The 60,948-nt window shown below is 28.3% G+C and overlaps 1 protein-coding gene across 1 annotated transcript; it reads right to left on the bottom strand.

Annotated features, from left to right (window-relative positions):
- Window positions 1–28,850: 28,850 nt before the first annotated feature.
- LOC124816499 (uncharacterized) lies at window positions 28,851–58,578 on the bottom strand. Its single transcript, XM_065808074.1, has 3 exons — window positions 58,550–58,578; window positions 30,071–30,128; window positions 28,851–29,806 (listed from the first exon to the last, which is right to left on the bottom strand). The coding sequence occupies exons 2-3, from the start codon at window positions 30,120–30,122 to the stop codon at window positions 29,448–29,450; spliced, it is 411 nt and encodes a 136-aa protein (XP_065664146.1). The 5' UTR covers window positions 30,123–30,128; window positions 58,550–58,578; the 3' UTR covers window positions 28,851–29,447.
- Window positions 58,579–60,948: the final 2,370 nt, after the last annotated feature.

The raw sequence follows: 60,948 nt of genomic DNA on the forward strand, positions 1-60,948 counted from the left end.
ATAGAGTGAGTTATCATTTCGTAGTGTATACTTATTTTTTGTTTTTAAGGTAATAAAATCTTTAAAAATGTGTAATGACGGATTGATTTTACATTGAAACATAAAACATAGTATTTTATATACATTCACTTCATAAATATTAAGTACTTTTATATTTTTAAATAAAAACCTTGAATGCGTAAGTCGATTTTCAAAACAAACTAAGCATATTGCGTGTTTCTGACGATGATAAAGACACTGCTCTTTTATAGAGGTTTTAAGTTGAAGTTGTTTTTACTTCAGATTCTATTTAACCACTCTTTCGAGCAGGTTGACATGAAATAGAAACTGTTGGAAACGAATTAAAAACCGCATCTTTTTTCATTTTTTGACCATTTTTCTAAATATAAAAAACCTTCAAAAAATGAAGGGTCCTCAATTTTATATGGCTATATCTTTTGAGCGTCAAAATATATTTTGATAAAATTTGAAGCCTAATTACAATTTATGATGGGATTCAAGATAATATTTTGTTTCATTTAAAAAATAATTTCCCTCAACCAGGGGGATGCAGGGGGCGTTTTTCAACGGTATTTTTAGTCTTGTTTGCAAATCACGTGGTTTGCGCTTGAAATCGAAGTTATTTTTATTTAGAGACTAATTACAAATGATCTAATATCAAATTAATGGCATAAACACGATAATTTTAGACAAATTAGTCTCAATAAATTACGTCAATTGCCTGATAATTTGTTTAAATTAAACTATTTGTTAGAGTATTGATTTACAAAATTTAAAAAATCTGATACAGAAAATACTAAATAAAAACTTTTTTATACAAAATGAGTCTGCAAAAAGCAAGATCTCATTTAGAAAATAGGATATGGATATATTTTTAAAGTGTCTATCTTTGAAGAAGAATGATTCATTTATTCATCAAAGACTTGTGGACCCTGGATTCAGTCTGAGTCTAAGTTCTCATCCGTCTGGAATATGCGGGAGCTGCAAGACAAACTTATATTTAAAACAGAAAGGTAAAGCTGTGGAGACTTCCTGGATAAATTGTCGTGATCAAGATAAAAAGTTGGGAAGAATTAAACAAAAAGATGGCAACTACAATTGTGCTATTTGCTGCCTAGGACAATGTACTAAAAGTAGTGGTACACTTTATCTTTCTGAATTCACCTACGTAGAATCTGAAAAAATTACATTCGAAAAAAGAAATTCATTTTGCTCAGAACGCTGTCAAATTGTTGGTCCTTGTATTCGACATCCTTGCAGCAAAAAAAAAAAAAAAACTGCTCAAAATCTTCACGCCTTAATTACTTCAAAGAATCAAAATATCGCTGACAGAGTTGTTTTTTGTACGCTAAAAAATATTTGTTGTTGGTGGTAGTAAAAAAAACAAAACCTGCAACAAGAGGAAAAGCTCTTCCTGTTAAAGTATATAGAGACCGATCATCTATAAGGCATATAAGAAGTGAAACAATCATGATCTTCCAAATTGTGCAGTGTTAGGAATAATGAAAGAGATAAGAAAAGATGTTGGACAATCTGGAATACAGGAGAACACCTATGCTGAAGTTACGAACAGGTCACGCTACTTGAATAAATTTTACGACGTGATAAAATGTCAGCTCAAGATCGGTAAAAACTTTTTTGAAAAAGATATTGTTTATTGTACTGATCTATCTATGCTCGTGAGTGAAGTTTTCTCCTTCAGAAAAATTGATATTTTTTATTCTGTTGTATGTGTTGGTATTGATAGAGGGCAGGAATCTCTAAAGATTGTCATGGACGTGTTTGACCCATCAGTATTAGATTTTAAACCAAGAAACCAGAAGTACACCGGGGTCAACAAAGTTTGGCTTAGGCATAGTTCGAAACGTAAAATAGAACCATCACAATTTGAAAACACTTTTTCAACTCCTTCAACTCAATCAATTGAAGTTTACCTTGGTTTCTGACCTCAAATTGATCAACATCATCATTGGATTATCAGTAAGTTATTTTAAGTTAGTTATCAGTCTTATTTCATTTATATTTTATATTTTAAATAAGCGAAACCTATAAGTTATTTTCTATAATGAAGGGTCACGGTGGAAAATACTCGTGTTGCTATTGTGATGGGCCGATAGATGAAAAAGGAGTTTCGGATCACTAGCAGATGAATTCGAAAAATATCAATTTGATAACAAACCTCGTATACAGATGCAATATTATAAAAATGTCACTTATCCATATCTGCTGGATGAGAAATTGCCTGAAGAAATTACCAACATAGTTCCACCACCTGAATATCATATTTATGAACACCATGTTAGTAAAATTATTGATCTTCTCTTCACTGATAAAAATTTGATGGAGTTTCTTGAAAAGAAAACGGTTATCAGGCATGGCTATAATGGTCGTGGTTTTAATGGGCCTAACAGTGCCAAAGTTTTAAGATCATTGGACGAAATGAAACTTTATTCTCCAATTGAATATCTGGAATGTATTGAAACCCTGAAGAGGTTTAAAGAAGGAACTTCATTGCTTTTTTAATTTTTTTAACACTTCTTAGAACGTTTTTAATTCAATTAGTACAGATAGGGGACAATTGACCTACCAGTCTAAATAAAATTAGGAGACACAAATATGTTAATACTATTATTTTCAGCAAGTTAATTTTGGTTAAATTTTATTTGATTTAGTAGCTGAATGCTGTTTTGGGATGAAATTTGATATATCCTACAAAGAAAAAATAGACAAATTTGTCGAGTTCATGCTTCACTTAAAAGTATATGTCCATGATGTATTCGCAATGAAGATTTCACTTGGATGGAAGTTTAACATAATCAGGTTCTATCTCAAGGAGTATCTCGATAGGCAGAAAATCCCGCTCGGTATTTTATCAGAACAAACATCTGAAGCAGTGCATAAAAACTTAAACAAAACACTGAAAAGGTTCGTTGTGTCTAAGAAAAACGTCCATCACGGTGAAAATCTAAGAGCTATGGTTGTTGAATACAGTTCAACGAGATTGTAAGAAGATTTTTCAAGAATATATTTAGATTGAAAAAATACCTATTTTTTTTTCATTTTTGTAGCATATTATAATTTTTAAAATACTGTTTGTGGCATTTCATTTGTCTGATTTTGTTATCGGAGATTTATTCATGTTTTGTGTGTGTCAGTGGAGATGGAAAATTTGTTGCATTCCTAATAATAATTTTGACAGGATGATAATTGCAACTATTATTTTGCTAATATTCATTAAAATGAATATTTTTTTGCTAAAAATCACGGCAGTCAGATCACAAGGGCAGGAACATTCTTGAAAAATGACCCCTGCATCCCCCTGGTTGAGGGAAATTATTTTTTGAAAAACAAAAATTCTTTATCCTGAATTTAAACATAAATTGCAAATAGGTTTTAAATTTTATCAAATTATATTTAGACGCTCAAAAGATACAGCCACATAAAGTTTAGGACTCCCTCATTTTTTAAAGGTTTTAAATATTTAGAAAAATGGTCAAAAAATGAAAAAAGATACGGTTTTTAATCCGTTTCCAACGGTTTCTATTTCATGCCAACTTGTTCGAAAGAGTGGTTAAAAAAAAAGTAAAAGTAACTTCAACAAAAAACCTCTAAAAATGAGCAGTGAAGAGTACGCAACTTACTTTGCTTCCCAAGCAATATTTGCGTAGTTAATATAACTATGTATAAATGAGAAATAGAGTTGTATTTAAATGGTTTTGTTTAAATAATTTCTTGACTTATAGAGTACTCCTATATTTTTAGAAACTTTAGTGCAAATGTAGTCAAAATGCGGTTTCCATGTAACATTCTCATCAAGATAAATGCAAAAGAAAATTAGTAAAAGTTTCTTTTTTTATTTCAAGTTCATCAATAAGCATTTTCGGCATGGTTGTTGGTAAAAAACGCTTTTTTAGATATAGGGTGAAACAGAATGTATTTTTTTAATCAAGGTTTAAGGTTAGTTTGTTACATTTAAACCACTCAAATACGCATTTTAGTTCTTTATTCATATCAGAAAACAGCTCATTAATATTACTGTTTGATAAGAACAAATTCGTATTATCCGCAAACATAATACTCCGAAGATTAGCTGCTTCACTTAAATCATTAATATAAATTAAAAACATAAGGGGACCTAGAATAGAACAATGTGAAACACCACAGGTTATTTCAATATAGTCACTTTGAAGGCCATCATTAGAGGTAACAAATTGCTTTCCATTTGATAAGTAACTATGAAACCATTTTAGCATATTGTTATCAACTCCATAGTATTCGAGCTTTTTAAGCAATATTTTATGGTCAACGGTATTGAAAGCCTTCGAAACATTAATAAAGACTCCTAGGGTATATTGTTTTTTTTTCGAAAGATTCTGAGATTTCCCTAACAAATTGAATAATTGCGTGCTCAGTTGAAATTTTTTTTTTGAAGCCAAACTGTTTGGTATATAGTATATTATTTTGGTCAAAATATTTAAATATTCTATTATATATTATTCTTTTTAATAATTTTGAAAAAGTTGAAAGAACCGAAATTGGGCGATAGTTGTTAATATTTGTTTTATCGCCTTGTTCGTAATTTGGTATAGCTTTTGCAATTTTCAATTGATCCGGGAAAACTCCTTGTTTTATAGATGCATTAAATACTTTATAAAGAATATCTTTCAGACTTTCATAACAATCTACAACTATGTTACCTACTCTCAGTCATAGGAATTTTTTTAGAGAGATTGGTTCTAATTTCAGTAAAAAATTTGCTAAACATGTTTGCAATTATGCTCAGTTCACATATATTTACATCTTCAAATTTTATAGTTTGTGGAAAAGAACTCAAGTGATTTTTTGATTTTCCTGTTATTTCTTTTATTATTTGCCAGGTGCGCGTTGAGTTGTTTTTAAAAATATTGATCAGATTAGAATAATTTTTTTTTTAGATTTTTACGAATTTTTTCAAATAAATTTTTATATTTTTTATATATTTTTTCATTTACAGAAGATTTAGTCTTTAAATATTTTATATACAACTTTTGCTTTCTTTTTGAAGATTTTTTTAAGCCTTTTGTAACCCAAGGACTGTTAAAGGTTTTATGACTATTTAATTGTTCACATACTGGAAAGTTCGCGTCATATACTAAGTAGAATGTTTCGAAGAATTTATTATAAAAAGTACTTGCAACTTCATTAAAGATGATTTGCCCCCAATAAAATAACGATAGTTGATGTTTAAAATCACTTATTTTTTTGTCGTTTTTTTACAGTTCTAATTTGTTTAATTTTTTTAGATGTTGTGTTATGGGTTTGGAAAATAGGAAAGTGGTCCGATAAATCAGTTTTTATGATACCTTTTGGTATCATAAAAACTGATTTATGGATGGAGTTATTAAAGATGTCTGTGGTAAAAATATTGTCAATGAGGATAGCGGAATTCTTAGTTATTCTAGTAGGATGATTGATTAGGGTAACTGTACCTGCTAAAAAAATTTTATCATAGAAACTTCTCACTTTTTCGTCGTCGCTATAAATAAAACAGTCCATATTAAAATCCCCAATTATAAAGTTGTTACTAGCGTGAACTATATTATGTTTCAAATAAGAGCTAAAATTTTCGCACGCGCCGTCAAGTGGCCTATAGCAGCTGTTGTGGCCTATAGCAGCAGTATGTTTTTTCCTTTGTTAATAATTAATTCAATTGTTGCGATCTCTTTATCTTTGTCGGAACCGCTCAAATCGCTTCTAACATTATATGCAATGTTTTCTGTAACGTATATCAGAACTCCTCCACCGCGTTTATTTGTTTGTGATTCTAATGAGACTAATTCAAAAATCTTTAGATGAAAATTGGAATTATTTTCAAGTTCGAAAGTAGAGCACCAAGTTTCCATAGCACATATAATATTAAGAATGTTTTCAGTTTCTTCTAGAAAATGCCGAAAGTTTTCATTATTTTTGCATAAACTCCTTATATTAATGTGGAGGATTCTGATTCTTTCACTGTTTATATCATTTACATTTTTAAAAAGAAATTCTTTAATGGTGCTGGGATAATGATATAAACTGTCCGTGTTCATATCACTGAAAAAATTTACATCTGGGTCTGCGTTTTCATCTGATATAATGTATTTTTCGTAAAAATTATAGGTTAGCGATTGAAAGTCATTCATTTTTGTAATTATTTTTTCATGTGCACAGGTTAAAAGAATTTCTTTTTGTTATAGTAATTATTAATCGCGTGTTATCAGTTTGTTATAAATTACTTTGGCATAATAACAATAATTTATTAATAAAATTTCTTATTATTATCTATTATTGAAGTAACTATCTAAGTAAAAAAATAAAAAGATCTAAAATTTTTAAAAAATTTCAAAATGTGAGACTTTGAAGTTTATTTTTAGAAGAAGTTAGAAGTTTAATTTTTTAAATTTTATACAAATTTGATTTTTTTTAAACTTTCAGATTTTGAATTTTATTCAAAATCTGAAAGTTTGTCTCAAAATTAGATTTTGAATTTTATTCAAAATCTAATTTTGAGTTTTATTTTAAGATATTAGATTTATAAAATTCCAAACCTAATATTGAAAGATATAAAAATTAATATCAAAGAAAAATGTATCTTTAAAGGTATATATGCTGGGAAAAATTCTCTTCGAGTGTTCACAGGACGTGAAATTGATACCCAGCAAACATTGTATTGCGAAATTTTAGTGGACCTATATAGGCATTTTTGAGCGGTTTATTGCAGTTTTGCTATTTGATTACTTAGTGGACCATTAGTGGCAGCTATCAAAAATGGCTAGCCGCTGACTAGCCACTATTAACATGTAGGAAAGTTATTGACTGGCTATTTATAGCGGCAACTAATGGTTCACTCAGTAACCGAGGAGCAAAACTACAATGAACCGCTCAAAAATGCCCATATAGCCCCACTGCAAATCCACTAGAGCAATGTTTTCTGGGTAATCATATGAGAAAATCCAGTAAATTAAGAGGAAAAGCTTTTTTAAAAAAATATTTGTAAGAGGACCAAAATTTTGACAAGAACGCTACATTTTTACAGACAGTTTATTCATAGCACTTGAGTAATTCAATACAAAATTTATTTGTCGGATAAAGCATAAAAAAATTATTTGAAAAGTGTAAATTTACATTGATCGCAAAAGTAATTAACTGGTAAGATTTCTTACAGTTGTCCACCTGATTTAAATGACTATTGTAATCACATTATGACTTTTCTTTTGGAATAGGCAAACTATTCATTAAATTTTTTTTGAAGCAGTGTCTTCTGAAATTGCTTGCACAAGTGTTTTAAGAAAATGAGAACTGCCTGTTGAAAAAACAAGAAAAATTCATTCTGTATTGAAAAATGTGTTTCTTAAATAAGAGTAACCCAACAAAATATGAGACAAGGCATACTTTCAATTTATAGAAAGCTTAAACGAAATAAAGAAGCTACTAAATGGTTTTTAAAAAAAATAATCCAAGAATTGACTATGTACATATTGTTCTAAATAAAATTCGTAAAATAATATACAAAAGACATTATACGACACATGTGCAAAAGACAATAAAAAACCCAAACGAACCAAGGAAATGCTAACTCGCAAAAAATTTAATGAAGGCTTTGCAAAATAAATATCATTATTTAATGATATTTTAGAGTTATGCTCTGGATAATAATATGTCATGTTTTCCCAATCTTTTCCAGGGTTTAAACATTTAAATAAAATGTCAAGTTTTTCTTTTCTCATGTCAGTAAATAAATCCAGTAATATTTGTCATATTTTTCAAAATTTTCGCATTTAAAAAAATTTTAATTGGTAGTTTATAACTAAAAATTTTTTTTTTCTTCAAGCAAGCATCTTTCATGACTTGTAACGTTTTTTTTTTATAATTTTAACTTTTTGATTGTTTTTTTACAACAACAGCTTACAATTTTCACAATTTACGTTTTTCGTTGAATTAAAAACTATATGAAATAATTTATCAATATTAGTTGTAAAATCTGGGTATTTTAACCTTTAGCGAGGAAATTTTTCTTTAATTTCTTTTGCGGTGTTTTCGATGAAAATACGCTAGAAACTTAAATTCCTGTTTTTAAAGATTTTTTACCACACCCAGAACTAATTTTTTATACTTCAGAGCAAAGTGAAACTCACACACTTTAATATTATTTCAGCATCTCCTTTATTTAAATTCTCCTTTATTATTTTAAAGTTTTCAGCATCTCTTTTATGGCTATATTTTAGTATTTCGTTATGTTGAGAATATCGGATTTTTCTTGGTTGGGAAATAAAAATAGAGCAAAGTCTTTTATTTAAAACGAACTTCCTTAGTAATAGGGATTGCGATTTCCCGGACTTTTTCCATTCTCGGGATAGCGGGAATTATTTACATTGTTCCCGGGATCCCGGGAAATTCCCGGGAAAATCTTCATCAGAGAAAATATAAATAGCTAAATACACTTTTCTATTTTTCTATTTATTTTTTGTAACTGTTTACAACTTTAAAGTGACTTCTGAGAAAAACCAGTGCATCGAGATGAATGTCGATCAATCTAGTTCTATAGTTGGTAAAAAAAAATCCAGTTGAACTAAACACCCTTTCAGCCTCTACACTGGAAGGACGAATAGTTAAAAGCGCATTATAAAGCATATCTAAGTTATGCGATCTTTTATTAGTAGCTTCAAACAGATTGAATTCTTGACGCATAATTGATTTATTGCACTTGACTTCAAAAACATCTTTTTTTTTTTACAAATTTTTCTAATCTGGCAGCCATAGATTCAGATAACTGATTTATATCAATAATACTATTGTTAAGTTTTCTATCGCTATCTTTTTCTTTTGCTATATTTTCAATTATGGGAAAAAGTCGACCAGCTATTTCAATCGCTAAATTTATCATAACTGCTTTAGATGGCATGCTAAATAAGTCATCATCCATATCACTTTTTGAAGATTGTGGATTATCTAAAAATTTTAGTAAACCAATAAGGTCTTTTTTTCTTCTTTGACATATTCTTTCAATTAAAGCATTTTTAAGATCTTTAGGTAGAACTTGATGTTCAAGATTGCTAGGTAGCAATCTTGAACATCAAGTTCTTTAACCATAAATTTTAATGTGTCATCAGCTGTTAATAAAGTTGCTTCCCTTCTGCAAATCATTTCAGAACCTAAGACAATAAGTTCCAGACTTTTTGCTAAATTTTCAATTACTGTAAGTTCATCATCAGACAACATTAGGTTTTCTAAACATGGTCAACATTGAATTCCAACGAGTTTTTGAATCCAAAATTAGCACTAGCTCTTGTCCAAATTCATTTTTAGAATAACGCTTTAAAGAATCCATTTTTAAAGGAGACCTTTTAAAAGTTACAACTATTTTTCTAACTTTAACAAGAACTTTATGAAGCTCAGGAACAAGATCAGGAACTTGGTCACTAATTTCATTTTGCTGATCCTCCTCCTCATCATAATCATCGTCATCATCAAAGACATCATCTTCAATATCTTTTGTCATTAGTACTTTGATTATTATTTTTACCTTTTTTTTTATATATTACATCAACAACGGCTAAATGTATTGCGTGTGCAAAACAAAGTTAATATTCAGAAGGCGAAGTATATCCTAATTTTTCCATAACAGAAGCACCATCAGTTGTTATGCAAACTACATCATTTGTAAGACTTACATTAAACATGTTTAATTTTTTGATGAGTAGTTCTAGGCAATCATTTGAGTTGTGCGATCCTAACATTTGCTCTAATCCAAGATTAATAAAGCCTTCATTAAAGTGAAGATTTATATTCATAAATCTTCTGCCATGTTTTGAATATTCATCCAAATCTATACTAAACTTGCATTTTTTTTCTTTTATTTCGAGTATCTTTTTTTTTTTTCTTCGACTATTTCCAAATAATATATATATATATATAAGATTCATAACATCTGTTTTCGATTTAGGAAGAGTGAAGCCTTTATCACGAAGCAACTCACGAATTTGATCCGATTCAGTTATTGCATTAATAGAAAAACCATCAATCGCAGCAAAACGAGCCAATCGTTCTCCCAATGAAACTTTTTTTGTCATGGAATCAATTGTTAATTGAACACAACGTTTTTTAGTTGATGGTTCTTCTTCTTTATTTAAAATAATATTATGGATTTTTTCTAAATGCCTCTTCAATCCAACAGTGGAACCACCTTTGCATAGTAATATTTTTGGACAATGTTTGCATTGTGCCTCGTCTGCTTTTTTAAGATCAAAATAACTCCAAACCTTCGAAGTTTTAAGATTTAAGGACATTTTTTTAAAAATTCCCAATGCGCTGCGATAAATTTCAATATGTAAACAATATAAATTAGCAATATTTCTTATGGTCCGGAAAACAAAAAATTCTGACTTTGGCGGGAAAGTTAAAAAATGTGTGTACAAAAATCCCGGGATCTCGAAAAAAATTTCCCGGGATTCCGGGAAATTGGAATAAAATTTTTCCCGGGAATTTCCCGGGAACAAATTCCCGGGAAGAATCACTACTTAGTAATACATGGTAAGTGGATTTATACCACAATAATACAGCAGTTCATCCAGTGTTGCTGTATACTACTGTATACTGCCTTCCACTTATTTATCATAAATATGTCTTGTTCTAGCTCAAGCATTATTAGTCCTGTTTTGGTCTGATAATGCTCGAGTGAGAATAAGACATCTTTATAAACAAAATTTTCAATCTAATTTGCTTTTCAACTGTTTACTTATTTTTAGCTGAAAAATTAGTACTGCAATGGAATTAGAAAAATGCCTTTTCTTTAAAAAAATTTTAATCTTTTTTTTGTGTTCGTTTAACATAGGTTAAATACTATGTTTACCATGGTTACCATAGGTTAATAAATGTTTACCATGCACTTATAAAAGTATATATAGTTGCTTAAGTGCAAACATCATTACTGCAAATCTGGTTGCGAACTCTAAGTAGTGTAAAGTGGCAAAAATACGCTGAAAGAATTTTTAAAGCAGTTTAAAACTGAATTAATTAAATTTGGCGTTAGTGCAATCTGATATGAGTGCATCAACTTTTGTAATAATATTTTATCGCAGAACAATAAGTTACTCAATCAAATACCTTGATATTTTTCAAAAGGATCAACAAAGCTGCTTACCCATGACTGAGCGGTTTAGTAACAACATCTGATACCTCTATAAGAATTGACTGTGCAATCACAAAGAATTGTTCAGCCATCATATCGCGTACAATTTTCTTCTTTAATTGATCTACTACAGTGATTGTTCAACATTCTGTTTTTTTTTTTAAAGCTTTGTTATTAAAACATCTAAAGTTCTATATTCTATTGGTCGTAACCACCTATTTAGAAATATTCTATTGGTCCATCACCACATAATTAGAAATATTATTAGATTTTATTATATCGATATATTTATTAAAGCATAATATTATTTTAGAGTTACTGCTTTTCAAAGGCATGTACTAGTAGGGAAAAAGCGTGTACTCCCGGATGGCATGCAGCTATTATTAATATGAAGATAAAATTAAACAAGTTGTTTGATAAAAAAAACATTTTATATTAAATAAAATTACATCATATGGGGCTGTCCACAAACGACGTCATGCTTCTAGGGGAGGGAGGGGGTCTAGACTTTTGTGACAACCTGTGACAAGAGGGAAGGAGGGGAGGGGGTGTGGGTATAGAAATGTGACATCCCAAAAAAAAAATGTTGACATAAAGATAAAACTTTTTAAAAACGAATTTCTAAACAAATTCAATTTGAAATAATCCAGTAATAAAGAGTTCTTTTGTTAGACTTTCAATACATTTTATTCAACATAACAAATTTAAATTAAATAAATTAAATTCGATATTTTGTGGCATTTATATTTTAAGGGGGGTCTAACTTTTTCTGACGGGGGGAGGTAGGGGGCTGAAAATTGCAAAAAATTGTGTGACATATCTCATGGGCGGCCCCAAACCCGAGCTGCAAAGAATAAGATCGCCTTTTTCAAAATCAATTAATAATGGAAATGACCATAGTTCATCAGGTTCGTTATCATACTTAAGATGGCATGTGGTTTGCTTCCTATTTATTTGATCAACTCCTACCACTTGTGCACGCTCCCAAGATACTTCAAAAGAATCTTCTTTTCTAACACGATGTTGAATACAACTACCTACAAAATCGGATGGATGGTTAATAAATCTGGATAAGGAATGTTTTTTCTGTTGCTCTATTAATTTGTTTAAACTTGCATCCTGAATTTTTTCCATTAATTCTTTTTTTTTGCTTTCAACAGTTACATCACGTAAAATACGAGGCTTTAAATTATGACTCAAATTACATAAAGATTGTTTTTTTTTGTGTTAAATTAGCTTGAATAACAATAATAAAATTTTCATATAGTTGCTCCCAAGACGAGTTTCTTCTTTTGGTTCCTTCTAGCTTTGTTTTACAAAAAAGTTTTTTGTCACATTCCACACCTAAGATGACACGATAAAAGTTAAGTTGAGCAAGGAGTACTTTCAGTTTTAATAATTCTTACATATTATAAACTGATTCTTCTGCTTCTTGCAATGAAATCCATGCTTTTACATTTAAATATATTAAGCTATTACAAGCTGAATCTTTTTTTTTGGTGTAATTTAATTTCTTCTATATTTTTTTCTTCTTGCTTTGCTAGACGGCAGATAGCTTTATCTTTTTTAAGTGCTTCTTTTCTTTCATCATACTTGTATTTTATCATTGATACTTTGGTTTTTGAATAATCAAGTAATTCTTTTCTCTCTTCATCTGTTTTACTAGCATGAAAAATAACTTTAGGTGATTGCACAGTCAAAGAATCTTACTCAGTAAACCATATCTTGATGAAGAAGATTAGTATCCTCCAAAATTTTTCCATTTGCAAACAATAAAGAAGCATCCTTATTAAAAGTTGAAAATCTAATTTTCAAACAAAGTAGGTAGGGGTTCAATAGCAAAATACTATCAATTGATTCGATAATTCGCCACAAAGGACCTGTAAGTAGTTTATCAATGATTCCTAATGCACGAACTTCAACAATCAATACAAGATTTGTGATATCTTCCTTAATACCCTTTAATAAATTATTTGGATTAGGCCACGCATTAAGAAATTCAACTATAGCATCCTTGTGATAATATGCATTATAATACAAGCATTATAATACAAAATATTAAAACAATTTCCAATAAATGGATTAAATGGATTTCCAATAAATTTGATTTGATTTGAACAAAAAATAATTTTTCATTACGAGAGGAAAGAATTTATTTAAGATATGAGGAAACACCAGCTTCCTCACTGCCCCTTGAATGAAATGCCTTACATGCAGTACAAACTAACCTAGTAGAGCCACTTTCTTTAATAATAAAAGCAAAAACATTCTCATAACTATCTTCTAACAAAACATTTTCCAAGAAGAACATTTTAAGAAGTAAAATTAGCAAGCAAATAGAGTTTGCAGAAAAATTTACTTATATCCTTCATATTATCTTTGACATTTAATGAAAGTAAATCAAAATTATTGATTGCAATTTGCAAAAGTTTTTACCTTAATATTTTTAATTGCGAGTTAAATAGAGGATTAACTTTACGAGTTCAGACAATGTTGATATAACTGATGTTATTAATTTAGAAAAACTTCTTTTTCCATGGCAGAGTTGCTAACAACATCACAAATATCGTCTATTATGTTAGTAAAGCTCTGCAAAATAGTAGCTGCATCACTACCAACCACTTCAGACAAACCAAACGTTAATGTTTTCTCACTTTTTGTTGCTATTTGAAAATTTTGATAATGTTTATGGTATTTCTGTGTACCATCACCATGCAAACAATTACCAACATTAGAGTTTTTATTAGTCAAATTATTCTCAAGCATTGCTTCAACAACTTGAAATTGATCTAAAATTGCAGCTTCCTGAATTAACCTGCATTTAACAGCAGCTGATGGCAGTCTAGATACATTCTTTTTTGTTAGTTTGTTTAGTACTACTTTAATGACATCATTGACACTATTCATACTTACATTCATTGAAAGCAATTTCATAATGGCTTCTCTAATGTCACCACAATATCTACCATTTTCGAAAGTTATTATTTCCTCATCATCCAACAAAGAAACCAACTTATGAAGTTCTTGATTCTCTTCTTTTAAAACTTTTTTCTTACTGTATAATGTTGCAACTTCTTTTTCTAAACTTATAAGATTTTTCATATTGTTTTTATTAATATAAATGTTTTTATTTAGTAAAGCAATTTTTAAATTACTTTTTTTTGCAACTTCGGTTTTTCTCTTTTTAATTCTGAAATATTTATATCTGAGCTTTCTAGAATCGAACTAATAATTATTATTTCTATTTTTAACTGTGATATTTTACATTTTGTTTCTTTTTTTAAGGAATTGATTTTGTTCTTTTTTATTTCCAACTGAGCATCACGGTATTTAACTTTTTTATTTAAGTATCTAACACTAAATAATTTTTCGTGTGCCTTAACTAACTCTTATTTGTTTTCAATAATGTTAAGGTGTTCTTCCTTTTCACAATAAAACTTTTTAATATGGTTTAGTTCACTTTCCATTAATAAGTTTTTTGAAACAAGCATTTGTATATTATTAGACATATCTTCAAAATCTTTTAGATGTTTAAAATAATCATATTTTAGATCCATCATTGTTTCAATTTTTCTTTTTAAATTTTTCTTTTCTTTTTTGAGCATTTTGTTTTCGCTGATTAAAGTTATTTTTTCAGGAGTTTCAGGAACTATTTAATGCATTATTATTTGCCACATGTTTGCAAAGTTTCTTTAACTTTCTGATGTTATTAACTAATCTAGTTATCTTTATGGGTAATGATTTTTTGCAGCAGACCAGATTAATATTAAAATCTAAACAAAACTTATAATAAACACTATTGCAGGAGGTATCTTTTAACGCTAAATACCAATCATAAGTTTCTTTATTAAGCATTTTATCTTAAACAAATATATAATTTTTTAGAAATCAGATGTGAAAACTATACTGTATATATATAATGTATGTATATATATATATATATATATATATATATATATATATATATATATATATATATATATATATATATATATATATATATATATATATATATATATATATATATATATATATATATATATATATATATATATATATAATGTATGTATATATATATAGGGGAAAGGAGGGTAATTAGTACCGCTGTGCAATTCGTACCAGCGTCATTGTTCTTTATCTGATTCGTTGAAACTGGCGGAAACACGATAAAATCAAGCTAGCAGATGAAATATGTATACTGACCAAAAAATGACGGAACTGAACGTTAAAGAAAGGAAGTAAGTCTGTTTCCCTTTTTTTACACTGTTCGATGTAATAATTACACTGTCCTACTAGTCGTACCTTGCAGGCGTGGATATACGTAACTTATTTATATTTTTTTATGGTGTTAGCCCATCCATTCTTCTTCATTAATAAATACGTTTTTTTCTGATTCACTTTACTCATTAAAACACTGAAGTAGAAAACTATGTATAGTCATAGTCGGGTAAATCGTACCTGTTATGGTGGGGTAAATCGTACCTGTGGTACTAATTACCCCAACCCTTAAAGATAACAAAGGACATCGTTGGTACTGCTTCATGTGTGATGAGGACATTGAGGAGGATATGATCCAGTGATTAAATTGTGGAGCATGGGTACATGTTGCATGCTCATCATCTGAGTCTCAAAATGGGTCACATAATAGTTATATATTTGAATTATGTCAATAAATATATTTTACAAGTGTAGAATGAACCAGTTATTGTTTTATTTATTACTTATTATTAGTGCTGAGCTTTTTTTTTCTTCATACCCTTTGGTACTTATTAGCCTCACTAGCGGTACCATTTGAACCTTCTTGTGGGTAATTAGTACCACCTTGTTTATTTTTAGTTTTTATCAGTGTGCTCTATAATTTTAATATTTACATCTTGAAATCATGATTGTTTGTTTTAGTTTCATCAATGCTTGTTTCTATCTAAAAACAAACTTATATATATATATATACATATATATATATTATATATATATATATATATATATATATATATATATATATATATATATATATATATATATATATATATATATATATATATATATATATATACATATATATATATATATATATATATTTATATATATATATATATATATATATATATATATATATATATATATATATATATATATATATATATATATATATACATATATATATACATATATATACAGTGGTTTTCATAAATTTAGACGCGCTCATTTTTTTTTACATATATGTAAGAAAATACTTAAAATAAAAATAAAATAAAAGTGCCACCGCTATGTTTGATATATAATTTAATAGAGGAAGTGAAACTCTATTATAGAGTACTTTAATTTTTTTACGGGATGTTTATTACTCATTTTATACCAATTAACACAAAAAAGTTAATTGATAAACTTGATTTTATTTCATTCATAAATTTAGACGCACAATCAAAAAAGTCTTATATCTTGTTAATTAATAGTTAATTAGTAGTTTTTTCCCCATTTTTCTTATTAATAGGCCTAAATTAATTGGTTTTGTCAAAAAACCTTATATAAATATGACTTACCTGGAATTAGTTAATCATTATTTAATAAATAAACTAAGGTTAAGTTAGTTTTGCACTAAAAAGACGCGAAAAATGGGCAAAAAACGTATCACTCAAGGTGGAAGATGGCAAACTATTGCTCACATCAAAGAAGGAACCAAAAGTAATAGAGAAATTGCCAGGTTAATTGGAGTTTCTGAGAAATGTGTTCGGACAACGAAGCAAAACTTTCTTCACACTGGTGGTGCCAGCGAGAAAACGAGGCCAAGTAGACCCTTGTCAACCACCAGAAAGGACGATAGTGCCCTTTTTAGAGCTATCAGAGCTAATCCAAGAATTAGTTACAAAGAATTGACCACAGAACTCAATACAACGCGAAATGCATCTATTTCTCAAAGCACAGTCAGCCGAATACTTATCAAATACAAGATTGGAGTCTACTCTGCTTTGAAGAAACCGCACCTGCGTCCATATGATAAACAAAGGAGACTAAAATGGTGTCGTGAAAGAAGGTATTGGACAATAGAACAATGGAAAAACATTATGTAGAGTGATGGGAATAACTTTGAGCTTATCAATCGCAAATCTGACATAACAGTCAATAGAATGGCTCACGAAAAGTATTACGCCAGGTACATTAGATCAACTGTACGAAGTGGAGGAGGCTCAATAGGAATCTGTTCGTGCTTCAATTACAAAGGTGTTGGTATGTGCCAAACATACACCGGAAGATTCAACTCCAGAATATACGTAGAAGTACTGGAAAACAACCTAATTCCATCAATTGACCTGCTTATGCTCAATAATGGAAACTTTAACAAGATGGCGCTACTGCACATACTGCATACTATACAAAGGAGCGGTTCAACGATAATAAAATCAAGACAATACCGCGGCCTCCATACTCACCTGATCGAAATATTACGAAGAATAAATTTAGTTTGTACGCAGCTGTTATTTTATGCTTTATATTTAAAAATATATACATTTATATTTATATATATATATATATATATATATATATATATATATATCTATATATATATATATATATATATATATATATATATATATATATATATATATAAACAAACATTGATTATTTTCCATGTTGTTATACAAATACTTCATTAAATAATAGTTTTGGCGCAGGGCCGACGACACGGGTTTTGAAGTGGAGGGGCACAATAAGCAATTTTTAAAAAAAGTCGTTTATGTCTAGAATATTCTTAATAAAAAAAAAAGGTCCTTGATTAAAAAATAGGGGGAAATGTGTCCCCTCGGCTTTTCGGGTGTCGTTGGCTCTGTGACGAACTCATCAATGGTATTTCCGGATCTAAAACTGAAGTTATATTTGTCTGCGAAACTTGGTAGTCAGTAACGTTAATAACTAATACTCCGAGAATCTGCTTAGAAAAGGTTCTTAACTTAGAAAATATTCTCAATTTAGTCGAGGTGGTGTTGTATGTATTTATGCGTAAGAGAATATTAGATCTTATAAAATAAATTAAAATATCTAATAAATGAAATTATTGGGCAATCGAATTTGGAAAAAAACCGAATTTTATGCAGTTTTATGTACAGGTCAGGTCTTAGTAAGAATAAAAAATGTGTTGACATCATAAAATCATTAAAACAAGCGTATTTATTCAAACAAAGGTTGAAATGCTTTGGTCTTTTGATATGTGAAGATTTTAACTACGCAAACATTGAGTGTAACGATGAAAACTTCCAAATAAGAGTGACGCAATAACAAGTATAATTGTTTAATCTTTGCACGATTGTTATCTTCACCAAAACGTTATCAGTCCGAGTTTACAAATTAGGTTTGTTACAGATGAAAACGTTTTATACCTCATTTAAACTGGTAATAGTAACTCACGTTGAAATTTACGTAGAAATAAATTCACGTAGTCTCGTAGTCTCGTAGAAAGTATCGCAGAAGTCTATAATTAGAACGCTACATGTAAATTTTTAATGATGGTGATATTACAAAAACTAATTAAATAATTCAAGGTTGATGTCCTCAATGAAAAAAATCGTATAGGTCATTCTGAAAATGTTTAAGGTTTAATCTTGTGACATTAACAATATTTATTTTAAGTAAAAGAGGCCTGGCGTGAGTAAAACTGTCTTTAAAATTTATAAGACGTGCAATATGCTTCTGTTGATAATAAAGAAGTTCTAGTATACTTTTATTTACACCACCATAAATGAGTAATATAATTGAATTAAAGTATATTTATTTAAGTTCTTGATTTGTATAGCATTCCAACACTTCTAGAAACTTTATTGTTTAGATTGTTAACATGATTTTTCCACGTGAGGTTTTCATTAATGTAAACACCCAAGAAATTAGTAACTTTACCTCTCTTTATTTCAGAATTATCAATATACAAGGAAGTTATATTAAAAAGTAGATTTTTTTTTGAAGTAAAAGGTATAGGCCCCCATCCTTTCAAGGATGGGGGCCTATACCTTTTACTTCATCCCCATTTTTCAAGCTTTTTTTTTAAATAAACACATTTAGTTTCAAAAAATTTTGAACTTGCATCGGAATCATTCGAATTCTGATGCATTATTGTAAAATCATTTTTGTTTTCGATGAACAACCGCACAACTCCATACAACTCAATCCATGCAGTAGCCAAAGACAAATTTGAGTTTCGCATTTTGACTTTTTACCTACACAGAAAAATAACTACAATTGCTTTTACATACGAAACTTTCTTGAAGTGACAAAGAAGAGCATCCCAAGCAAGTTTTTTGGGGTTCCAAAACTAGCACTAGCGCCAGGTGATTTTCTATTGCTTTGAAAGATCTTTCCTATTTCTTGTAATTCTTTTATTTACACGGTTCTTGCGTACTTGGTTTTATAATTGAATCACCATTGGTGACGCGCATAGAGGTTCCGTTTAATGTTTCGGAATTTATGTTGGTGATGTACCAAACGCAAACCACGAATGGAGAAAAGAAGGAGAAAAACTTCTATATTTTGCATTTTGCATTTTGTGCCAGAGTTGTTAAATCGAGAGTTGTTAAAGAGTTGTCTCTAAATAGTTTACTTTAACCAATTCCATTGACCCAGTTTTTGGTATTTAATCCAAGTAACACCTGTTTAGAAAATCAATGGTGGCGGTTTTTTACGTTATAAATTACATTTTTACATAGAGAAGTTATTATGATAGTTCTCTGTTGTTAACTCTTGCACAAAAATAGAATAAAAAATAGACGCAGAAGATGCGGAATTTTAGACTATTATTTTTCAAAGTTCTAATTTCAGAACTTTATCCCTTACCAATTTGTCATAACTAGGAGGTCATTTAAAGTATGTTTTTTTTTATAGAGCCTCATTGCATTTTTTTCTATAAAACCTCATTGCAAATCTATTGAGTAACTAAATCAATAAGCTGTTTAATTGGTTTTGGAATAATCTTTTTTTCAAGGTATTCAATCTTCTTAAAAAAAACTTTAATGATCTTCCTCTTCTTAATAGTATAGTAATATAAAAAAGAATAATCATGTTTTGGTAACCACAGGTGAAAAGACCAACTAAATTCTGCAATGACAGTATCTTGCCAAGTCTTTCTATTTGGAATTTTACTTTGCCCGTGAATTTTTCTCTATAAAATTCAAAAAGTTCGCTTGTTTTTGTAATTTCTAAATTCTTTTAAAACGCACTCTCTCACGTTATTTTCTTTTTATAAAAAAAAAGATTATTTGGGGTATCCTGTAGTTAAAGTAACAAGATCGATGATACTGTTACTCTAAGGAGATTATACTTTGATATTCTGTGCCCCATATACTAGCTATGAGTTTTGGGATATCTGATTTACTTATAGCGTTATTATTATTCATTCCTACCTTTACTTGTCTTCTTGCAAAGGCAAATACAGCATTATTTATCCGCAATAATTTTTCCTAAAGCAAGGGAACTATTTTATATGAAAATAGAGTAATACGAACAACAACACAAACGGTTTGCTTTTTCAGATGATAACATTATAAATATTATACAGTTTTTATAAATTATAATTATACAATTGAAACTATTTTTTGATTTTAATACATTATTAAGAAAACATTATAAATGTTATACAATTTGTATAAATTATACAATTTTTTTAAAACAAGTTTTACAAAACTTTTATTCTCATGATTTAATAAAATATTTTTAAAAGATTTCATTTTGAAAATTATCACCTGCAATTAATTTATTAAAACTAAAATATATTTCAATATGACAAAATTTAAAGTTTTAATCTCTTCGTTTAGTTTTTACTATTCTTGTATTTTAATGATGTTACAAGCAGTTTCCATGATGTAATTATAAAAAGTTTAGCTTATAAAAATTTTTTAACATTAGGAGGTGTGTGTGGGGTGTGTGGAGGGGGGGGGGGAGGGGAGGGGATGGAGGATTCAATCAAAGCCATTAAGCTGCATAACATTCTTATAACTACTGATAGTTAAAAGAAAGCAAACACTCTTAATGAATTTTTTGCTTTGGTTTTTATGCAAAATGATTTATCAGAGATTTTTAAACAAGATGTTCTTCACAAAGTTTTGGTATTTCTAACATTCTTTTAACATTCGAGTTATTTAAACACACATAAATCAGTTGGTCATGATAATATTTCGCCGAATATTTTTAAAGAATATTCAGAATCTTTGTTAAGTCTTTTAGCATTATTATTTGTAAATCAATCATTACAGGCAATATTCCATTACTATGGTCCTGTGCAAATATTTCATCATTCAAGAAGGGCAATATGTTAGATCCAACTAATTATTGGTCAGTTTCATTAACACCAATTGCTAGTAAAATTACAGAGCGAATTACTAGAGATCACATGATGGTGTGTCTCATTAGAAACAACTTAACTTCTAAGAAGCAAGATGGTTTTGTTAATTATAAAATTTTTATAACAAACCTTTTGAAAACATTAGTTTTGATCACTAGGCGTATGGAAAGCATTTTTTGATTTACGTTTTATTCTTGGATTTTGCAAAAGCCTATGATTTAGTCTCTCAATTTAAAATTTTGTAAAAAATTTTTGGACTGGATTCGCGTCATTTTGGTTGAATTGGTGTAAAGTTTCTGTCAGAACTAATTCAGAGGGTTATGATAGGAGAATATATTTCATGCTGAAAGTTGGTTACTAGTAAAGTCCCACTAAGTTCAATACTTGAACCTCTTCTATTTGTAATCTTCATTAAAGAAATATACAGAAAGATAATTAACAAAATTAAATTATATGCAGGTGATGCCAAAAGTATTTCAATCAACCATTATCATGTTGATATTACATGAAACATAAACATGCTAATAAAATGATCTCTAATTCAGTTCAATGAACCATGTATATTGGCATAAAGAATCCAAGATATAAATGTAAATTAAACCAATTTTTTAACTGAAACAACAATAGAAAAAGTACTTGGTATTTTCGTTTCCAATAATCAAGAGTGGAGTTATTACATTAATTCAGCTTTTGGCTGAATAATATAAAGCATATAGAAAATTAGTCATGATAAAAAGTTCTTTTGAGAATTTGGATGAACTTTTTATTAAAATTGTTAGTACGTCCCCATTTGGAATATGAAGAAGCAATTTGGAGTCCATATTGGAAAAAGAACAATTTAAAAATCTTAAATTGGTGCATAGCAGGGCTACGATAAATCAATTTTTGAGGGTATAAGTTTAATGATGTTTGGCAGATTTAAAAGGTAAAAAGACTTCATTCCAAATATCCTAAAATATATTAGAAGATCTTAAATACTATTTATTATTTGTTTTGACCCTCATTCATTCTACGTTAGAACAAATGTAGCAAAAATATTTTTGGGTATAATTGATAAAGGCTTCCCAAAAGTTCACAAATTTTATAACTTTTTTAATCGGAACTACTTAAAGGTTAGTTATAACTGCCTTACAAAGATCAAAAATATCAATTCTATCATGGAATATTCTTGACCAAGCAGAACCATTTAAACAAAAAAAGCTATTACATCGCCGTTAAATTTGCTTTATAAACGAAACGAGTTTACTTCAAGTGAACAAAAAAATATGTACAAAAAATGCTATGAAGTGTTCGCTTTAATGACTCTAAAGTTTTTTATTGGAAATTTATTTTTATGGCTGTACTTTGAGTCAATGTGCAACCATAAAAATAATTTTCCAATAAAAAACTTTAGAGTCATTATCATAGCATTTTTTGTATATTATAATTATTTTTTGTCAGTTATTGTGTGAAACTTTAAGTTATATAATAAAAAATATATAACAAGTTATTTAGTTTTCATTATAACGTTTGCTTTGCCTATTATACAACTCACTGTTTTGAGCACCGTTACCGCAAATATTAACATAATATATAATTGTACACGGGAAAAAACGGCAGTAACATTTAAAAAGTTTTGAGAAAGTATATATAAATCATTTGTAAAAGTCTTTGTATAAAGGGTTGTTTTTTTGGTTTTTTGGAGTTTTTTTTGGCTTTAACAGATCGTTTTAATGTTTTTGTTAACTTACTTTTAACTTTTTTTAAATGTTTCTAATTTATCTAAAATGTTTCTATTTAGTTTTGCTTGAATAGGGTAGAGCGGGGCATATAGGGACACTTAAGAAAAAAAATGCTAGTTGGGGATAAACTAATCATTGTTAACACTGTTTTTTATGAGTTTCCTAAAGTTCATTGATAAAAAAATTCAATTCATTGGCTGTTTGCAATGACATCGCAAATGGTGGACGCTTTTTACAAACGGTTGAAAATAACTTTTTGAAACGAAAAGAGTAAAAGGAAAAAGAAAACATTAATAAATTAAACGAAAAATAAAATCAACAAAAAAGAAGTACAAATAAATGATTTCAAAGAAAAAAAGAAAAAGAAATATCTAAAAAAGTAAGTAAATAAGTAATGAAAATAGAAGTTAAAAAAAAACGTTAATGAACGAAATATATAAAGAATGGCAAAAAAAGAAAAAAAAATTATTTAATCAAACCTCGATCGGAAAATCAAGATTTTTGTTATTTTTTCATATATTTCTTTAGTTTTCTTTCATATATTTATTAGGATTATTTATTTTAATATTTATTGATTTCTCTTCAGTTTTTTAGCACATATAGTTTTACTGTTAGTCATTTATTATTATTTTTTTTAGTTATTATTTATTTTTAGTGATATATAAATTTTTTATACAGTTATATATTATTTGTTTTTATTTTCTTTTTAGCCATTTATTATATATGTTTTATTCTACCGTGTATTATTACTTTTTTTTAATCTTAATTTTTTTTTTTTTTTTGCCGAAGGTAATTTTTTGTAATGTTTGTTGTAACTTTTGTTTTGTTTTGATTTTTTCAGTGTTTTTCTGATTATATTGTATTTATTTATTAGGTCATAATATTTGCAATATATTCTGATTATTATATTATAACAGCTATGATTATATTAATATATTTATATTTTTTTTAGCAACAGTCGTTTTTATGCCATCGTTAGTTGTTACGTTTTGTCAGTTTATTACTGTTTGTAATTGTAACTTTGTATGTAAAAACGATTGCTGTATGGAAAGTAATACCGATTTATTTAAATTATTATAATTACTTTATTATTATTATTATTATTATTGTTATTATTATTATTATTGTTATTATTGTTATTATTATTATTGTTATTATTGTTATTAATATTATTTTATTATTACTAAGATTATTGGTATATAAATAAACTATTTTTTTAAGTTATTTACTTAAGATTAGAAAATATAGAAAAATTTTAAGAGCTTTTATGAACATCTTCTTAAAAAAACAAAAAAAATGTATTATAGTAAACAAATAGCAATTCCAAGTTTCAAACAAAAAGTTCAGTATTACCTCAAAAATTAATATTAATAAATCAGATATATTTTGTCCTTATAAAATATCTAACGAGTTTAATAAATACTTTACAAATGTTGGGATTAGTCTCGCAAACAAAATTATACCAACTTCTACGTCATTTAAGACATATCTAAAAAAATCAACAGATGAAACAATGTATGATAGTGACTTAACTTTTCTTGAATTTGACGCAGCTTATTTTTCTTTAAAAAAAAATAAATCTCCAGGATTTGATGAAATTCCCAGTAATATCCTTATATCTAACAAAAAAAGCATTACAAAACCTTTGTTCAACCTATCCTTAGATCAAGGAGTATTTCCTGATATACTTAAGCTTGCAAGAGTATACCCAATTTATAAAAATAATTATCGCGCCGACGTATCAAACTATAGACCCATATCGGGTCTATAGTTTGATAGTCGGCTCAAAAATCTTCGAACGAGTAGTTTATTAATAGAATATTTGATTATTTTACAAAAAAAAATCTTTTTAATCCAAAACAATTCGGATTTCAAAAAAAAAAAATTTACCAGAACATACCATTATTGAATTAGTCAACCAAACAACTGATGGTTTTGAAAATGATAAGTTTACTCTCGGAGCATTCATAGATTCATCCAAGGCATTCGACACCGTTGATCACTTTATTCTATTAGAAAAACTAAAATGGTACGGGGTATGTAATAAACTATATCATTGGATAAAAAGTTATCTATCTAATAGAAAACAATATGTTCAAAACAAGACATTCGGAATACTGAATATTCTGTGTGGAGTGTCTCAAGGATCGATCCTAGGATTTTTTATTTATGTTAATGATTTTTATAATGCATCAGTAAAACTAAATGCTATCATGTTTGCAGACGATACAAATCTATTTCTATCTAACTGCAATATTAATCAACTTTATGCTGACATGAACATTGAATTAGAAAAAGTAAATGATTGGTTCAGGTCAAATAAACTTTCTCTTAACTTTGAAAAAACACAATATACCTTGTTTCATAAAAAAATACAAGAAGAAAACCTTCCTCTAAAACTTCCAAAACTTATTATAAATTATAAACAAATTAAAAAACAAGATACTATATATAAGTTTTTAAAAGTTATTGTGGACGATCATTTATTATGGCTCCCACATATAAAATATATACAGTCAAAAGTTAGTAGAACCATTAGTATTATGTATCGAACTCGCCCATACATAAATCCACATAGTCTAAAGCTCATATACTTCAGCTTAATCCATTGTTACGTTACTTATGCAAATATTACGTGGGTAAGTTGTTAACCAACAAAACTTAAAAAATTTCTTTCCTTACAAAAACATGCTTGTAGAATTATATACAAAAAAAAAGGGGGGACCTCACTAAACCTTTAATGATGGATATGAAAATGATGAACATATATCAGATAAATATTTACCAACACCTAATCTTTATGTATAAATATACCAATGATCTAACTCCTGTAATCTTGATAAGAAAATTTAACAAAAATCTAAATGAGAAGTATTTCTTAAGAATAAATCAAAGTAACACATATAAATTACCTAAAAAAGTAACAAATACACAGAATATAGTATAACTTATAGAGGTCCCAAGCTATGGAACTCTTTTTGAAAGGCAATTTAAATATGGCAAAATCTTTAAATTCATTTCAGTGTCAATCAAAAACCTACGTTTTAAACCTTATGGATTAATTTTTATTTTTGTTTACAAAAAATTGTTTTTTAAGCATTATATCTGATTATTTAACTGTTTGTATTTTTAAATATTAAATGTAATCTTTATATATTATATGTTGAATATGATATCATATATTTAATTGGAAATTTGTATTTAAATATCTTCTTTTTATGACCTTTTGTGACTATTAGTATCTATTAATATTATATCTTCTTCTTAACTATTTGTATCAATATATATATATATATATATATATAATTATATATATATATATATATATATATATTATATATATATATATATATATATATATATATATATATATATATATATATATATATATATATATAGATATATATATATATATATATTAAATAAAGATTTTTTACTTTTTCAATATTATATCTTCTTTTTGGAATAATTGAGGGTGTTTGTACTTTTAATTGATACACCTTCTTTTTTCTCTATTTTTATTCTTAAATATTATATCTTCTTTTTACTATTTCTTTTTGTTTTTTTCTCCTAAAATTTCTACTTGATTTATTAACCATATATTACTATTACTGTTATGATCTGTTGGGGCTCTATGAAAAGATTAGGTTGGTATCTTGCCATCCATATCTTCTTTGAGCCCCTGTCTGTTTATTATTTATACATTAGTAATTATATTTTATTTTTTGTGAAAGAGAATTGTAATTTATATAAACAGCAAAATAAAATATAATAAAAAAAAAATAGTATTTCAATACTATTTGTAAGTAGCCGTGAAAATTTATTTTCAGAATATATATGATTAATTGATATAAGAAAACGAAAAACAAAAAATAAAATTTTTAAAATAAGGTAACGAAACTCTAGACTAGCAAAGTTTCTACATTTTTTAAGTGGGTGGAGCGAAGCGGTTAAATTATAATTTTTTAAGTGGGTGGGGCAAAGCGGTTAAATTATAATTTTTTAAGTGGGTGGGGCGAAGCGGTTAAATTATAATTAAGCGGATAATTGTAAAGCTGTAAAAGTGATAAAAAATGAAGGCATTTTATCATTTAAACATGATTAGACATCTAAAATAAAATCTCAAAAAAGTAACACACCCATACAAATTACACGCCCATACACCTATACACTACAAAAAAAGAAATAACAACTAAAATAAAAAAAAAATTTTTGTGTTTAATTATAAAATATTCTTAAACAAAAAAACTTAAGAAATTTTTCTAAAATTTATGTAATTTAAAATTTATGTAATTTAAAATTTATGTAATTTAAAATTTATGTAGGGCAAAAGTACTATATATATTGTTAAATTGGAACTATTAATAAACTCAAGATTAAACAAAAAATATTATGGATCACATAAATCACACAAAAAATATCCCGAAACTATTTAGTAACAAATTTGATGGCTTATTAGCAATATCCCAATCTAGAGCAAATTTAAATATGCCATATGTATCAGCAGCTTTTCGAATTCTAAGTTCCTTTTTATTCACAGCTAAAACTGCATATTATCCCATTTTGGATGGTTAATCTTTCTTATATAATTTCTTATTATCGTTGTTTACTTTAAACACTATTAATAATTGAAGTTAAGTTAATAAAATAACAATTTCTTTAAATTTATTACTAATATTGATTTTTTATATAATGAAAATAATATTTTAGATTAAAATAAAATCATCAAACTGTAAACAAAATGGTAGTAATATAATTAATTATGTAAATAACTTCTTGTCCCGATATGCCCCATAAAAGTCATTTTACTAAAATTAAAACTATTCAAAAAGTTCCATTCCAGATATTTTTTTAAACCAGATTCTAAAAGAGGATAAAAAAATACAGTCTGAAAAATATAAACTTTTTATAAATAAAGCAAATTAGCAATAGTTTAAGATAAATCTTTTGTCGTTAATTCGCTTGAGAAAGCACAGTTTTCGTTTTTCGCAAACTTACTAATGTATTTTGGTACTTTTAATGCACTTTGGTATTTCTAAAATAAATCTTTTTTTTATCAAAATGAAGCGCAATAAACTTAAAATGTTTTATCAAAAAAAGTTTTAGAAAAAAAATAATTTTTAGCTGAGATATAAAGCTTCAGGCATAACTGCCCCGTTATCCCCCACTGTCCCAATATGCTCCGCTACCCTATATTAGATTATACTAAATTTAATCTATTTGTATTAAAGTGTGAACGGAGTTCACAAAAGAGTTATATTGTTAGCTTTTTTTTTTTTTTTTGCTAAAATGGTTAACTAATTATTTGTTCTTTTCTGAAATTAAATGTTGAATTTTTAAAAGTGTTGAAAATTTAATTTATTTGCAATTGCAGAAATAAAATTAAAAAACAAAAAGCATAAAATAAAATTGCAAAATTAAAAAAAAAAAACATTAAAATTATATTTGGGGGGCGGGGGCAATGCTGGATTAAGGGGCCCCAAAAAAATAAAGGACCTTTTTTTATTTTTTTTCAGTCAATTTTTTCAAAATTATCTATTTGAAAAATTAAAGTCTTTTAGTAAATATCACCTAAAAACACACTATTTAGGTGATATTTATTTAAATGTTAAAGTTAAAAGTGTTGGTTAAAAAAGTAGTTGGTTAAAAAAATACAAAAAAATAAATAAAAACCTTTGGTATATTTAGCAGTGGTAAAATAGCAAACAAGGTATCTTTAGTCTTAAATTTCTTGCATAAACCAGACTTTTTTTACTTTGCAAGTTACCTTGGAGGTAGCTTGCAAAGTCTAACAAACTATGGTGCACTAAAACACAATTTTTTAAAAAACTTAATTAAATTACAAGAACAGTTTTCATATTAATAATCTCTGCTAAGTTCTTCATTAAAATTGACTATACAAAAAAGATTGGGAAACTTTTTTGATGTTTGTGGGGATCTGCTACATTAAGAACTTTAAAGGCAATACTAATAAAATCATATGTTAAACAAAAGAATGAAAACTCTTCTTTAATAAATACCACCTAAAAACAATTTTTTTAAATTATGTCAGTGTTTAAAATAAGAAAAAGAGTATTCTTAAAATAATAGCCACCATGCCTCCTTTACTCATACAAGCCATTTGCAGACCCCTTCTTCCCCTCCGAGCGTACGTACTTTAGGACATTCCCTAACTATGCAAACTATCTGCTTTTGAAATTTAAAAAAAAACGTCACCTTATCATAATTGTTATACTTAAATACTTTATAAAAGAATTATTTATTCTTCGTTTTCTTCATCATATTCTTCTTCGTAAATTTTGGATTCGTCGTCTTTAGATTTATTATTAAACTCTTTTATATCATAAATACTTTCATCATCAGTCTTTGTATTTTTACTATTACTCGTGTCTAGATTTTCTTCGTCGTAGTCTTCTTCCTCGTCATCTCTTGTGTAAATTGGTAAACCATCATCTTCTGGCAAACTTTCTTCTTCAAAGATATCTTCTATGTTTGAATTAACATCTGTAGATTCTGACTTATCAAGTATATTAGTAGGCATATTTTGTTTACTCGTAACGGTTTGTTCTTTTAATTCTGATTCACTGGTATTTTTTTGCGTCAGCGGAACACACGTAACTGTATCAAAATATAATTGTACTTCACCATAAGTGCATATAACGAATTTAATAATTTATATATATATATATATATATATATATATATATATATATATATATATATACATATATATATATATATATATATATATATATATATTATATATATATATATATATATATATATATATATATATATATATATATATATATATATATATATATATATATATATATATATATATATATATATATATATGTATATATATGTACACTTATTTACCGTTCGATATCATAATTAGAAATAATGCAGCAAGCATCAACAACTTCTTCATTCTTTTCTAAAAAATAGAGCAAAACTTATGAAAGTAACAAAAGTCAATTATCCGTTTGTACATTAAGTAACATAAACTAAAAAGCAGTATTGCTAACTGTATTGAAGTTAATATATAAATCATTTTTATATATATACAAAATAATTGAAAACATATTAATATAAATCGTTTATTCTCACTTTTTTTTCCCGAGATTAGAAAAAACCTTATCAGCAGATTTCTTGTTTGTTTATAAATAAATCATTACACTGAGATTTTTTTTGAAAAGTTTCTTTAGAACGGTGAGTTGCATTTTCATTGAAATTAAATAATAAAAGAAACTTAGCAGACCGTGCGAAAAGAACACGCTGCATTGTATAATTATAATAAAAAGATTTTCTAAATTTTCTTGATTTCAATACAAATTTAATTTCTACTTTTCCAATTGGTTTAAAATAAATTCTGAAATTTCAAAAAAAAAAAAAAAAAAACTTCTAATATTGTTTAGTTTTAATAAGTATTTTTAAAATTCTTGCAACCCAATCACCAGTGGCGCAGTAGTTAGAACTCTTCCCAAAAAAATAGAATAAAAAAATCCAACGTTTGATGCATGCTCTAGCTAAAACTGCCAGAGCAATAATAGCCAGAGCATGCATCAAAATTTATTAGTTAAATACCCTTCTAGGCATCCGGGAAAATGCCCGAAGATATGATCATTCTGATAAAATAGTGGCTTGATGTATTCAAGCCCTTTTATTGGTCTTCCTTGTCGCCAAGCGAAAAACAGTAACAGCTACTCCAGCTTTGTTGATTTCTAAAAAAACAAATAACTATAATTTTTTTTTATTGTTCTCTAATTAAAACTTTACAAAAACGTGATCATAAATATAAACTGATTCGCTTACAATGTATATTGGATTCGTTTACAATGCAGGCATTTCTGTCCAACTTTTGACTTGTAGCAATTCTTCACCTTTTTTAAATTTAAAGAAGATCTTTCTCCTATATAATTTGTAACAGTTGCAGAGAGAAGCATCCCGAGAAAAACATAGACTTGGAAATGTGGATTCAGTTATCTTTGATCGAACAACCAAAAGTAAATCCAGATGATTTAGTTTTCTAGTTTCATCAGTAAAAGCTCAATCAAAAATATATTAAGCCTTTAAAACGTTTCATACAGACTAGATGTTCGCGCAATCGCGTGTTATGCTCTGCAAACAGGCTATTCTAATTACAATGTATAATTATCGGAATATATATATATAGTAGTTTTTAAGTTCCTAGTTTTCAATAGTGTTTAAATATATTTTTATATGAAACGCATCAGCTATATATATAGGCATTTTGAGCGATCCGCTGTAATTTTGGTAATCAGTTACTTAGACCGTTAGTGGCAGCCACCAAAAAGGGCTAGCCGATGGCTTACCACAATTAAAAAGCAAGAAAGTTATTGACTGACCATTTATTGCAACTGGCGACATGAACCGTTAAAAAATGCATATATAGGTCCACTGCAAATCGACTAAAACAATGTTTTCTAGGTATAGTAGAAGCTAGAAGACATCTTAAGAAAATGGATCAGCTGGAGACGGCTGTGATGATGGAAAGGTTTAACATATTGAACAAAATGCTTCAAGCCTTTAAAATTGATTTACAGTGTTGTCTATTTTTGTTCTAGAGTTTAGATTAAGTTTTTAAAAATTTGAAAAAAAAGGCTTTGTAAAAGAAGCTTTAACAAGTACTATACTGACCAGAAACAAAAATGTGCGCTCAAATGCCAACATGATAAATTGACGTCTAATGAGAAGTCAAACTTTACTGGGAGAAGAAAACCGAATTCTTTATAGGGAAGGAGAAATCAAGAAAAAAGAAGAAAAATCGATGTTAATGTTATTGTGTATTAACTTTTAACTAAGTTGAAAGAAAAAACAAGCTCTAATCCTCTCTTGTTTTAGATTTCTCATTTAATACGGATATTTAAAAGTGTTTCTAATGGGGCTCCGTGATATAGCTAAATTATGTCTCCTTCGTGCTCCATTCATTTATATATAATTTTATATTTTTGTACATTGAAAACATTTTTAAACGACGAAATAAACTTGGGGTCACTGTTTAGTATAGTTTAACTTTTACAACACTGTTTAGTTTAACTTTTAAAGTTAAACTAAACTCTTTAGTATAAAATTTACTTTTTGACATGATCGAATTTTTGTCTGATTCACAAAGTGCTAATCCTCTGATGCATCATGCCAACAAAACAAAAAACAAAACAAAAAAAACTCGTCAGATTTCGGTTTTATTGGCCTACGTACATAATACGTATAGACTAATAGGCTAAAAAGATAAGTATCACTAATTTACAAGAAAAAATATGCAAGTAAATAATGAATTTTTTAAAGCATCTTAAAAAAGATAAACTTTGATGTGATTGATTTGTGAGTATCACGACAGGTTTATGAGAAAACCTCAAAAGAGTTTACATGGTTAATGCTTAATCATAAGGTTGCGTTGGTCTTTATTTTGTTTCTGTAATGAAATCTTTTAATGACTCATTTTAAAAAAGTGATAGAAAGTTGATAGCTAATTTTCAGTACAAATGTACAATAAAACCATAGACCATGATTGTGATCATATGCTGTATGTCATCAACTAATTATGCGGTTGGGTGTTTAAATGAATACAAGTTTAAATGAATATTTTAATGCTGTTGTTTATGTGTTTCAAATTTTATTTAACTATTTAATTGATTTTCTATCCAAAATTGGTTTGCCATGCCAAGACATTGTACGAATTCAGCAGACAGTTTCTGCTATGTTTGTTAACAATTTTTCATTGTGGTTTTCAGAAAGGCAATAACAATCTAATAAACCCCAAAACTTGAATAAATCGTCTCCCCACTGTTTACAAGAAAATAAAACTTATATAACTGTATTTCACAACACTTTTTTTTTTTTACATGTTGCTCATAAACTCAAATCCAATATTCATTTGTTATACGTCAAGTATTTTAAAAGCATCTTAAATATCCAAATTGTCATAGTCTATTATTTCCGACAAATATTCCTGAAATTTCATCTCTTAAATCTAAACTAAATCTAAGAAAATTATTAGGTCATAACAGCATTCCCACAAATATTCTATATAAATTTTCTTTCATTTTCTATACATTCTATAATATAAATTTTAACAATGAATTTTCAAATATTCTTTCTAAACTATTTAATGACTCATTCATAAATGGAATATTTCCTGATATTTTGAAACTATCTTGTGTTGTTTCAATATTTAATTTGGGTGGGTAGGTTAAACCTGATGAACTTACAGAAGAAGAAACAGCCTGTCAAATAAAACTTTAGATATGCGTTTCTACTAATTTATTTATCTATCTAACTACTGACTATCTATCTATCTGTATACACACATATGTATATAAATATATATATATATATATATATATATATATATATATATATATATATATATATATATATGTGTATATATATATATATATATATATATATATATATATATATTAGGTATGTGACATGAAATGTTTAAATTAATTACTTAAAAAATAAATAAAAAAACACTAGATTGTTATATATCTTTAGAAAGATCTTGAAAACAGTAGTTTTAAGGTGAAAATTTATCAAACTTGAACAATTCTATTAAAAGTTATAATGTTTTAAGTACCAAATTTTTGATATATGGATTTGTTGAAGAAACCGTGACCAAATTTAAAGTTTTTCTTAACTTAAAATGTCATTACTTTGTCAATTCTTATCAAAATTAAAAAAACTAGGTAAAAAAAGAAATGTCTCAAAAAGAAGAATAAGGATACATAGAAGATGTATGCAAGGCGGTAGAAGGGCGTCTATAACACCCTATAATATATTCAAAATCTAGGTTTATTAAATGAAATTTTTTTTTTTTATTGAAATTTTGAATTTTTTTATACATTTTTTATATTTTATATACTTTATATATACTATTCAATATTATTTTGTAATATAATACACATTTAAACATTATTAATGTTTAAATGTTCATTATGATACGCCCTCCCTCAACTATTCGTGTGTATAGCGGAACTCAAGTCATAAATGGGTACCTATTTTGGATGAGTTAGTAGAGTGTCTGGAGGTGTTTTTTTTTTCATGAAATTTGGTAGGTAGCATGCAAAAAAGTTTTTGCTAATGTCTGAATATATATTAGAAAAAAGTCTCATTCTTTCAATACATACCTGATGCCCAAACAATAAGGAACAACAAATTCATTATAAACGAAGTTTTTCAAAAAATATTTCCTTGCAGAATTAAAAATACTGAAAAAAGCGTGGCACAAAATTTGGACAAAGAAAACGGTTCCATTAAGGTCTGATTTACGCGTACCTTATATATATATATATATATATATATATATATACAGTATCGGACAAAACATGGTGGACAAACTCAAATTTAGAACAAAAGTTGATCAAAAACTAAAGAAAACTAGTAAAACAATTGAACATATTATTTTTTATGTAGTTTATTATGTTGTTAACAAAATTTAAAACTTTTGAATCAAACTCAAAATCATTAAAAAAGTTTCTCTTAGGACAAAACAAGGTGGACATCAAAAAATTGACTGAAAATTCAAAAAATTTCAAAAATTAACTTATTTTTTGAAAAACTTCAAAAATTAACTTGATATTTAGTAGGACCTCCTTTAATTTTAATTATTGCTTTCATTCTTTGAGGCATAGACTCAATTAATGAGTCAACAATTCTCATATCAATCTCTCGCAAGGCCTTCTCGATTTGTTCAAATTCCTCACTGGTCACATTTGCACACTCAATCTTATTGTCAATTATTTCCCAGAAATTTTTTATGGGATTCAAGTCAGGGGTTTATGTAGGCCACTCCATTAGGTTAATATTCCCTTGACCTTGAACCATTATTTTACAATTTTCGACATATGTTTGGGTTCATTGTCCTGTTGAAAAATCCATTTTAGGGGCATCTCCCATTCAGCATGTTGTAACGTAATTATCTTCCATTATATCTTTGTAAACAAATTGGTCCATAATTCCATTAATTTTGTGAATAGGACCAGTTCCTAGTGCTGAGAAACATCCCAAAACCATAGCAGACGTTCCATGCTTTACACTCTTCTTGGTATATTTAGTATAGAATCTGGTGTTCTTTGGTCTCCAGACTCACTTCTTGCAGTCGCTTATAAATTTGCTTATTAAAGGTTATATTTTGATTCATCACTAAAAAGTACGTTTTTCCACTAGTCTACAGTCCAATTTTGGTGTGCTTTCTCAAACGCAAGTCTTAGCTTTCTATTTTTAAAAGGAGTAAGTGGTTTCTTGGCAGGCATTCGAGAAAACAATTTTGCTTTGTCGCACAGTGCGATTAGAGATTTGTAGTTCAAGTTTTTCGGTTAATTTTGTGGATGACAAAAATGGATCTTTTTTAAGCTCTTTTACTATTATTCGATCTAGTCTTTGTGATATTTTTCTTGGACGTCCCCCAATTGTTCGTTTTATAGCAGTCAAGAGATCCAAATGATTTGACAGTTTTGCTTACAGTCGACTTAGCTATATGTTATATTTTCTACAAATTTCAGCTTGGCGTTCTCCGCTTTTAAAATCTTTAATAATATTTTCACGTAAAGCACTTCTTAATTTGTCGTAAGCCATTTTAAGTTGCAATTTATGCCAAATATCACAAGTTAAATCTATTTTTACGCCAATTTTTACGCCAATTTTTACGCCAATTTTTACGCCAATTTTTACGCCAATTTACACTCAATATCACGAGTTAAATCTATTTTTAGTTCAATTGAAAAAATAATTGGTCAGACGCTCCAAAAACTATTTTATTATTTTAGAGTAATGTTATGATAAAAGTGAAAACAAAAGAATACAGTAAATTGAATAAAGACAATGAAATCTTATAAAAAAAAGCATCGTTTTGATTTGTCCACCTTGTTTTGTCCAAGGAAAAATGTAGTTTGTCGAGAAAAATGTGTTATAAATTTTTTTTGTGATTCTTAGTATGATTCAAACGTTTTAAGTTTTATTAAGAACATGATAAACTATTTAAAAGTTAATATGTACAATTGTTTTACTAGTTTTTTTTTAGTTTTTGATAAACTTTTGTTCTAAACTTGAGTTTGTCCACCATGTTTTGTCCGATACTGTATATATATATATATATATATATATATATATATATATATATATATATATATATATATATATATATATATATATATATATAATTTGGTATAGTAAATAATAAGTAACCAGTTAAATAAAGTGTTTATATTGAATGCGGTGGATCATACCTGCTTACAGATAAAAAAAAAAAAAAGAAAAAACAACAACGAAATTCGAATTTAGAAAAAGAACTTTTAATTATTTGCCATCCATCAGCGAGTTAAGTTAGATGAATAATAATTAAAGAAGTTTAAAAATTTACGGTTATATTTGAAATTGTAATAACTATTTTTTTTTTTTTAGCTCATTCAATTTATTTTCTTTTTTACATATCTATTATATTATATTATTGATTACTCAATTATTAGCTATATAATTGTATATTTTACTATTAAGCGTTAGTCATATTTATATTTTATTTTTATCATTATTTATATTTATATTTTTATCATACATTACAACTACTACTTTAGTTATTACTGTCACTATTTTTATTATTATTGCTATTTTTGTGATCGTTGTTATTATTATTATTGTTATTGTTATCCGTTATTATTATTATATTGTTAATATTTTTATCATAAACTTCATCATTGTTATATTATCGTATAGTTACTACTATTGTTATATTGTTTCTGTTGTAATAATCTTACTAATATCAATATCTTTATTTCTAAAAAAATTTCTACTTATTATGTCTAAACTCTGCAAAACTTGTGATAAAATTATTCGTGCTAATCATCATTCACTTCAATGCAATCACTGCCTTAGTTCAATCCACAAGAAATGTAGTTTTTTAAATAATAATGATTTTAGTTTAATTAAAAACTCTTCCATGAATTATTGGCTCTGTATTACATGTTGCAACAGTATTTTTCCTTTTAGTTCTATATCGGATAATGAACTTCGTCTTCAAACTTCAATTGACAATATATTACATTTCAATGATCTGCCAAATGACCTTTCCCTCTTTCCTTGCTCCCGAGAATCTGATACTTTTAATCAACTTAATAATTACTTTACTTTTCAGCAAAATAACAACGACGATGATGATACGAACATAGTTGAGAATCCAATCAACTGTAAATACATTGATATTGAAAAATTTAACTCTTCAAACATCAATATTAATTGCTTTTCTCTATTTCATTTAAATATCGCTTCATTAGTTAAACATTTTGACTAATTAACCTCACTTTTATCTCTAATAAATTATGAATTTAGTATAATCGGAATTACAGAAACTAAGCTGAAATCTGATTTACTCCCAACAACTCCAATTAATCTTAGTGGATATGTTTATGAACATACTCCAACAAAAACTTCATTTAGAGGTGCTCTACTTTACATTTCTAATAAACTAGTTTATTAATCTAGAAATGATTTACTTATGTATAAACCCAAATTCTTAGAGTCTGTTTTTGTTGAAATCATTTTCCCTAAAAAGTATAACATCATAGTAGGCTGTGTTTATCGCCATCCTAACATGGATATTAATGAATTTATTGTTTCATATCTAGCTATTCTATTTGAAAAACTTGCTGTTGAAAAAAATAAAACTATCTTTATAATGGGTGATTTTAATATCGATCTTATAAAAGCAAGATCAGATAATTCAATCTCGGAGTATTTGAACACCATTGCTTCAAATAACTTTCTTCCTTTTATATCTTTACCAACAAGAGTTACCAATCACTCAAGTACTTTAATTGATAATATATTTTCTAATTCAACTTCTAAAGATATTTTTTCCGGCAATCTAACTATTAGAATATCGAATCATTTGCCACAGTTTCTAATTTATTCATCTTTTAAAAAAAGAATTATTAATTCTCGAAAAAGCAATATTTTTCTTCGAAACTTCAAAAAACTAAATAGTGAAGAATTCAGGAACGATTACTTGAAAATCAACTCGAATAAAGCAATCAAAGTTTCCAATAGTAATACAAATAAATCATATGAAAATTTCTTCACTACCTTTAACTCTCTTCTAGACAAACACGCACCATTAAAAAACTAAGTAACCGTGGCTTAACTCGAAGCCTTAAACCATGGATTACTTCAGCAATTTTAACCTCGATAAAAAAAAAGAAACAATATATTTAAAAAGTTCCTTAAAACAAAAAATCTTCATGACAAACTAGTTCTTGAAAAAACTTACAAAACCTATAGAAATTTACTTGTAACACTTATTCGAAGAAGCAAAAAAAACCACTTTTCTACTTTACAATCAATAGCAATAGTTTGAGAGCAACGTGGAAGGGTATTAGAACTCTTTTGAATATACGTTCGAATGATATCTCATATACATCTTATATATCTTCAAACAACACCATTATCAATGATCCAGTTAAAATTTTGGAAATTTTCAACTCCTTTTTTATTTCAATCCCTGAAGAACTGCAAAAAAATATTCATTCATCTCATACTGACTTCCATAAATATTTAAAAACATCAAACCCTGACTCTCTTTTCATTACACTTACTGAAAAAAATGAAATAATATCAGTTATTCTTTCTCTAAATGATGGCAAGGCTTCTGGTCCAAACAGCATTCCAACCTTTATTCTAAAATATCTTGCTAATGATATTTCCTCAGTACTTGCTAAACTATTTAATCTCTCATTCACTACTGTTATATTCTCTAATATTTTAAAAACTGAATCTGTTCAACCAATCCATAAGAAGGACTCGAAACTTGACTGCAATAACTATAGACCAATATCATTATTATCAAATATCAGCAAAATTCTTGAAAAGTTAATGTATTCTCGTAGCTACCACTTTCTTGATAATTCTAAGAGTCTCTTCGGCCGTCAGCTTGGATTTCGTTTATAACACTACTTCCCATGCACTTATTAGCATTACTGAAATGATTCGTGGTGCAATTGATAGTGGTTCTTTTGCTTGTGTCGTCTTTATTGATTTCCAAAAAGCATTTGATACAGTTGACCATAAGATTTTAACTGAAAAATTGTATCACTATACGGGGTATCGCTAATGATTGGTTTTCATCCTATATTAACAATCGCAATCAGTTTGTCGCGATTAATGGATTTCAATCGACATGTAAAGTTATTAAGTATGGTGTACCACAGGGTTCTGTTCTAGGACCTTTACTTTTTTTAATATATATTAACGATCTGCCTCACTCTAAAAATAATTCGATTGTTCATCATTTTGCCTACGACACTAATCTTCTATGCATAAATAAATCACTCGCGCAGCTTTGTAAAAAAGTTAATTCAGATCTCCATCATTTGTGTCATTGGTTCAATAGTACCCGTCTTTTTCTAAATATCAATAAAACTGAATTTATTATTTTCTACCCTCCTTAAAAAAAAGATTGATAGTAATAATGTGAAAATTAGAATTAATGGCAATAGACTTTTCCCATCTAAATATTCTTCCTTAAGAATTATGACATTTTCTCCCCCTTGCGTTCTAATATCGAAAATAGGTTTTCTGAATTAAAAATTCTAAAATTTCAAGATCTTATGAAGCTTTATAATTGTCTCTTTGTGATTGATTTTCTTCAAAATAAGCTACCACATCCGTTCAATAATTTTTTTATTAAAACAAGTGACACACACAAATATTACACTCGAAATACTGAAAATTTAAACTTGCACACTTCCTTTTTCAGCACTATCAAATATGGCAAGCTCTCTATTAAAAATCAATGTATTTCTCACTGGAACCAAATAATACCATTTATGAAAAAAGAGATTTTAACAAAATACCCTTTTATTACTAACATTCTTCTTCTCAATCGAAACCAAGTTAAGAAATTTATATTTGAGTATATGAGCATTCGGAAAAGATTTTTACTTTCTCAAGTTGGCTCTCCAAGTCTAACTTGAAAATGGCCGGTTTTCAAGTTTAGCTTGAGTTCAAGTTCGCTCTTGGCATTTGCTCAAGTCAAATTTTAGACTTGAAGTATTACTTCAAATTTCAAGTTCGCTTGCATTCCACCTTAGGAGCAGTTAAAGATAGAAGAGAAAAGATAATCACAGAGGAGTTAATTGGATCAGTTACTTATTATATAACGGAGGACGTTACTGTAGAGAAACCGCCATTTTCAACTCAAAATTCAGACCCAGCGCTAAGAAAAATTAACAACTCTACCATAAATTATTTGATACTTGCGTGTCCTTCATCGTGTTAGAATGTCAATGCAACAAATTTTAAAATACACTAAGAGTGTGTTAGCATTTGTCAAAAAAGTGAAGCAACTTGAGTCAATTTTTCTAGTAACTCTAAGAAAAAACCTTCTTCTAAGGAAGAACCTTCTTCAAAGGAAGAACCTTCTTCTAAGGAAGAACCTTCTTCTAAGGAAGAACCTTCTTCTAAGGAAGAACCTTCTTCTAAGGAAGAACCTTCTTCTAAGGAAGAACCTTCTTCTAAGGAAGAACCTTCTTCTAAGGAAGAACCTTCTTCTAAGGAAGAACCTTCTTCTAAGGAAGAACCTTCTTCTAAGGAAGAACCTTCTTCTAAGGAAGAACCTTCTTCTAAGGAAGAACCTTCTTCTAAGGAAGAACCTTCTTCTAAGGAAGAACCTTCTTCTAAGGAAGAACCTTCTTCTAAGGAAAAACCTTATTCTAAGAAAGAATCTTCTTTCAAGGAAGGACCTTCCTAAAAAGTAAACAAAACAAGTAAGAATCTGCAGTCAATTGATGTTAATATACTCATTGATATCAATCTTTTAGAATCACTTAATAAATATCTTAGAAAAATAAATAAAAGTATTTAAATGAATTCGAGTTGAAGGCTAAGTGCAGATGTTCTGATTTACAATACAGTTTATCAAAAAAAAAGGGAATAAAAATGGAGCGCGCATCTTACTAGACACGATGTTTTAGCAGAAGAAGCATATTTTAATGAAAATGAAAAGTTGAAAATAACCACATTTTTTCCAATAGTAGACTCAATATTGTCTAAATTGTAAAACCATGCAAAATATTATTTATATATTTTTTTGAAATTTATTTCTCTTCCTTTGCAAATCTAAAACTATTAATTCCGATACGCTAAAGGAAAATGTCAAAATCTGGCAAAAATATATGGTCGAGACCTCGATTTTGATAATCTTTTAAATAAGCGTGTTCATCTAATGCATTACTTGACTGCTTATAAAAACTGCGAGAAAATAAAAAATTGTTAAAAACAATTTGAAATCTGTTTTTCCAAATGTTGAAGTTGCCCTCCAAATTTTTCTGTGTTTGATGGTTACTTATTGGGAGCACTCACATTCTAAACTTAAGATAACAAAAAATGAGCTTCGTAGCACAATGGGACAAAAGCACTTAAATACACTTTCTCTAATTATGCATAGAAAATAACTTCTTGGAAAGCATTGATGTTGACATTATCATTGGAGATTTTTTTTTAATAAAATCTGCGGGCGCCAGTGTTGAGGCCCTGTCCAAAACTATGCTCGAGGGGCCCTTGCTAGTGTTAAGACAGCCCTGTTTGCAACATACTTTATTTATTAAAAAAAAACAAAAACTGTTTTGGTTAGGAAAAGGTCCGGCAGGACACCCCAATACACGATTTCGATAAATTAAATACAATATCGCGGACCATTTTTATGAAAACAATTTTCTTAATTTCATTCATACCGCACAAAAGATCTCCTTGGAACGTTTCAGGAACAAATCAAAAAGCCTTTCGATGCAAAAAGACTTTTAAAATAAATGCATTTTAGATAAAGTAGTTATTGCTAATATTACTAATGTTTTCTTTATTATTTTTTGTTTGTTTTTCTTTTGTTAAAAACAAACAAAAATAACGATTTAAAAAAAAATTTGATTTTAATATTGTAATTAAGCTTTAATATATTATGTTGTATTTCATTACGTATTATTAAAATTTTTATTATGTATTTTATAACTTTTTATTAGTGAATATAAATTGACAACTAAACAATGAAACGAGACTTGGTGAAAGATAGTTTATGTCTTCTTCTTGTTCCATCTTTCTTATATATTCATACGATTTGTTTTATTGCAAATATTACATACAGCATAAAACAAAAACGAAAAAATTAGGAGTTTCGCAAAGTAGATAGATTTTGGTTGCAGCTAAACAGCAATATTAACTTGGTCTTATTTTTTATGAATTTGTTGTGAAATTGTTAACTGTTTTATGTATAAATAGCATTCACATGATTACTAAAAGGGAAGAAAAAAAATAATAAAAAATAAAAAACTTCTTATGCTAAACCTCTCAAAAATTTGGGGAAAAATAATTTTATTGGTTGATAACTGATCTTTTAAAACTTTTATTTTTAATATATTTTTTACTGTTCATATAATAAGTAAAGGAAATATATTACAAGGAACCCTTTACATTATATAATAGAGTATGTAAAAACAGATAGGAGGCCCAAAGAAGTTACTGATGATTGTAGTCAACATTATCATAGAGTCTCTTTAACAATAACATTAAATATTTAACAATAACATTAAATATCTAACAATAACATTAAATATTTAACAATAACATTAAATATTTAAAACTTAAATTAAATATTTAACAATAACATTAAATATTTAACAATAATATTCAATATTTAACAATAATATTAAATATTTAACAATAACATTAAATATTTAACAATAACAATAAAATATGACTTTGACAATGATAGTTAATAGCCAATATAACTTTAACAAGTTTAAAATAAAGTATACTTTGTGAAAAATATATTTTTCAAATTAAAAACTAAAAACTCCGTTACAATATAGTTGTTAAAATCTTTAATCAAACATATTTCAGATAAACACGCTGTAGCATATGCTAAAGCGTTTTTATTTGAAATTTTTAAATTATATATATTTTTTCTAACTATAAATATTTGATATATGCCAAATATTTATAGTTACTTATTTTATAGAAAAATATAATTATATGTAAGTTATATGTAAGTTATGTCAGGAATTTAAAAAAATGCAATTTCATTTGTCGTTAATAATCTTTTATACTGTTATTTTTCATTTGATTCTATAACAGTCTTGGCTCATAAGTGAAAAGTTTGACACCTATGATTTTTATTATGATCAAATGATAGTTGTGGTGTATTTGATTGTGTATTTGATTGGCGATTGTATTTTTGAGAAAAAAAGCCTCTGCAAAAATATCAGAAAATACTTTTAACAGCAAGTTAAGGTGAGTTTCCACGCAACCGTTTTTTCACGGGAACGCGAAAAGGAAGGGAAAAATAATCACGTGGGCATGAGTTGTATAAGTTTTAATGTGTCCGAAGAAAAACTACTCGTGCTCCGAAGAAAAACTACTCGTGCTTACACTTAATTCTTACACAGTGTAAGAATATAAGTGTAAGTTTTATATTTAAAAACGTTTTTCATATTACACTTATGTATATATATATATATATATTTTTTTTTTTTTTTTTTTTTTTTTAAACATCTTCGCTTCCAACAAGGCTGCAAGCAGCCACTAATTAAAGTAGGAAGTTACTGTAAGAGAAAAGATGAAGATTGTAGAGCAAGATAACGATTGACGGACGATTTAAAAGATTGCAAATTATATGAATCAGGAAAGCAAGATGAAGGAAGCGAATTCCAAAGAGCTGATGTTCGAGGAAAAAAACTAGACGAATAAGCGTTTTTGGAGCACTTAGGAACAGTCACAGAAAAAGGATGACACTTAATTGAATGACGAGTAACACGAGAATGAATTTTAGTAGATGGCACAAGAGACGTTAGCTCTTTCGAGCAGTGCCCATTATAGTATTTGTAGAAAAGAGAAAGAGAAGCAACATTACGACGATGTGATAATGGTTGAAGGTTGGCTGCAAGAGCAGGTCCAACTATGTTTACAATGCGTTTTTGCACCTTGTCTAAAAGAGAAAGGGCATCATTAGAAGATCCGCCCAAGATATGGCAACAGTATTCCATACAAGGCCGGATTTGAGATTTATAGAGGAAGAGAATAGAATCCAGAGTAAGAAAGTGGCGAGCTCGATAAAGAGATGCAACCTTAGCAGATGCTAATTTTGCAACCGATTTGATATATGGTTTCCAAGAAAGATTGGAAGTAAGAGTTAATCCTAGAAGATGAAGAGTAGGTGACTCATCGAGTACATCACCGTTCATAAATATAGGAAGATCTAAATTATTGCGATAACGATTGGCTGAAAAAAATTGAGTTTTATCTGAATTAAAGTTCACCAGCCACTGTGAGCCCCATGCTGTAGCAGAAGTGAGATCCTTTTCAAGCTCAAATGCCTCCTCCAGGCAATCAGAGGGTGTTGGTTTCTTATCACGACAAGAATAAATGGTAGTATCATCAGCAAACAATGCCACCTTAGATGTGAGAATATCTGGAAGATCGTTAATGTAAATTAAAAAGAGTATAGGGCCAAGGATAGAACCTTGAGGAACCCCTGAAGTTACAGAATAAGAAGAAGAGTGTTGTCCATCGAGGACAACTTTTATGCTACGATTGGAAAGGAAGGATTCAATGATCTTAAAGATGTTGCCGGATACACCATAAGAAGAAAGCTTATGGAGAAGACCAGCATGCCAAACTTTATCAAACGCTTTTGAAATGTCAAGAGCGATGGCCTTAACCTCTCCACCTTCATCTAATGCACGATAAAACCTGTCAGTTATTACTGTTAGCAAATCAGCTGTAGAACGAGAAGATCGAAATCCATATTGATGGTCAGAAAGTAAGTTATTAGATTCAAGATGAGAAATTAAGTGTTTGTTAATTAAAGATTCAAAAACCTTGCTTATGATAGGAAGAAGACTTATGGGACGGTAGTTAGACAAATCAGATCGCTCCCCAGAATTTTTGAAGATAGGGATAACAGATGCGGCTTTCCAGCAGGCTGGAAAACAAGACTCTGATAAGCACTTGTTGAATAGTTTTGAGAGTATAGACGACAGCTCTGGAGAACACTTCTGCAAGACAATAACAGGTATGTTGTCTGGGCCACAAGCTGTAGAAGAGTCTAGACAGGAAATCACTTTAGATACAGATGCTGAAGTGATATGAATGTCAAGCAATGAATCAACCTGTTTGTTGGCAATATCAGATAGAACGCAATTAGTGGAATCAAGAGATGATATTGATGAAAAGTTTTTAGCAAACAGTTCGGCTTTGTCGTTAGGTGAGGTGACAAAGTCTGAACCATACAAGAGAGGTGGAATTATAGATTTGCCCTTATTATTGATATTATTAAAGATTCTCCAGAAGTCGTGAGAGCCTAATTTTTGAGATGAGATACGAGATTTCATGACCTGAGAATAGCGGGTTTTGGCGTTAGACAAAACCTTTTTACAGTTGTTTCTAGCAGTAATAAACAGACGTCTGTTTTCTGGAGAATTGTTTTGCTGATAAATATGGAAGTAACGGTTTCGATTGGCAATCGCAGCAGCACAGTGTGAGGAAAACCATGGAGGAGAGTGAGGCTTGACCTGGAATCGTCGAGAGGGAATAAAAGATTCCATGCCAGTCTGAATCCACGAAGTTATATAAGAAGCACATTTGTCGACAGGAAGTTGAAAGATTTCTACCCAAGGGCCATCACGAAGAAAATCACGGAAAGAATCCCAGTCAGCTTTACTGTAGTTGTAAGAGGTTCGATAGTAGGGGTATTCAGGTGATGAAGAAGAATGAGATATTAGTTTTAAAGAGATCAAACTGTGATCAGAAGCACCTAAGGGTGAATGTGGAGAAACTGAGCACTGACTAGGATCAGAAACAAGACATAAGTCGAGTAGAGAAGGTAAATGATTAGGGTTGTCAGGAAAGCGAGTTGGAAAGTTGACTATTTGAGTTAGGGATTGAGAAAGGCAAAAGTTGTGGGCTTTAATGCCTGCAGAGTCACTGACACTAGAGCCAAGCCATTCAGAGTGGTGAGCATTAAAGTCACCGACAACAACTATATTAGCTGATGGATAAAGAGAGAGGGCTTGGTCAATATGATCAGAAATAACATCAAAAAGAGTACAGTCTTGAGATGAAGGAGATCGATATAGAACAAAGAGAAAGGCAATAGAGTGAAGTGGTGCTAAACGAAAGCACATGAAAGAATAGTCTGTGGATTCAAACCTAGTTTCACGACAAATGGGTGAATTCTTACGAATGTAAATGCCCAGGCCAAGCATGTGACTATTGGAGTCTTTACGAATCAGAGGAAGATAACCATCAACACTAAGATCACAAGATGAGACAGCCGAACTCAAATTAGTCTCACAAAGAGCAAGTAGGTCTGGTGAACTTTGCAAGAGATAAGACTCAACAGAAGAAAAGTTACTTCGAAGACCACGAATATTAGTGAATGATAGATTTAGAGAACTTGGTGATGATGATGGTTTTTTGTGTTTTATAGTTTTTGGTACTTTATTCATTTTTAAATTAGATTGAAGAACTTGACTCAAAGCATAGATAGTACTCAGAACACTGTTTAATAGCCCAAGCAATTGCCTCATTACTACTAATAAACCCTAAGCCGTAACAAAGGGCTCCAAATGTGGCCTCTGCAATGCACACCAAAAGTACAAACAGGGACACCATCCATGCGCAACATGGCACTGTTAATACTTTGATATTTTTCAGCTGTTGATGGAATCAGCCTCTCTGAGAGCTACCACAGAGTTCGGGAAACCTGACTACCAGCCGGCCTCAGAACCATAAAACTGAGTTTTAGAGCTGTACCCTCATAAGGAGATAATAGAATGAGTTGCCTAGTCATAAAAACAGTGACACAAGCAAACCCATGCATTGAGTCAAGAAGATCCAGCATTCAACATCCTAAACTGGAAACAATGTATTAAAAATACATCTGCGCCAGCCTAATAGATGAAGAAGGGGTGCGAGGCTGGTCAACAGATAGAATCTGTTTACCCCTTAAGTCTTTGCCTAGGAGGCCTTCTACAAGACAGTAGCTGGGTGCATTTAACATCTGCCCAAGAAGAGTATTTTTATCGAGACACCATCTCTAGCCTTTACTCAACCAAGAGCCCCAAGGCAGGGGGTGTTTTAAATCGGAGTTGGCATCTCCTAGCCTTTGCCTAAAAAGGCGTATCCTACAAGGCAGCAGGACATGAAGCAGATTGTACTGGGTTACATGTTACCAGTAGCAGGATAACCTGATCTGACAACATATTAGTATTTGAATTAAGTTTAGATATGTCTATGACATTCTTGTATTTCATTACAGCAAAAAAATTTTCAAAAACCCTTTATGTGATTAATTGCTTTACATGCCTGATTTGGTAACCTTTGCAACTTTATCAATTTAGTTTTGTGTACGTTGATAATAAAAATTAGCGTAGGAATAATATTAGATGACAATAAATAAGACTGAAATAAAGCATTATTCGCGACTTATAATCAATAAATGCTCTTTATTTATAATCGCATTTATAACAGAGTATAATTTTGTTTCAATGAGATGAATATAGCTTCTCCATGATTGGTGCTCATCAAATAAAATTCCTATAAACTTTGGGTGTTTCACTCGTTTTAACTTTATTATTTACTTTGTTGTAACTGTTTAATTTTAACTAGATAGTTGCAAAGTAAAATTAGCTGTTAGTTTATTTATCAAAACTATTATCGATCAAATAAAAGAATATGATAACAATCTTATATACAATCTTATATTTAATATATAATATTCAAATATAATATATAATATTATATTTCATCTAAACACACTTCTTTTTCCATGCTTTATATAAGGTTACTTTCTATATATATATGTTTGTGTGCCACAAAATTTGAAATCAAAGTTAACAAAAATTTAATTTGTATTTTCCCATAAGAACACTGAATTAATAAAAAAAAAATTTATAAACGTAACAGTAATTTTTCCTTCTACAAAAGATAACAAAAAAAGCATTTCTAGGCCCAATAGAATTCTGCTTGCATAAAGCATGGATTTGAAAAAATAATTTTTTTTTGATTTACTAGTTCTCAATCACGGTCGGTTTTATGTAAAAAGCGCTTTAGATATAAGTACGCCAAATGTTTTCCAAATGTTTAAATGGGTGCGGCCCGTAAGTACAACTAACATTTTATTTGACGTAGTTAAATAATTAATTTTTTTTTGACGTACATAAATAACTTAGTTTTCTAATTAAAAGTTAATAAGATGAATAAGATCTTTGTGTGTTAAACTTTCAGTTTCCGTGAAAGCTATATTTTCATGTGCCGCACATCAATGCAGCAAACTTCTAGCGCCCATTGTGCGTCAGAAATTTGTTATTTGGAAATCGATTATCCGGAAATCTGAATTTCTTACCGTTGAAATTCTAAAAAAAAAGGTTTTTCTAAATAATTAGTAATGATATTTTTTTACATATGCTTATTTTCTGGTTGTTGCTTCAACTTTTTTTTTTCTTAAAAGCCGGAAATAGGCATTCCTAATAAAAGCATAATGTATACTTTATGCTTTTATTAGGAATGCCTATTTCCGGCTTTTAAGAAAATACGCACTTCTTTAAGTCAAACTCTATGCCACGTTTTATCAAGTCTGTTTTCCGTTAGTGTTATGCTTAATAATTTTATTATCTTTGTTTTTACGCAGTCATTAGTTACTCATACTAAGTAAATCAGTAGCTACAAATATCAGTTAATCGATAAAAGTTGATAAAAATCGATAAAAGTCATGCGAACTTTTATTGATTAACTGATTAATGTATTATTATTATTATTATGCACAATAACTAAAAATCGGTCAAAACTTTAAGATTCTGTACCGAGAACATCATTCTTATGGCACGAATGTACTATATCCCTAATGTCAAAAATGTGAAAAACTAAATCTGACTATTACGTCCGAATAAAAAAAAAACAATTTTAAGTTTTCCCTGTTTTAACAAAAAAGAGAGCATAACAAATCTTTGCATTTTTTTCTCTACGGAATCAATAATATGAACCTTTATATTTTAAAAAATACCTTTACAAAAAAAAAGTCAAAGTATTATTATGTTGAGGGAGAACAGGAGACCTACGGACCCTTGAATTTTAAAAATATGTGTTCCAAAATTACTTTAAAAAATGAAATTTTTTCTTCTTCTATGAAGACCTAAAAAGAAACTTATTGTTTTTGAGTCATTTCCCTGATTGAAACTAAAAACTGTTGATTCAACAATAATTTTCAAAATAATATTTTCTTGTGTTTATAAATTAAAAGAAACTGGGGTTAAACATGGTTCTTAAGAAAAAAGCCTTTCTAGAGTAACAAAATTATCCAAATCGATTTTTGAAAACAAAAGAATACAACATTGACAACATTGTAATAAAGCAAGAACACCATAAAGTGTAAACTTTTTAGTTTATTGAACTTTAAAAAAAATACACAAATACCCCATTTTGCCCCGTGCTTGGGGCAAAATGGAAGAACTTGTGTAACAATAAAATTATTTACTTTTTTTCTTAGCTCATACGCAGTTATATATTTTTACTTTTTCTCTCAATCCCTACATGGGAATTTGGGATTGGGATCATATGCAATTTTTATTTTTTCTCTTAAATTCCCTATTTCTAAGTGCTATCCCTATGCATAATGCAATTTTGTTGTTGTAACTGATACTAGTACAATCAAATGAGATGCAAAAGTTGCAAATGAAAACAAAATGCAATTACATTTCAGTAAAATTGTCATTTTTTGCATTGCTGAGTAAGTGAGTTTGAGAAGAACAAAGAATAATAGAGTCAATTTCAGAAGAAGTTGAGTTAGAAAGATAGCATAGAGAAAGCGTACAGGTGTTGCACTGATTGAAAAATAGGTAGAACATGCGATGAATGTTGCTACGTTGACTGAGAGTTTTGGTTTGGGTAGGAAATCAATTGATTAAATGTTTCTAAACTTTTTTTGCTCTTCTAAATTAACTAAAAAAAAAATTTATATTTTTTGATAAAAGTTTAAGACGACCATGCAAGAGTATATATATGAGTATATATATACAAGGCCGCCAAGAGCGGTCACGCCGCCTGAGATAGCAACCCTAATTTGCGCCCTTATTTATCAAAACTTTCCTATATATATAAGTGAGGGACCTTTTTTTTTAAGGTATCTTTTTTTCATTTGGTGCCCCTTGAATATCTGCCGCCCTGGACAAACTGTTCCTTCCTCCCCCTCCCTTCTTGGCGGCACTGTATATATATATATATATATATATATATATGTATATATATATGTATATATATATATATATATATATATATATATATATATATATATATGTATATATATATATATATATATATTTATATATATATGAGTATATATATATATATATACATATATATATATATATATATATATATATATATATATATATATATATATATATATATATATATATATATATATATATATATATATATATATATATATATATATATATATATATATATATATATATATATATATATATATACATATATATACACACTCACACATACACACACACCCACAAAGTTGTGCAAAATTAAATTTTTACTACTTGTTTGATGATTGTTGTAACACATGAAACTCAGAGTTGCAATACTAAATTATAAACATAAGCATTTAGCTAATTCTAAGTACTGCGGGTTATAGTAACATATACTATATATATATATATATATATATATATATATATATATATATATATATATATATATATATATATATATAAGCACACAAATTTTTATTTAAGAAACTTTTTAAAAATAACATAACTTAATCATTTAATTGAACTTAATCAATTAACTAAATTGAAAAAAATCAATCCAAATTAAATGCACACTTCTTGCTTATTGGTAAAATCAACTTAGGGTTTTCCTTTCTAAATCAGTTTAATATTTTATTTTTGCAATCTTAGTTTGCTGTTGATGCTAAGATTGCAAAGCTTGTTATTGCTGCTTGTGTTAGTTTTAAACTTGCTCTAAAATTTTAGATTTTCGATAACAGATTAACTTTTCTGATTCATATTTGTTATCTGAATTTATGTCTTTTTTAAGTTGTTGTTAAGGCTGTTGAGAACCAAAATGAGGCAACAATTGTACTAAATAAAGGATGTCTTTTATTTTTAGCTTTTATCAATGCTGTTGAGAGCCAAAACGAGACAACAGCGCCTTTCGGATAAAAATCCCCCATTACTTTGTTTTTTATTTACAAATTATCTGGAAAACTGACTTGACATGCTACCAATTTAAAAATTTAAATCTTAAAATTTTCTAGTTTCTATAAGTTAGTACATATTTTCGCAATGATATTATAGGTTTTTTTTGTTCTATCAAAAACTTTTGATAAGATTACGAATAATAACTAAAATATCAGTCTTCTTGAACTTGTGTGCAGTATTTCGACACAAAATGCAGAAAGCTGGAGCAAAATATGTAGAGAAGCACATATTGTATTAAAGAAAAAAATCTGTAGACTTTTACTGCGTACTGTATAACTAAGCAAAAACGTGGTCTAGGGTTTATGGAAATCCATAATTAAATTTTTATATATCAGTTTATTATATCATTGATATTTGCGAAAGTCACGCACAAATTCACACTTGTACAGGGCTGGATTTAAATGCAGAGAGATTTATTTGAGACAATTTATTTAATCTATGCTAATCTATTTATGTGGCCTTTTTACTTCTTTATTTATTTACGCAAAAATAAAATTTTTTACCTCTTTATTTATTTACGCAAAAATAAAGATAAAAATTATGTTGAATGAAATATTTTGTTATTAATAAAAGCTATTATAGAATTTATATTATATTATAGAATTTGTGGCAAAGTTGAAAATTAGTAATTCAAGAACATTTATTATTCATTAATAATTCGTTTTTTTGTAAAGTCTGTCCCCATAAGTGCTACTATACGTCTGTATATATATATATATATATATATATATATATATATATATATATATATATATATATATATATATATATATATATATATATATATATATATATATATATATATATATATATATATATATATATATATCCGGTTGGTCACAAACTTCGTAAGATATTTAATTGAAATACCATTAAAATAAGCTACTCATGTATGCCAAACATTAAGTCCGTCATTAATTCGCACAATCACAGGATATTGTATAGCCAAGTTAAAGATGAGGGAAAAACATGCAACTGTGTCAATAAATCCATCTGTCCCATGAGCAATCAGTGCTTGTCGAAGAACATGGTTTATCAAGAGACCGTGTCGTCAAATAAACCTGACTGCAAAGAAAAAGTATATTTTGGCTTATGTGAAACTCCATTTAAATTTCGGTATGCTAACCATCTAAAATCTTTTAACATTAATAAATATAAAAATGATACCGAATTGTCTAAAGAAATTTGGGACATAAAAGAAAAAGTATTTACACCCTTAATTAAGTGGAAAATTGTAAACGTTGCAATCCTTATAACACTTCGTCAAAATTTTGCAATCTTTGTTTATACGAAAAATTCCTTATTTTAACATATAAAGGTGATAACTTGTTAAATAAACGAAATGAGTTGATATCAAAATGCAGACACAAGAATAAATTTCACTTTGCAATGACATCGCAAATGGCTGAAGCCTTTATTTAACGGTGAAAAGGAAAAAAAGAGAAAAGGAAAAAAGAAAAGAAATTATTCTAAAAAATAAAAAAGAGTTAAAAGTTAAAAATAAAGTAAAATAACAAAAATATTAAAAGTTACAAACGAACTAAAAGAATGAAAAAAACATAAAACAAGAAAATGAATAAAAAAGTAAAACGAACTAATAGATTTAATAAAATAAAACTAAAACAATAAATTAAAAGCGAAGTAACAACTTAAAAGAAAAGAAGTTCGAAAAATATTCGAAAAAATAACAAAAAGAACTTAAAACAAATACTACAAATTTTTTACGCTTTTCTATATCCACCAAAAGTAACAAATATAATTTATTTTATTTTGTAGAAGTTTTTGTATTTGCTTTTTCGTCATGTAATTTTCATTTTGTAGTTTTTGTGCTTGCCTTTTCGTTTGCGTAAAGTTTGTTATTATTTGTGCTGTTGTTGCTAATGATTTTTATTGTTGTTATTAATTGAGTGTTTTCATATTTTTTTGTCTTTTTATTTAATTTATTATAGCTTAATCATTATTTTTTTAATATTAATTTAATTTACACTTGGTTTCATTTATTAATATTACTGTTGAATTTTTTTGTTTAATTGTTTATTTTGTTTAGGTGTCACTCCAATGACTAGTTTTTAACTATATGAGTGACCTAACCTAATTTTGTAAAATTATAAAAGTTTGTAATTTTCAATTTTTGGTTAAATAAATAAATAAATGGAAATAAATTCCTCTTACTTTTCTTTGACACCGGTGATTAGCTAATATTTACATATATATTTATATATAAAATGAGGATATATACTTTACCGTACCTATTTCATATTGTTGTTTATTTCTCTCCTCCGGCGTCTGCCTTGTAGAGATATTAATAATGAATACAATGGCATTAATTACAAGACGGTCCACTGTTCCACTACTAAGTCACATATAAAACTCACAAGAGTTAAATACTTAATATAAGAAAAAATGAAGACCTCACATACACAAAAAAAAAGAAACGAAAATGAAATAAAATCAAAAAACAAAACAAACAAAAAAAAAAAACAAGAAAAACATGAAAAGCAAGATTCGAAAATAATCGAAAAAGTTCCAAAAATAATCTGGGCATTTTAGTTTAGAAAAAGATTGTTGTTTATATCTATTTTAATTTTGTTTATATCTATTTTAACTTTGTTATCGACTTTTCATGGAACGACCTCATTCTATTACAATATAATTTATATAAAAGTTCGTTAAGAAGTAAATTTCCAATATAAAAACTATTTACAGGTGTTAAAGGAAAAAGTAAAGTTTTGAATGTATTTTTAAGAGGTGGATGATGTGGATAGATTTTATGAATAAGAGCGAGTGTGTATTTTATGAGTGGTTGTGCTTTTTCACATCTAAACATCATATGGGGAAGGTTTTCCGTTTTTTTCATACATTGAGGGCAGAGATCGTCTGTTACATTTAAAAATCGAGTTGGTTGGAATTGCAAAGTGTATTAGTTTGTGTTTAATTTCGTCTGCTTTATTGTTGATGTTACTTTTGTGGATGTAGTTAAATAATTGGGACCAGTCTTTTGTTGTTATGTTTCTCATGCTATATTTATAGTAGTCCATCTGTAAAATTTTCCTGTTAGGTTTATTTCTGCATCATTTTTGGAGATAGTGTATCCATTTTTTGGTTTGAGGTTTATAAATTTGAGAGAGGGTGAGTTTTTTAGATAAATAGATGTTAGTGCTTTGTTGTGGTCGTAATTTTGGCTTTGAGAATTTATGAGGTGTTTCCATTTCGGTGGTAGTGAATTTATTATTTTTGTTAGAAGGTGTTGCTTTATACCGAGGAGTTGACTCTCTAGAAAGCCGTTAGCAAATACTTTTGAAATGTCGCCTATCTTGATTATGCGGTTGTTTGTGGATTCTGGTGATGGTTTAAGGATTTTACGCTCGTGTCTTATATATGGATTGTAGAATATGGGTTGGTTTAGTACTTCCTCGATGGTAAGATTTTTGTGGTTGTTGAATTTTCTATAGAGATGACTCCACGTTTTTATTGTTTGACGGTAGTAGGGGGGTAGAGTTTTTAATGAGTTTGAAGAATGCGTGGTGAGAAATATAAGATTTCCTTGATTTGCATGTCCGTAATTATTAAAAATATGAAGGGCTGAATCTTTCCACGCTCCCTGTTTGTTGTCATCAAAATATTTGGAAATCCAACTTAGTTGAATCGATTGCAGTTTTTTTTTCACGTCGATAATGTTTAAACCGCCTTTATTGATAGGGAGTTTGGAAATTTGTTTAGGTGTTTTTATGGAGCTATTATTCCAGAGGAAGTTGTCGATTTTTCGTTCTAATAGTTTTATGGTTCTGTCACATGGTATAGGTAGGGTGAAAGCAAGATGCCATAGGCCACTTAGTAGTGTTTGGTTGATTATTAGAGCTTTTCCTTTAATCGATAATTTAAATCTTTCCCACTTTTCTATCTTTTTGTCCAATTTTTCTATGCTTTTGTTCCATTGTCGGTTGATATATTGATTAGAATTAGAGAAATTAACACCTAGACTCTTAAGAGTAGTATCATGCCATACGAAATTTAGAAAACTGTCTTTTATTATAGATCTGTTTCGTCCAAGCCACAGACCTTGGCATTTGGAAATGTTCAACTTTGTTCCTGTACCTCGTTTGTATATGTTTAGAGCGTTGCCTAAAGCTATTATTGAGTTGTCAGTCGATAGGAAAAAGACAGTGTCATCCGCATACTGTTGCAGTTTAGTTTCTTTATTGTCGATTGTGATTCCTTTAATTTCTGGATTTCTCCTCATAAATTCTGCAAAAACCTCTGCCTGAATTATATATAGTATCATGGAAAGGGGACATCCTTGCCTAACTCCTCTGTATATATTTTTATTTGTTTGATAAATAACCGTTTATTTTAAGATATGCACTGATGTCATAATATAATGTTTTAATTACATTGATAAAGACAACATTAAAACCAAATTTAAATAAGCAATCATATAAAAAATTCCTGTCCACACGGTCAAAGGCTTTTATTTGGTCTATTGACACAATGGAGGCATCTAAATTAATTTTGTTAGCTATATAAATTATGTCTCTTGTATATGCAAGATTTTGATATATCGTTCGGTGGGGAACACTTGCTGTTTGGTTTTCGTGTATGATTGTTGGGAGTATTTTTGCTAGTCGGTTTGCTATGATTTTGATGAGTATTTTGTAATCTGTGTTTAATAGAGATATCGGTCTTCAATTGGAAATGTCAGTTTTTTCGCCTTTTTTAAATAAACATGTTATGATGGCTTGTTTTTGTGTTTCCGACATCTCGTGTTTTTTTATGATATCATTTAGAATATTAACTAAAATTTCACTAATATTATCAAAGTTTGATTTGTAGAATTCGACTGTTAAACCATCATTCCCGGGTGATTTGTTATTTTTCATATTCGTTAATGCGTTTTTGACTTAAGATAATGTTATTGGTTCGTCCAATGATCGTTGTTGTTGTTTAGATATTTTTTTAATATCCGAATTATCTAGTATGAATTTTTGGAGTGTGATATCATTTTTAGTGTCTTTGTATAGTTTTTGGTAGCAATGTTCAAAAGCTTTAGTGATGTCTTTGGTGTTATTTTTTTCAATTCCGTCTTTGTCTTTTATTAATGTTATGACTTGTTTAGGAACTTTTGATTTTTCCAGGTGGAAGAAGAATTTGCTCGATTTTTCACCCTCTGTTCGCCATTTAACCTTTGCTCGGATTTCAGCACCTTTGGCTCTATTTTTTTCATACATTATAAATTTTGTTTTTAATGCATCACTCAAGTTTTTCATTTGTGGGTTGTTATGGGCTTTTTTTAACGAGTTTTTTAATTGTTTTTTTAGTCTGTATTCTTGAATTCGAGTTACTTTAGCTTCCGTTTTGCTGAATTTTTGTGAAAATATTTTTAAAGACAAAGACGGAATTGAAAAAAATAACACCAAAGACATCACGAAAGCTTTTGAACATTGCTACCATTGTTATTTCTTTAAATAAATTTTTCCTTTTGATTTGGTCAGCATAACTTGAACCGGATTTTCCGTAAACATTTATTATTAAAAAACTGTGATAATCGTTTCCTACAAGTATGTAATTAAAGTGACTTTCGTGGTCTTCGTAATGGTCAATTATTTTTAGATTATGCTTTGTTGTATTAATTAATGTTATAGTACCTCCTGTGTGTGACGTACCGTTAGAATAGTAGCCAGGATTATTCCAAAGTTTTATAAAATTTTCTGCGTTTTGTGCATTAAGATGCGTTTCTTGCAATAAGAAAAAATCAAAGTTCATTTTTTTTAATTTTTCTATGATTATGTTTTGCTTGTTTATGTCAGCAAGTCCACAAATATTTACGGAGAATATTTTAACGGTTTCCATTTTTGTTTTATTACATTTTATGATATGTTTGTGGTTTGTGGTGATATAATTATTGGTATGACAGTAAGAGTAATTAAATGCGTAAAGGAATGGAATGTCAGATGTTTTACATTTACAAAAAAGTTTTCTCGTAAAAAAATAAAATAAAAAGATTAAATCAGATAAATTAGAGAAAAAAATAACAATAACAATAATATAGTATAAAAACATCTCATATCGCTTTTTTTCTTGGTAATCTCTTCGGGTCAATTTTTTGAGGAGTCGGTGGTGGGGCATTTCTTTTATAAATGTTTTTATCGTTTTGCCGTATTTCGCCTTCTTCCATTTCTGATTCTATATCGCTAAACTCATTTTGTTCGTTTATGGTCTTCTTTATCTTTCTTTCCTCTTTTTTTTGACTTTTACTTTTCACAATTTCAAATGCTGGTTCAGTAGGAGCAATTTTGGTTACTTTGCTTTCGGATAATTTTGATGTCAATTCATTATTATTTTCAGCTAGTTGATAACTAGATACGAAATCATTCGATTCGTTTTTGTCTTTATTATGGTGTTTATTTGGAATAGTTTCTGCAGTTGGTTTTTCCGTCGGTTTTCGAGCAATACACCGTTGTTGAGGCGGATGAGAATACTGGCATGTAGAACAAAGAAAGGATTTACCTGCATAGTGTAAAGCTATTTTGATACCACCAATTTCAATGGTATGAGGGATCTCCTCTAATTTTACTTTTGGATTAACTCGAAATAGTCGTCGGCCGTCTTTAAAATTACGGTCAAATTTATATGTTGTGTGTGTTATTGAATATACTTCCTTAATAAATGGATCCAATTCTGAAAGAATATCATGGTCTTCGTATTTTTAAATTGATGTTTTGGTTACTTCCAGATAATTGAATGTTTGATTCGCTAACATGTATAGCGTCTTCTTTTCTTTTTAGTTCCATCACCCAATTTCCTTTTTTGTTGTAAGTTAAACTATTGATTTTATTTTTCCCGATAATTAATGATACTTTCTCGTAAATTTCTTGAGCTCTGTTTTCTTGATATTTTTTATTGAAGCTTTCGGTCGGATCCATATCAACATGTAAGTCTAAAATGCATTCAAGTCGATTAGATTTTGAAGATGTAACACTCGCGTAACTCGCCATATTACGACAACAATAAGCAAAACTAGCAGTGTCTTAATAAATTTTCACGATCTCTAAAACAACTTCAGCCAAACAGATCAGGTGCATACCTTATTAACACAAATAGAACTGTTAGTTTTTTGTGTTTTTTTCTGTGGTGCATACCTTATTAACACAAATACTCGTACCTATTTTAACCATTTCGATGATTTAACATTGCTTTTTATAAATATTAATTTTTGGAGGTATCTGATTAAAAACGCACAATTCATATTTGTTTTGGTTGTGGCTTGATATTTCGTTATATAAGAAAAAATATATATATTAGCATAACATATTTCCATAATCAACTGAAATATTTGAATGAGATATAATTCTTATAAATTATACTAATATCTATTTCTAAATCTGCCTTCTCTCGATGCAAGCACAACGTTGATCCACTGTATAAAATCTAACGTTAATGCAATGCATATGGATCAACGTTGATTCAATGTATATAATCCAGCGTTAATCCATTTGGATTAACGTTGAGTTATAAACATTGGATCAACGTTAATCCATATACATTGGATCAATGTGGGGTTATTCACATTTTATCAACGTTGATCCATATACATCGGATCAACGTTGGATTTAGATCGGAAAAACAACAAATTTTTGCGATATTTTTAAGTCAAGGTTGTATTTACATCGGAGAAAACAGCCGACGTTTGCGATGTATTTACATACGTTAGCCTAACGTAAGTGTGCCACCTGGGATATGAGTAAAAATGAAATAGTTTTTCAATTCTTTATTCGAAAAGTTCGCATCCTATGTCTCATAAAAAGATTTTAGGAATTGGTTGTAAACTAAGGTTCAAGTGTTAATATCTTTCCAATGAAATTGCTCCCAAAACGATAATAAATTTGCTTTGTTGTATATGCGTTTAAAAAAGATTTGTTTGTCATTTGGTATTTCGTTTGGTTCTTTGGTTTATATTTTCTGTGTATTCATTAACAACACAGTAAAACTTTTTAAAGTTCTACGATTGATAACTTAAGATCAGCAAAAAAGGTAAATACCATCACTAAATCATCATAAACAAAACTTTCTACTTCTTAAATTCGATTATAGTGTATCAAATATAGAAATAAATGATTTAATTTTAAGTTTATCTTATGATGGGGGCAGGGACAATTCTAGGAATAAAATGTAGGAGAGGGGTAAGGCCTTAAAAACTGCCGACTGCTGTCTAAAAAAAAAGTTCTCAAAAAATCTGCCGACTGAAATATGTGAAATGCCAACTAGCCGACTATATTCCTTAAAAACCAACTATGAGCTGAAAATAGCCATCTTTAGAAGGGTGTAACGATTCAACACCCCCTCACCCCGTAAAATGGCCCTGGATGCGTTTTTCTTGGACAAAATTAAATAAATCTTCGTAATTCCATTGCTTTTTTTTCTCTTTATATCCTTTTAATAGTTCCATATTCAGTATATGGTAACGTGTTTTTTACTTCTTGTTCCTAGATTTTAAATAAATTGTCAAAACGTTACCTGTTTCAACCTGCATAACTACTAAGTAATATCTTAGGATTTTAAAGAATTTTATTTACTCATAACAAATCCTTCAGTAAGCAATTCCAGAAGAGAAACATTAACACGAACTGGAATTCTTTTTTCTTTTCTAAAAGATTGTTGCCTTTAATCTATTAAGAACAATCAGTGCATCGAACATTTTTAAAAAACTTTGTACAAAATAAAATTTGAAGCCATAATTTTGAAATTGATTTTAGAATCAGAGTCACTCAGAAGAAGACAAGTTTGTTTTACCACCAAGTCCTACATTCTCGCACGCATATATAAATGCGTTGTAACTAAAAATTAAAAACTAAATTATAAAGCAAAATTTTGCGGAAAAATTAGAGAAAAATCCAAAATAAATCAAGAATGCACACTTTTTCGAAGTTATTGTTAAAAGTATAATTTATAAAATCAAAAGTTGTTTCAAAGCAAATAAAATGAACTGGAAATTTATAATCAAAACTGAAAGTTTTGAGATGATATAATATACTTTATACATAAACACTAATGTTTTTATAAAACGTAAGATAATTACGTAAGATAATTAGAGTTCATTAAATATAAAATAGCATAATATTAATATTTTAAATTATTAAATAATTTAAATGCCTAATCAAAATGCTCAAATTATCATGTTGCAACACTCTTTACTAAATGTCATCAAAATTAATGATGAAATTTTTTTTGATCCGAGAGTGATAGCTTTTAAATGAACACATTTTTCATTTCAGTTGGAAAAAATTTAGCTAAAAATTTTCAAACCGAAACAAAAAAATTTATAATTTAATTTTCCTTTAGTGTCTTGTCTAGATTCTTTTGAATTATTGATGAGTTTGATAAAGTATTTAAAATGCTTAAGTCAAATAAAGCAATAGGTCATGATGATATTAGCGGAAACGTGGTTATTAACTCATATGAAACCATAAAAAATGTTCTATATAA

This window comes from Hydra vulgaris, chromosome 10, assembly GCF_038396675.1.
Source record: "Hydra vulgaris chromosome 10, alternate assembly HydraT2T_AEP".
Lineage (NCBI taxonomy): Eukaryota > Metazoa > Cnidaria > Hydrozoa > Anthoathecata > Hydridae > Hydra > Hydra vulgaris.

Excerpts from the sequence above, each read along its gene's own strand:
- LOC124816499 (XM_065808074.1), bottom strand. The coding sequence starts at position 30,122 with ATGAAGAAGTTGTTGATGCTTGCTGCATTATTTCTAATTATGATATCG. Across the intron at positions 29,807-30,070 it reads TCTAATTATGATATCGAACG|TTACGTGTGTTCCGCTGACG; the intron begins GTAAATAAGTGT and ends ATTTTGATACAG.